Here is a 71,505-nt window from a genome sequence, read left to right as displayed (position 1 = left end):
GTCGTTTATGCCTGCAATTGATTGGTGACACAGAACTGCAGGTACAAAAGGAACAGTGACTTTTAGCTATCTGGCCACAGATTGGAGATTAGTTACTGTACGTATGCTTCTTGTGCCCCATGGAAGCAGGAGTAGGGGCAGGGTCCTTCATGCGCCAAGATCCCCAGAATGTGGAGCCTCGTGAGGCCTGGAGAAGGGCAAACTTAGCACCTGTCTTTAAAAATGGGAACAGAGAGGACCTGGGGCACTACAAACTAGTCAGCCTAGCTTGCATACCTGGATAGATAGAGGAACAAATTATTAAACAATGTGTAAGCACCTAGAGTTAATAGAGTGATAAGTGATAGCCAACATGGATTTGCCAGGAACAAATCATGTCAAACCAACCTAATGTCCTTCTGTTACAGGTGAATGGCCTAATGGATAGAGAGGGAAGCAGCTGATGTGTTATGTCTTGATTTTAGTAAGGCTATTGACACAATCATATGTAACATTCTCATAAACAAATCAGGGAAATGTGGTCTAGATGAAATTACTGTAAGGTGGGTGTACAACTGGTTGAAAAGCATTACTCAAAGAGTACTTTTTAATGGTTCACTGTCAAACTGGCAAGATATATCTAGTGGGGGCCTGCAGGGGTCTGACCTGGGTCTAATACTATTCTGACCTGGGTTCGGTACTCTTCAACATGTGCATTAGTAACTTGGATAATGGAGTGGAGAGCATGCTTATAAAATTTGTGGGTAACACCAAGCTGGGAAGGGTTGCAAGCACTTTGAAGGACAGGATTAGAATTCAAAACAAGCTTGACGAATTGGACTGAAATCAACAAGAAGAAAGTCAACAGAGACAAGTGCAAAGTACTACACTTATGAAGTCAAAATGAAATGCACAGCTATAAATTAGGGAATAACTACCTAAGCAGTAGTACTCTTACTTCTTTTGTATGGCTTAAAAACAGCAATGTTGGATGTCCAAGTCTAGGTTGGTGATCCAACTGATTGCTTCATGTGAAGCAGAGTGGATGGCAGAGGTACCACCAGGATATTATTTAGAATATTGATGGACACAGCACTCCATAGTCTGAAATCTGTTTCCGTCATCACAAATAGGGTTGTCTCCCGGTCCCCATTTATAGAGGAGGTAGGTTCATCTGCACGTCACATGGCAGATGTGGTTCAAAATAGACCACATTTTCCATGGAAGTGAAAAGTCACTGGGTTCTGTGGTAGAGTGCTTGATTAGGTGTTTGCTCAGCCAACAATGAGATCCATTTTCAAAAAAGGCTAATAACATTCTGGAGTGTATTAACATGAGTGTCATATGAAAGCCTTGGGGCTAATTGCCCTGCTCTACTCAGCACTGGTGAGTCCTCAGCTGGAGTACTATGTCCAAGTCTGTGTGCCACACTTTATGAAAGATACGGACAAATTGGCGAAAGTCCAGCGGAGAGCAACAAAAATGGTAAAAGGTTTAGGAATCCTGACCTGTGGAAAGGTTGGAAGAACGAGGCATGTTTAGTCTTCAGAAAAGAAGACTGAGGGGGACCTGATAATAGCCTCCACATACATTTAGGACTGCTGTAAAGAGGACGGAGATCATTTGTTCTTCATTTCCACTGAAGGTAGGACAAGAATAGGCTTAATCTGCAGCAACAGAGATTGAGGTGAGATATTAGGAAAAACTTTCCAGCTCTAAGGACAGTGAAGCACTGGAATAGGCCTCTAAGGGAGGTTGTGTAATCCCCGTCATTGGACGATTTAAGAACAGGTTGGACAAAACCCCTGCCAGAGATGGTCTAGGTTTACTTGGTCCTGCCTTAGCACAGAGGGCTGGACTTGATGACTTCTTAAGGTCCCTTCCAGTCCTACATTTCTATGATGCAGCTGGGAGTGTGGGGGAGGGATGGAAGGGAAACACTTCTTTACTTCCTCCCCCGCCCACCATTCCCTAGCCTGAGCCACTACACAGCCACCCAACAAGTGAAATTAAGCTCATCCAGCCCAACAGGCCTGTGCTGCCCTCTCTATTCTCGGACCTCTCCCCCACACCAAGGTCCTCTCTTCACTCATCTTTCTCCCCCTCCTCGACTCTACCCCCACCACCACCTACACACATTCTTTCCTCTGGTCCTCACCTTTTCTTCCCCCACCCCAGGTTACACTCTCCAATTCCCAACTCTTCCTCCCTTGCCCTCTCCACTCCCCACAAATTCCTGCTTCCCTCCAGTCTTTATCTTTCCCCTCCTTGCCCAGTGTCCCCTGTCCATGCATTCAGCTATGGCAGTCATTTCTCCTTGGGCTGCAGTGATTTTGCCTTTGTTCTCTGTTACATTTCACCCACTCCACTTTGCTCCATACTCTATTACTGCAACGGGTGCTTCCTGCCCAGTGCAGTTGGACTCTGAACACATTGTGCCAAAAATCAATCAAAAGGCCATGCAAATCTACAGGAAATTTTCCGGTTCCGTCAAATGCGTATTCTGCACCAGCTTAGACTCAGGGCCTCTTACCACCAGATAACTCACATTCCCCTAGCAGTTCTGAATCTGGCCCACTGAGCATAAGGGGATCTAAGCTGGTCTGACCTACCCCAGTTCCCCAGTGTATAGGTTATACCAACTAATACTCAGTAAAATAGGTGTAAATGAGTTTATGGAGGCCATGTTAGTGTAAGGAGTTCTCACTTCCAGTTTACACATAGCTCGGTAAAAGTGTTCAGAGTAACTGGTTTTCACCAAAGAATGCAGTTTCAGGTCATCCAAAACGATTTGCAAATTCTTAGTCTCAGAGGGGCAAATAGAGCAAAAGTCAAAATGTTTCAACATTTTCAAACTGAAATGTTTTAATGTTTCATTTGAAAACAGCGTTTCATTTTGGAAGTCGGCTAGATTTATTTTAAAACCAAACAGCGGTAAACACACACAAACAGAACAAATGGAAAACAAATTGTTTCAGAACAAAAGCTTTGGCTAGAACCTGAAATGAAATGTTTTCAGTTTTTCATTTTCACAAGAAAACCAATCAAATTTTGGGCTGACAGAACAATTTGGTTTTTGATTTTTGGCTCAGTCACTGAACCAAAAATAAGAAAAAAAAATCAATTATTTGCTCAGCTCTATTTGCACAGCACCACCTGGGGATTTGGCCCTGTGACTAAGAAAGCGTAAAGAGCACAAAGTTCTGTGCACAGGAGTCCAGCAGATGGAGCTGTTTTCTTATCAGTCAACAATTTCTAGAAGCAAATACACTCAGGGTTATGGAGCACGTGGAAAGGATTTTGTTTAGCTTTTCAGCAGAGTTCCAATCCAAGAGGAAACACTGTATGTGTCCTAATGGAGAGGCTCAGAGAAAAGTCTCCAACAAACCAGCTGGAAAGGAAACTATTGATGTGTCCAGAGCAAATATGCTGGAGAGAGATTTCCCCTTCGACTGATTCTCTGAGGTCATTTATTCATGCTACTGTGTATGATTTAGTCTTAGATAAAGGACTAATAAGCCGTTATTACACAGTGGTTTTCATAGTTTTATTTCCTGTATATACAAGATGTTTCCTCCTTTAGGAAGTACACATAGGATCCTCCAGCCCTACCATCTGAAAATTACAGGCTGAGAAAACAATAGATTTATAGTGTTAAAAATCAGCCTCTTTATTATTACTATTTACGTATATTAAACAGTCCCGAAAGGCCCTTGTTGAGGCAGGGGTGGGCCCCCCCTGTGCTGGGGCAGTACATACATATTTTGTGAGACAGTCCATGCCGCAAAGAACTTGGAATCTAAATTGACACGACAAAGGAAGTTGTATCCATATTTAGGCAGGGAACTGAAGCGGACCTGGGGTTTAAGTAGTTTGTCTAAGGTCATCCAGAAGGTTTATGGCAAACCTGAGAATTTAAACCAGCTCTCCTATATTCCAGTACAGTGCCTTAACCTCATGACCATCCTTGTCTATTCCCACCTTCGAGGGATTGATTGTTCACAGAATGTCTATACTAAGGCAGTTTTACTGCACTTCCCTCTGTTCTAACTATGCTCAGATCAGGTCAGACCACTAGATAATCACTTCTGACCTTAAAGTCTATGAGGTCTCCACAAGATGGTGCTTAAAATATTGGCAGCTACCAGCACGCTGTCTACAGGAGTTTTTGCGTCAAGGGATCTGAACAAGTGGTGTGAAAACAGCAGAAATATGCCATGTAGACAAGGCCTTTCATATAAGGGATTAGATCCAAGAGGGTGCAATCTCTCCCCAAGAAAACTGCTCTTATAATTCTAATATAGAGGTATCAGGCAGACAAACCTTTGCTCTGAGGTAAATAAGATATTGGTAGAAGTGTAAATATATGTAAGTTAACTTCTAGAGAAAATGCCAATTGTTTGTAATGACTGGCTTCATGGGGTTTATGGCACTTAGAGAACAAGGTTTCTGTTAGCCAGAGAACAGTATGGAGAACCAGAAAGTGAAATGGATTATTAACGTACAGGCCTGATCCAAACCCACTGAAATCCTTCCCTTGACTTTGGATCAGGTCTTTGGAAGTTTAAAATTGCCTCAATTTTAATATTCTCAGCAGTCACTAGCAACAGCTGACGGACCACTCTTCAAAATATTATTTTAGCCTGAATGACCTTTTAACAGCAAGAATGCAGATTTGGTTATTGATTACCTAAAAACAGGAAGGCGTGTTCTGCCCCAACAGGAGCTCTGTCAAGGAAAGATTGAGGTGACAGTTTGATTAGATATTTGCAACCGACATCAGGAAACAGAGGGAGAAAGTAGTCAATTACAAACAACAACTATGCAGCATAAAGGTTTTTTCCACATGACTGACTCTTTGGAAATTTTGTTCTGCTTATCTTTAACAGCTGCTCTTGGTGTAGTGGGGGAGGCAGCCACAAGCACCTCTGGGCCTGGCAACGGGAGCAAGGCTTCAGCAAGAGTTCTGATCCCCTCTGGGTCTTTTTAAAAAAACTTAGCGTGGAGCAATTTTTAGGGGGGGGTGGGGAGGAAAGGCAAATACAACATGAGACAAATTAAAATACTATGAAAGATCACACCATGCTAGACATAAGAATACCGAGTTCCCACTGAAGTCAATGGGAGTTTTGCAATTGATGTCAGTGGGCCCAGGATTTTAGTGATCTAAGGCCTGGTCTATAGTACGCGATTATATTGAATTTAGCCGCGTTAGGTCGAATTAAAACTAAATCCGTCCACACAACCAACCCGGTTTTGTCAACTTAAAGGGCTCTTAAAACAGGTTTCTGTACTCCACCTCAGCAAGGGGAGTAATCTGGTGTTCCAGCCGCCGGCCCTGCTCAGCCCGCTGCCAGCCTGGGTGAATGGAACAAAAATCGGCACATGTGCCACAGGTTGCTGACCCCTGTGTTAAATAAGCGTGATGAGAGGAGGCAGGAGGTGATGCTGAGGCTAATGGGGGAACAAACTGACATGCTCAGGCGTCTGGTGGAGCTGCAGGAAAGGCAGCAGGAGCACAGACCGCAGCTGCAGCCCCTGTGTAACCGCCTGCCCACCTCCCCAAGTTCCATAGCCCCCACACCCAGATGCCCAAGAAAGCGGGGGGCGGGGAGGCTCCAGGCACCCAACCACTCCACCCCAGAGGATTGCCCAAGCAACAGAAGGCGGGCATTCAATAAGTTTTGAACTGTACTGTGGCCTTGTCTTTCCCTCCTCCACCACCCGTCCTGGGCTACCTTGTGAGTTTTCCCCCTATTTGTGTGATGAATTAATAAAGAATGCATGATTTTGAAACAATAATGACTTTATTGCCTCTGAAAGCAGTGATCGAAGTGGGGAGGGTGGTTGGCTTGCAGGGAAGTAGAGTCAACCAAGGGGGCGGGTTTTTGTCAAGGAGAGACAAACAGAACTGTCACACTGTAGCCTGGCCAGTCATGAAACTGGTTTTCAAAGCTTCTCTGATGCGCACCGCGCCCAAGCTGTGCTCTTCTAATCGCCCTGGTGTCTGGCTGTGCGTAACGGGCCCCCAGGCAATTTGCCTCAACCTCCCACCCCGCCTTAAACGTCTCCCCCTGACTCTCACAGAGATTGCGGAGCACACAGCAAGCAGCAATAACAATGGGAATATTGGTTTCACTGACTTTTCCTTTCACTTTTTAACCATGGTCCTTGTTTGGTTCTTACAGAGAGTAAGAGATGGGGAGAAGGGAGGTAAAGAAAGTGGGGGAAGGGGACAGAGGGGAAAAAGGAGTGGGAAAATACCTGCAGCTTCTTGTATAGCACTAGGGGCTCAGAGTGAAACTTCCCCAGGAGTGGAGAGCTCTCACCCTGCCCCTGCTGAATCCTTGGTCTAGGACTTGCTAGAACAATGTCCAGCTCTTTGAGATCTAGTCAGGAGAGACGATTCTTTCTGCAGCCCCTGAGATTGGGATTCCTGCCCCCCTACTGCAGGCTTTGGCTCCTGCTCTGCTTTCCTCTCATCACTGCTACACCATCCCCAGCGGCTTCTCGCATTGAACAGCTGGTGGGTCCGTGATTTGAAAGAAGTCTGTGTGCATGTCCTCATCACTATCGTGAGCGCGCCATCGTCGCCTCCTCGCCTGCTTTTGCAGGTTCTGCACATACTGCAGGATAATGTGCAAGGTGTTTACAATGCTCACAACTGCAGAGGTGATCTGAGCAGGCTCCATGCTTGCCGTGCTACGGCATCTGCGCAGGCAATCCAGGAAAAAGGGCACTAAATGATTGTCTACCGTTGCTTTCACGGGGGGGACTGACAACATGTACCCAGAACCACCCACGACAATGTGTTTGCCCCATCAGGCATTGGGAGCTCAACCCAGAATTCCAATGGGCAGCGGAGACTGCGGGAACTGTGGGATAGCTACCCACAGTGCACTGCTCCGAAAGTCGACGCTAGTCACGGTACTGTTGACGCACTCAGCCAACTTAATGCACTTAGTGGGGACACACAATCGACTGTAAAAAATCGCTTCCTAAAAATTGACTTCTATAAAATCGACCTAATTTCGTGCTGTAGACACATTGAAAACAACTAAGTTGATGTGGTTTTAAATAAATTTATTAGCCCAGGCCCCTTTAATTAAAAAAAATAAGAAAAAAGGAGGAGTGCTTTCAGTGGGTTATGTTGCTGTGTGACCGTGCCCATCCTTGCAGAAGTTCAAAACAAAATCAGCTGTGCTGAAAGCTGTTTCTTTCTACCTACCTACATTTCAAAACACACACACAGAAGAGTTAACAGAAGGTCTTGTTGACACATGCTTTTATCTTGACATAGCTAATATTTTGCCAGCTAATTCTTGGAAATTCAGAGCAGCCAGGTCACAGAACACTTGCAAATACTGTTTGCGGTAATGGGCCAAGCTACTTTTTTGTATTGATGTCTCTAGTTTTCAGCATAACTAAAGAGGTTGTAAGTTCCTCTAGTGATAATTACATGCTGACACCCCTAAATGCCTCTTGATGTCTCAACTAGATATAGTGTTAACTTTTTGCTCTAAACCATTGTTTAGGGCTTGTCTCACTAAAAATGATACAGGAGCCCGGCTGCACCACTGTAGGGCTTCAGTGTAGGCACTGCCTACACCAGAGGGAGGGATTCTCTCATCCACTTCCCCGAGATGCAGAAGTGAGGTCAACAGAAGAATTCTTCCGTTGATCAAGCGCAGTCTGCCCAGGGACTTAGGCAGCTTTACTACGCCACTCAGGAGGGTGGATTTTTCACATCCTCTGATTGATGTAGTTAAACTGACCTAGTTTTCTAGTGTAAACCAGGCCTTAACATAGGTGCTAACTCTGGGTGCTCCGGGGCTGGAACACCCACAGGAAAAAAATAGCACCCACCCGCCACAGCTGATCAGCAGCGCTACCAATCGTCTAATCGGTAGCTGGGGGAAGATAAATAATACATGCCTTACAACAATCTGTTACTATATCTAGTCAGTTGATGTATATCGGACCTAGAAATGTCTGCAGATTCATAGATTCCAAGGCCAGAAGGAACAACGATAATCATCTCTTCAGCTCTCCTATAATAGAACACAGGCCAAAGAACTTCCCCAAACTAATTTCTAGAATAGATCTTTTTTAAAAAAAATCCAATCTTGATTTAAAAACTGTCAGCCCTGAAGATTCCACCACATCCCTTTGTAAATTGTCCCAATGATTAGTTACCTTCACTGTCAAAAAATTTACACCTTATGTCCCAAGTCTGCAATTCACTGCACATGGACAAGCTGTCTTGAGGCTTGGCAGAGGTACAAGAAAACGCAGGATCAGGCCCTTATTTAGCCTGAGAGGCAGCATGGTCTAGTGGATTATGCATAGGACCAGAAGCCAGCAACTCCCACAATGTCTTGCAGCATGACCTTGGTGAAGTCACTTCACCTCTGTCTCTTAGTTTCACCATCTGTAAAATGGGGATAATATGTGCCTAGCTCTCAGGTGCATTGGGGAGGTTAGTCAACAAAGCCTTGCACAATTCTGCTCACCAGGGGAGAGTCGGTTTTGGTGACTAAGGCATCATTAGATTGTTTTACAAACGGGTAGTGACAAAAGTCTGGGCAGCCTGTGCCCTAGGCGTGTTATGTCCTGACATGATTCCCAGGTTGTGTCAGTGCCTAAAAGCAGTTTGAAAATGGAAAAGGCTGCATAAGGGTTCCCCTCTGAATACAAATTTCTGCTCCGTCATGGGAGGTGCAATTTCTTCTTCAGTCTTTTACAGGGCTTCTGTGTGGCACCTTTAAATATGCTGGGCCTGAATCCTCATTGCCACGCACCATGCCCAGTCCTGTACACCCGGGAAGCGTGAACACAACATTGGTGTAAAATGCTGCCACTCCCATTTGCGCTGGTGTGACAGCAAATGGGGAGGGGCAAAGGCGCTTGGGCAGAACTTTCCACAGAAGATGTGAGTGATACCCAGGCTGGGACCCAAAAGGTGGTAGGGGATGGTGGCTCCGTCATCCCTTCATTCCCCTCACCCACATACACTCCATTACCAGCCTCCTCAAATAGTCCCTTTGGATGACAAGGAGGAAAGCAAGGAACAGAACACTGACACGCTCATGGCCATTCCCTCCTGAGTCCTTCCACACCCCCAGCTCCTGTGCACTCCCTCCAGCATCAGGCTGAGTGGGGGGGCCTGGCAGGGGTGTTTGTCAGGGAGGCAGAGGAGGGGAACAGAATTTCATGCCCTTCCCCATGAGGTCAAGTGGGGCAGGCCCCAGTGAAGCCAAGAAGCTGTGGGCAGCAGGAGACAGCTGACCATTCTTCCCTGAAGGCAGCTAGCCAAGAGTGTGTGAGCCCTTTGTTATCCTCTCCCATGAGGAAGGGGGACGGAAGCTGCTAGGCTCCTGCTCTGCACAGCGAGGAGCATCTTGGTGTTGTTCGCTCAGTGCTCCTCTTATATCTGCCTGAAGGAGCCCTGAGCAGGTGCTTAGCTCCTGCCAGCAAAGGCCGAGTCTACCCTGACACTCAGGACTTCCCAGCCATGGGCCAAGGAAAGGAGCCTTGAAGTGGAATGTGCATGGACAACCCATGCAGGATTGCCCAGGAGTCTCCAGGAAATAAGGATTAATCTTTAATTGAAGATTAGATCACATGATGACACTTCCAGGAATACATCCAACCAAAATTGGCAACCCTCGTGGAGAAGCCCAGCTGCACTCCAAACCCGTCAGTGGGTGGTGGGGCTAGGCTTACAGGTGCTGAAAGGAGAGCTGGGGGGATGTGCCCGTGTCACCCAGAGCACCACTCTCACCTGCAGAATGGGGGCGGCCTGGCAGCCATGGGGCAAGGGTGGAAGATGGACCAGCAGGAGGCCACATGGCTGTGCTTTGCAGTGGAACTTTGTTCCACAGGTACCTGCAAGGATGGTGCCCGCACAGCGAGGAGATTAAACAGGCTGTGCACCATGCAGCGTCACCATCTACAGCAGAAATGTGACGAGGGGTGGGTTCCGGCTGTACCACTGCTGAATTTTGGATTATTTTATGAAATTATATGACAGGTTTCAGAATAGCAGCCGTGTTAGTCTGTATTCACAAAAAGAAAAGGAGTACTTATCATAGAATATCAGGGTTGGAAGGGACCTCAGGAGGTCATCTAGTCCAACCCCCTGCTCAAAGCAGAACCAATCCCCAACTAAAACATCCCAGCCAGAGCTGTCAAGCGTGACCTTAAAAACCTCTAAGGAAGGAGATTCCACCACCTCCCTAGGTAACGCATTCCAGTGTTTCACCACCCTCCTAATGAAAAAGTTTTTCCTAATATTCAACCTAAACATCCCCCACTGCAACTTGAGACCATTACTCCTTGTTCTGTCATCTGCTACCACTGAGAACAGCCTAGATCCATCCTCTTTGGAACCCCCTTTCAGGTAGTTGAAAGCAGCTATCAAATCCCCCCTTATTCTTCTTTTCCGCAGACTAAACAATCCCAGTTCCCTCAGCCTCTCCTCATAAGTCATGTGTTCCAGTCCCCTAATCATTTTTGTTGCCCTCCCCTGGATGCTTTCCAATTTTTCCACAATCTTCTTTTAGTGTGGGGCCCAAAACTGGACACAGTACTCCAGATGAGGCAGCACCAATGTTGAATAGAGGGGAACGATCACGTCCCTCGATCTGCTGGCAATGCCCCTACTTATACAGCCCAAAATGCCATTGACCTTCTTGGCAACAAGAGCACACTGCTGACTCATATCCAGCTTCTCGTCCACTGTAACCCCTAGGTCCTTTTCTGCAGAACTGCTGCCTAGCCATTCGGTCCCTAGTCTGTAGCAGTACCTGGGATTCTTCCGTCCTAAGTGCAGGACTCTGCATTTGTCCTTGTTGAACCTCATCAGATTTCTTTTGGCCCAATTCTCTAATTTGTCTAGGGCCCTCTGTATCCTATCCCTACCCTCCAGCGTATCTACCTCTCCTCCCAGTTTACTGTCATCTGCAAACTTGCTGAGGGTGCAATCCACACCATCCTCCAGATCATTAATGAAGATATTGAACAAAACCGGCCCGAGGAGCGACCCTTAGGGCACTCTACTTGATACCAGCTGCCGACTAGACATGGAGCCATTGATCACTACCCTTGGCCTGACAATCTAGCCAACTTTCTATCCACCTTATAGTCCATTCATCCAGCCCATACTTGTTTAACTTGCTAGCAAGAATACTGTGGGAGACCATGTCAAAAGCTTTGCTAAAGTCAAGGAACAACACGTCCACTGCTTTCCCCTCATCCACAGAGCCAGTTATCTTGTCATAGAAGGCAATTAGTTCAATCAGGCATGACTTGCCCTTGGTGAATCCATGCTGACTGTTCCTGATCACTTTCCTCGCCTCTAAGTGCTTCAGAATTGATTCCTTGAGGAACTGCTCCATGATTTTTCCAGGGCCTAAGGTGAGGCTGACTGGCCTATAGTTCCCAGGATCCTCCTCCTTCCCTTTTTTAAAGATGGGCACTACATTAGCCTTTTCCCAGTCATCTGGGACCTCCCCCGATCGCCATAAGTTTTCAGAGATAATGGCCTTCCTGCAATCACATCTGCCAACTCCTTTAGCACTCTCGGATGCAGTGCATCCGGCCCCATGGACTTGTGCTCGTCCAGCTTTTCTAAATAGTCCCAAACCACTTCTTTCTCCACAGAGGGCTGGTCACCTCCTCCCCATGCTGTGCTGCCCAGTGCAGCAGTCTGGGAGCTAACCTTGTTCATGAAGACAGAGGCAAAAAAAGCACTCAGTACATTAGCTTTTTCCACATCCTCTGTCACTACGTTGCCTCCCTCATTCAGTAAGGGGCCCACACTTTCTTTGACTTTCTTCTTGTTGCTAACATATCTGAAGAAACCCTTCTTGTTACTCTTAACATCTCTTGCTAGCTGCAACTCCAGGTGTGATTTGGCCTTCCTGATTTCACTCCTACATCCCTGAGCAATATTTTTATACTCTTCCCTGGTCATCTATCCAATCTTCCACTTCTTGTAAGCTTCTTTTTTGTGTTTAAGATCAGCAAGGATTTCACTGTTAAGCCAAGCTGGTCGCCTGCCATATTTACTATTCTTTCTACACATCGGGATGGTTTGTCCCTGTCATAAATATAAAGGGAAGGGTAAACACCTTTAAAATCTCTCCTGGCCAGAGAAAAAATCCTTTCACCTGTAAAGGGTTAAGAAGCTAGGATAACCTCGCTGGCACCTGACCAAAATGACCAATGAGGAGACAAGATACTTTCAAAAGCTGGGAGGAGGGAGAAAAACAAAGGGTCTGTGTCTGTCTGTGTGATGCTTTTGCCGGGGACAGAACAGGAATGGAGTCTTAGAATTTAGTGAGTAATCTAGCTAAATATGCGTTAGATTATGATTTCTTTAAATGGCTGAGAAATTAAGTTGTGCTGAATAGAATGAATATTCCTGTCTGTGTGTCTTTTTGTAACTTAAGGTTTTGCCTAGAGGGATTCTCTATGTTTTGAATCTAATTACCCTGTAAGGTATTTACCATCCTGATTTTACAGGGGTGATTCTTTTTACTGTTTCTTCTATTAAAATGTTTCTTTTCAAGAACTGAATGCTTTTTTCATTGTTCTAAGATCCAAGGGTTTGGGTCTGTGGTCATCTATGCAAATTGGTGACGATTTTTACCAAACCTTCCCCAGGAAGTGGGGTGCAAGGGTTGGAAGGATTTTGGGGGGAAAGACGTTTCCAAACAACGTTTTCCCAATAAACCCAGATAAACGTTTGGTGGTGGCAGTGGAAGTCCAAGGGCAAAGGGTAAAATAGTTTGTACTTTGGGGAAGTTTTAACCTAAGCTGGTAAAAGTAAGCTTAGGAGGTTTTCATGCAGGTCCCCACATCTGTACGCTAGAGTTCAGAGTGGAGAAGGAACCTTGACAGTCCCTGTAACCTCAATAAGGATTCTTTAAAATACAGCCAGCTCTCCTGGACCCCTTTCCCCCTCATGTTATCCTCCCAGGCAATCCTGCCCATCAGTTCCCTGAGGGGGTCAAAGTCTGCTTTTCCGAAGTCTAGGGTCTGTATTCTGCTGCTCTCCTTTCTTCCCTGTGTCAGGATCCTGAACTCGACCATCTCCTGGTCACTGCCTGTGGCACCTTAGAGACTAACAAATGTATTTGAGCATAAGCTTTCGTGAGCTAAAGCTCACTTCATCGGATGCATTCAGTGGAAAATACAGTAGGGAGATTTATATACATCGAGAACATGAAACAATGGGTGTTACCATACACACTGTAACTAGAGTGATCACTTAAGGTGAGCTATTACCAGCAGGAGAGCGGGGGGCGGGTGGGGAGACCTTTTGTAGTGATAATCAAGGTGGGCCATTTCCAGCAGTTGACAAGAACGTCTGAGGAACAGTAGGGGGGTGGGGGAATAAACATGGAGAAATAGTTTTACTTTGTGTAATGACCCATCCACTCCCAGTCTCTATTCAAGCCTAAGTTAATTGTCTCCAGTTTGCAAATTAATTCCAATTCAGCAGTCTCTCGTTGGAGTCTGTTTTTGAAGTTTTTTTGTTGAAGAATTGCAACTTTTAGGTCTCAGAGTAACAGCCATGTTAGTCTGTATTCGCAAAAAGAAAAGGAGTACTTGTGGCACCTTAGAGACTAACCAATTTATTTGAGCATAAGCTTTCATGAGCTACAGCTCACTTCATCCAATGAAGTGAGCTGTAGCTCACGAAAGCTTATGCTCAAATAAATTGGTTAGTCTCTGAGGTGCCACAAGTACTCCTTAACTTTTAGGTCTGTAATCGAGTGAGCAAAGAGATTGAAGTGTTCTCCAACTGGTTTTTTAATGTTATAATTCTTGACGTCTGATTTGTGTCCATTTATTCTTTTACGTAGAGACTGTCCAATTTGACCAATGTACACGGCAGAGGGGCATTGCTGGCACATGATGGCATATATCACATTGGTAGATGTGCAGGTGAACGAGCCTCTGTAAGTGTGGCTGATGTGATTAGGCCCTATGATGGTGTCTGCTGAATAGATATGTGGACACAGTTGGCAACGGGCTTTGTTGCGAGGATAGGTTCCTGGGTTAGTGGTTCTGTTGTGTGGTTGCTGGTGAGTATTTGCTTCAGGTTGGGAGGCTGTCTGTAAGCAAGGACTGGCCTGTCTCCCAAGATCTGGGAGAGTGATGGGTCGTCCTTCAGAATAGGTTGTAGATCCTTGATGCGTTGGAGAGGTTTTAGTTGGGGGCTGAAGGTGATGGCTGGTGGCGTTCTGTTATTTTCTTTGTTGGGCCTGTCCTGTAGTAGGTGACTTCTGGGTACTCTTCTGGCTCTGTCAATCTGTTTCTCCACTTCAGCAGGTGGGTATTGTAGTTGTAAGAATGCTTGATAGAGATCTTGTAGGTGTTTGTCTCTGTCTGAAGGGTTGGAGCAAATGCGGTTGTATCGCAGAACTTGGCTGTAGGCAATTGATCGTGTGGTGTGGTCTGGATGAAAGCTGGAGGCATGTAGGTAGGAATAGCGGTCAGTAGGTTTCCGGTATAGGGTGGTGTTTATGTGACCATCGCTTATTAGCACCGTAGTGTCCAGGAAGTGGATCTCTTGTGTGGACTGGTCCAGGCTGAGGTTGTCGGTGGGATGGAAATTGTTGAAATCATGGTGGAATTCCTCAAGGGCTTCTTTTCCATGGATCCAGATGATGAAGATGTCATCCATGTAGCGCAAGTAGAGTAGGGGCTTTAGGGGACGAGAGCTGAGGAAGCGTTGTTCTAAATCAGCCATAAAAATGTTGGCATACTGTGGGGCCATATGGGTACCCATAGCAGTACCGCTGATTTGAAGGTATACATTGTCCCCAAATGTGAAATAGTTATGGGTGAGGACAAAGTCACAAAGTTCAGCCACCAGGTTAGCCGTGACATTATCAGGGATACTGTTCCTGATGGCTTGTAGTCCAAATTATATGATTACTATTTACTGTGTCCTGGAAAGCTTCTAGTAATGTGGATCCCACAGGAGTCAGCAGGGTTGCATCATATCTCCGCCAGGCCAGAAACAATGGGGAGTGATCAGCACTCAACCACCGCCTATTCAGAGTGAAACCCCTGAGAGCAGACACTTCAGCCTCTTGTCTGAAGGGGGTTAGGGGGCAAGAGTAATTACCGAATGGTAGAACAAAAGCAGCAGATGACCTCAGAAAGAGTCTATAAAGGGACTCAGAGAGGGGAGGCTAGGGGGAGGGGAGGGAGAGTCATCTTGCATCAGATTAAAATGAGGGAGGCTGCTGCAGGGGCAGGGTTGGCAAGGCAGTGGAGGACCCTGCCTGTCTGCCTGCCTGACAGAACACAAGGACTCCTAACGGAGTTGAGCTCGTAAGGAACATGACAGGGTCTTTTGTGTGATCTGTCCTCGCCAGTGCTTTATTGGCTAAGTAAAAGAGCATAAAGTTGGGAGAGGCTGAATAAGAGAGAGAGAGAGAAAGTCAGACAGACAACTGCTTCACAACTACTGCATGCCCCTGCAGGAGTTAAACTATAAACCAGAAGCTTCATACTTTTTGGGGTGGAGTTCTGGGATTGGAGTGTGTATCAGGGAGCCTGAAGAGTCAGTTCTGTGCTCAGAGGGGCTAGGCAGCTGGACCGCAGGTTCCAACAGTCAGAAAGCGGTGCCAAATAGAAAGCCTGTGCCTTGAGACCCCAAGATTAGGGCAGTGGCTGGACTCTGTTCAGACTCCAGGAATGTAGAAAACCCCAGGAATCCAGAGCACAGAGCCTTGGATTCCCTTCACAGCAATGCTTGCAAGTGGCCAGGAAGGTCTGAGAGTCAGGAGACCCGGCTTCTATTCCTTTATCTGCCACTGATTCACTGTGTGACCTTGGACAAGTCACTTCATCCCCCTGTGCCTCACTTTCCCCATCTGTCAGGCAGTGATAATATTTCTATTTCCCTGCGTCTCCTGGAAGCTAGAGACAGATGATGGGGAAGGTAATATTTTTTATTAGACCAACTTCTGTTCGTAAAAGATGAGCTCCACAGACCTCTTTTTCAGGTCTGCAAGTTGCAAGACTCAATCCACTAGTGCTAACAAAGAGCTTTAGGATCCTTCAATGACAGCTACTAAGGAAGTGCCAAGAATTGTACAAGAGTGTTAACTTGTGTTACACTTAAAAAAACAGCTCTCATGGCAGTCCAAAATAATCACCAAGCCTATGTCCCCACCTCTTTGTATCAAAAGAAGGATGAAGGTGGGGAATCATGATTGCCAGGTGGCTTTTTGCAGCTGACCATCCATGCCGGCAGGAGGGCCCAGTGTTGTGGGAGTTGATGATGAAATGTGAGTAGTACACAAGTTACACTTGCACTGAGCAGCCATCTTCACTGCCTTCTTCTCCCACTGTCAACGTGCCTGACTTTAACAGAAGCTGCCCTGTGTTGGAAGCCACAAAGGAAAGTAAATTTAATCCCTCAGCCATACCACAGCCCATCAAAGGAGCTAGAATTGCCCCTTCCCCCTCCAGCTATCCCCCCGAACCACCTGCTTTGATGAACATGCCCCATGCCCAAATCAGTAATCAACTGATGGAAGGAATCTCCTACCAAGAGCAAGGCTCCAATCCTGCAAGCTAATCTTCATGGACAGACCCCACTGAGTTCAGGGGGGTTCTGCATGGATGTTGGGTCCCAACCACACAAACCAGCTTGCTGGCTTGGGAATTTGCTTTATCAATTTGCCCCACAGAGCAGACAGGGGCTAATAGAAGCTGCAGCCTCTCAGATAGTCACTGCCCGACTGACTTGCACACCTGATGTTTTGTTAGATTTAGAGAGACGTAAGCAGGTGAGAGCTTTCAGAAGCAAGATCACTAAAATTAAAGGCTCTGAGATAGCACAGCAATTGCTTTGGCTTACTCAGCTCAGAGACTTTCCAAGTTATTATAAATATACTCAGGGCCTTATTAAAACGTTAACAAGTTTCTCTCTGAGGGAGCTCAGTGACTCACCTGTGAGTAGCTGGTGTTTCATCATCAGTCGAGATTTAAACAAAGTCAGCACAAAGGGAGAGATGAGCACAACGCTTTGTTTTACAAATTAATTGGGGGTGGGGGAATCCCCAGTGTGTTCAGCGCTCTCCTTCCAGATGGTACTTTCTAATCTAAACTCATTGCGGGAAGAATCTTTTTAGATAATCTGATCTCCAGGGCTGAATGAATCCACCTGCCCTTCTCATCTGTAGTATTGCCAGAAACCATGCTCTTCCAATGAATGCTAGGTGAAATCCTGGCCCCATTAAGGTCAATGGCAAAGCTCCCATTGATTGCACTGAGGTCAGGATTTCGCCTAATATTTTGTTAGATTGAGAGGGGAAAAGCAGTCGTAAGAGACCAAAAGGAACCCAGCGACCAATTTTAATGGAGTTGTGCTCACTTATGTTAAGGCTACATTTGGCCCAGCATTTCTTTTAACCAGATTTATTATTGGTTTCTGCTGGACCATTATAATACTCTGCACTGGCTGTTGCCTTGTGCGCCCTCTGTTTGCTGTTTCCAGCTATTGCTTCTCATCTTATGCTTTGACTATTTATAAACTCTTTGGGGTAGACAGTCTTTTCATTATGTACATACAGAACTTAGCAAAATGGGATCCCAGTTCCCATTTTGGCTTCTAGGCACTACAGCAAAACAGCTAAATAACTGCCCCTTCACATGCTCTGTTTTCGCCTATGCTGTAGATTGCCAGATTCCAGCCATCCTGATACTTAAAGGAAGCTGCTTAATCTAGCCACTTGTCTCTACTCCTACTTTATTCCTATGGGGAGATGAAGCAGACACAGAAACTGTTTACATTTGAACAGGAGTTCTTAATTAGCTGGAATTTGGTCTTCAGAATAGTTCTAAGAATGTGCAGGTCCACCAGGGATCTAAATATGGCGATTTCCTGACATTAGTGTAAATGGCTTTATCAAATTCAGGGGAAAGTCCAAGTTCTTTCATAAACTGACCTCTGTCCACATGCAATTAACAGAGCTCCAAAAGCAAGTTGGCAAAGAGCTCACTTTTATCTTTCTACATCTTCAGATCTTGGGTCAGCAGAAGCACTGTTTAAGTGGAAGGCCAATAATGTAACTCTAAGAGGCTTTTAGAAGATGCCATAACAACGGGGGGATTTCAACTACCCTTGTATTGACTGGGATATATCCCCTCAGTAAGGAATGGAGAGATAAAATGTTTTGACACCATTAATGACTGCTTCTTGGAGCAGCTAGTCCCGGAACCTACAAGAGGAGATTTCTTGATTTAGTCCTAAGTAGAGCACAGAATCTGGTCCAAGAGATAATAGCAACCATAATGTAATTAAATGTAATATCCTTGTAGAAGGGAAAATGCCAAAACCACCTACCACAGTAGCATTTAACTTCAAAAGGGGAACTACACAAAACTGAGGAAGCTAGTTAAATGGATATTAAAACAAACAGTCACAAGGGTGAAATGCCTGCAAACTGCATTGAGACTAATTAAAAATACCATACTAGAGGCTCAAACTAAATGTATACCCACAAATTAAAAAAAAACAAAACCAAAAACAAAACCAAAAAAACGCCACCATGGCTAAACAGCAGAGTAAAAGAGTAGGTTAAAGGCAAAAAGGCATTCTTTAGAAATTGGAAGTCAAATCTTAGTGAGGAAAATAGGAAAGGAGCATAAACACTGGCAAGTCAAGTGAAAAAGTATAATAAGGCAAGCCAAGAAAGACTTTGAAGAGCAGCTAACAAAAGATAAAAAGAGCAAAAAAACATGTAAGTACATCAGAAGCAGGAAGCCTGCCAAAAAGTCAGTGGGGCCACTGGATGATCAAAGTGCTAAAGGAGCACCCAAGGGAAATAAGGCTGTTGCAGAGAAGCTACATGAATTCTTTGTATTCGTCTTAATTATAGATGTGGGGGAGATCCCCACACCCAACCCATTCTTCTGAGGAACTGTCCCAGAATGAGGTGTCAACAGAGGTGGTTTTGGAAAAAGTTGATAAATTAATCAGTATTAAGTCACCAGGACCAGATGGTATTCTCCCAAGAGTTCTGAAGGAACTAAAATATGAAACTGCAGAACTGTGGTAGGTAATCTATCGCTTAAATCAGCCTCTGTACCAGATGACCGGAGAATAGCCAATATAATGCCAATTTAAAAAAAAAAAAAAAAGGCTCCAGAGGTGATCCTGGCAATTACAGGCTAATAAACCTCACTTCAATAGAAGGCAAATTGCTTGAAACTATAGTAACAGAATTATCAGACACAAATAAACATGATATGTTGGGAATTAGTCGATATGGCACGTGTAAAGGGAATTCATGCCTCAATCTATTAGAATTATTTGAGGGTGTCAACAAGCGTGTGGACAAGGGTGATACAGTGGATATAGTGTACGTGGACTTACAGAAAGCCTCTGGCAAGATCCCTCACCAAAGGCTCTTAAGCAAAATAAGTAGTCCTGGGATAAGAAGGAAGGTCCTCATATGGATCAGTAATTACTTACAAGATACAAAACAGGGCAGGAATAAATGGTCAGTTTTCAGAATGGAGAGAGGTAAACAGTGGGATCCCCCAAGGATCTGTACTGGGACTTGTGCTGTTCAACATATTCATAAGTGATCTGGAAAGTGGAGTGAACAGTGAGGTGGGAAAATCCGCTGACAAAGCAAAAGTACTCAAATACTTAAGTCGAAAGCTGAGTGCAAAGAGTTACAAAGGGATCTCACAAAACTGAGACTAATAACCTTTAATGACTGGGAGACAAAATGGCAGATGAAATTCAATGTTGATAAATGCAAAGTAATGCACATTGGAAAACATAACCCCAACTATACATACAAAATGATGGGGTCTAAATTTAGCTGTTACCACTCAAGAAAGATCTTGGAGTCATTGTGGATAGTTCTCTGAAAACATCTGCTTAGTGTGCAGCGGCAGTCGAAAAGCTAACAGGATGTTAGGAACCTTTAGGAAAGGGATAACTAATAAAATAGAAAATAGAATAATGCCACAATGTAAATGGATGATATACCCACACCATAAATGCTGAGTGCAGTTCTGGTCACCCCTTCTAAATATTATACATATATATATATAAATTGGAAATGGTGCAGAGAAGGGCAACACAAATGATGAGTGGTATGGAACAGCTTCCATCTGAGGAGAGATTAAAAAGACTGACTGTTCAATTTAGAAAAAAAGAGACAGCTAACAGGGTATAGAATAGAGGTCTATAAAACCATGAATGGTGTGGAGAAAGTAAGTGAATAAGGAATAACATATGAAATTAATAGGCAACAGGTTTAAAGGAACATAAACGTAGTCAACTTGTGGAACTGTGTGCCATGGAAAGTTGTGAAGGCCAAAAGTATAACTGAGTTCAAAAAAGATTTAGAAAAGTTCACGGAAGATAGGTCCATCAAGACTATTAGCCAAGATGGTCAGGGATAAAACCCCATGCTCTGGGAGTGCCTAAACCTCAAACTGCCAGAAGCTGGGATTGGACGACAGTAGGGTGACCAGATATCCCGATTTTATACAGACAGTCCCGATTTTAGGAGCTTTTTCTTATATAGGCACCTATACCCCCCACCCCCGTCCCAATTTTTTACACTTGCTATCTGGTCACCCTAAACGACAGGGGATGGATCACTCAATAGTTGTCCTGTTCTGTTCATTCCCACTGAAGCATCTGGCACTGGCCACTGTCAGAAGACAAGATACTGGCTAAATGGACCATTGGTCTGACCCAGTATGGCTGTTCTTATGCAGGCAAAACATGAAGGATTTTTTGCAGAGTTTACTGGAAATTCAGTATGCCTAGGATCTTAGGCAAGGTATATCCAATTATCTGATCTCACATTTAACTATGCTGACTGCTAAGAGGAAACAATTGTGCAACTATTTTGCAAGACTTTTGAAACTGGTAGAACAAGACATGCAGCATGGGGAAGTGAAACTAGAGATTAGAGATAAGTAACAGTCAGCATGGATTTGTCAAGAACAAGCAGTGTCAATCCAACCTAATAGCTTTCTTTGACAGGGTAACACGCCTTCTGGATGGGGGGGAAGCGGTAGATATGGTATATCTTGATTTTAGTAACGCTTTTGATACGGTCTCGCATGACCTCTCAAAAACAAACTAGGAAAATACACCCTAGGTGGAGCTACTATAAAGTGGGTGCACAACTGGCTGGAAAACCATTCCCAGAGAGTAGTTATCAGTGGTTCACAATCAAGCTGGAAGGGCATATTGAGTGGGGTCCTGCAAAGATCGGTCCTGGTTCTGTTCAATAGTTTCATAAATGATTTGGATAATGGCATAGAGAGTACACTTATAAAGCTGGGAGGGGCTGCAAGTGCTTTGGAAGATGAGATTAAAATTCAAAATGTCCTGGACAAACTGGAGAATTGGTTTGAAGTAAATAGGATGAAATTCAATAAGGACAAATGCAAAGTACTCCACTTAGGAAGGAACAATTAATTGCACACATACAAAATGGGAAATGACTGCTTGGGAAGGAGTAGTGGAGAAAGGGATCTGGGGGTCATAGTGGATCATAAACTAAATATGAGTCAACACGATAACACCATTGCAAAATAACAAACATCAAGTGTTGTAAGCAAGACACAAGAAGTAATTTTTCCACTCTACTCTGCACTGATAAGGCCTCAACTGGAGTATTGCGTCCAGTTCTGGGCACCACATTTCAGGAAAGATGTGGACAAACTGGAGACAGTTCAAAGGAGAGCAACAAAAATGATTAAAGGTCTAGAAAACATGACCTATGAGGAAAGATTGAAAAAAATGGGGTTTTTTGGTCTGGAGAAGAGAAGACTGAGAGGGGACATGATAGCAGTTTTCAAATATATAAAAGGCTGTTACAAGGAGGAGGATAAAAATTGTTCTCATTTACCTCTGAGGATAGGACAAGAAGCAATGTGCTTAAATTTCAGCAAAAGAGGCTTAGGTTGGACATTAGGAAAAACTTCCTGACAGGGTAGTTAAGCACTGGAACACATTGCCATGGGAGGTTGTGGAATCTCTGTCACTGGAGGCTTTTAAGAACAGGTTAGACAAACATCTGTCAGGGATGGTCAAGTTATTACGTAGTCCTGCCTTGAGTGCAGGAAACTGGACTAGATGACCTCTCGAGTTCCCTTCCAGTCCTACACTTCTATGATTCTATGATTAAAGAATAAGGGTGATTTTTTTTTTAAATTAGACTTCTAAGACACTCTGCTTCTCTTTAAATAACAGCATGGAGAAGACCTCATTTCCTGAAGTGAACAAATAATTCTCTAGCATGAGTGAGCACACTAGCAAAAACAAACCAGGTACAAATTTCCACGAAACGAAGCCAACTGCATAGAAAAGACAACAGAGGAAATGGTGAATGGAGAACAGGTACAGTAATGAAGGCCCCTACCTAAAACAAGTCAACAGAGGCCTCAGCTATTAACTCACAAAGCTTCCTCTGTTGAATGAAAGCCTCTGTCATCTCTGCCACTGATCTCCATTCCTTTCACACCACAGTGCAGGGGGTTTTTTTTCAGCAAAGGAAATGTGAGGAACACATTTATTTTCTGGATTTCAGAGAGCAACAGAAAGAACTAAGTGCCGGCCCCAGCCAATCCCAAGAGGCTGCATCCTGTTTCCACTGACTTCTGCAGGAGCAGATGCAATGTATTTTTGTGAGAAGCCCAAGTCAGTTTGGCATCCCTTCATCATTTAGAATCCTAATATTTCTATCTATACACATTTCTACAGTAGCTGCCACCAGGAAATCTAGGTGCTATTCCAGTGTCCATACTATACAAGCCCCCTCCAGCCACAATGGAGCTTGTAAGCCATGAAAGAAAGGCAACAGTTACTGAAGATTCTTTTAGAGCTTTTCCTGTAACTCATCATTGGTGTGCTATGCACTGATTTGATAACTCACAGCAGCTCCAAGTAGGTCATGGAGGTGCCACGTATACATAGCAATTCACACAGGTACCGACTTTCCAAAGTGCCAGTGGGTGCTTGACCTCTGGCACTGCCCCAGGCCCTGCCCCAACTCCACCCCTTCCTGCAAGGCCTCACCCTGCCCCGCCTCTTCCCACCCCTGCTCCACCCCCAAGCACGCCATGTCCTTGCTCCTTCCCCCGAGACTCCTAAACATGTGAAACAGCTGATTACGGTGGGCGGGAGGTACTGGGAGAGAGAGGCGCTGAACCATGGGGCCTGCCAGTGGGCGCTCAGCACCCACCATTTTTTCCCTGTCGGTGCTCCAGCCCTGGAGCACCCACGGCAGTTCCAATACGAAATATTTGAAAGACACCAAGTTCCCAAAGTTATTTAATTCCCTCTTAATGTGGAGTTGTAAGTAAGAATAGCAATTAGTCCACAATACATCATCAGTGGTCACTGAAGTTTCACTTAAACTAGTTTACATTATAAAGTAATATCAGAAATCCATACTTCTATTAGTTCTCAACATATAGAACTCAGCTTGTACATGGATGTTTTTCTCAGATTTTAGTCCAGGGGTGGGGATGGGCTGGGCAGAGGGAAAGAGAGAGATTAAAAATATGCTAAGTATGTTTTAATGTAGGTCACACCCCAAGCCGGGAGAAGAGTCTTTCCTTCTCAGGGCCTCTTCCTACATGCTCAGCCTAGACTTCCTCACAAGCCCTTTCCTGACTGTTCTGCCACTCATTCTCTCCCAGGAGGCTTTCCCCAAGTTGCCCTTATCTCCTAAGCAGGCCTGGTTCTGATTCTCACCCCCTCGGGAGGTGAGCTAACCTTGGCACAGGTGAGGCTGAGTCCTCAGCCTCCTCCACATGCTTAAAGGGCCCGGCCAGCTCACTCTGTGACACCAATTAAGCTACCAACCTTGTGGATTATGGGCTTGATTTTTCAGAGGTGCTGAGCACATGTTGCTTCCATTGACTCCAACTGGATTAATGAGTGCTCAGCACCTCAGAGGTGCTGATAAAAAAATCCTTAGGAAAAAAATACCCTCTTGGAAAAAGTGTTCAGACAGAAGCCAGATGTATAGACATTAAATCTAAGCTTTCTCCTTTTCCTGAAAACCAATAGATCTAATCAGGCTCTATGGTTTAATTGCTTAACTATGTTCACAACACTTGTATCTTCTCTGTCACTCAAACCTGTAAACTGGGAGTCATCTCTAACTCCTCTCTCCCTCTCCCCCTACACAACACATCCAGGCTGGGCCTAGCTCTTGCCACTTTTCCCTCCCCAGTGTTTCTAAGGTTTGGCTTTTCTTCACCCACGCAGCTAAAACTTTTGTCCAGGCCTTCATCATCTCCCACCTTGAATTTTAAAGAGAAGAACAGGTTAACATAATGATCTGAAAGTTCAATTAAGGTATAGATCAACACCATTAGTCTTCAATGCTATAGGTATCTAACTCACACACTTATTTGTATTGGGGTCATGCCCTCAGAGCCCCATATCACATTGTGCTAGTTACTGAACAAAAACATAACCAAGACAGTCTCTGTCCCCAAAGACCTTACATTTTCAAGCACAGATCCTACAAACACTAACGCGTGTTTAACTTTACTACCATGAACCATGTCAAGAATCAAGAACTTTGAAATTAATGGGATTACTAAAATGGTAAAGTTAAGCATGTGCATAAGCATTTGCAGGATCAAGGGCTAGGGTATAACATGTAGTTACAACAGACATGGAGAGCATAAGTAACAATGAGATATTATAAGCCAATATCTCTATATACACAATTTATATCAGAGCAATGTGCCTTTAAAAGTAACTCCTCCCACTCTTTATATTTGCTGTGAATGCTAGAAATACCAGCTGTAACAGCTGAACCAGACAATCTACTCCTAGCTGGGCAATTACCCTGGGCACACCTAGGGAGGGAGCAATTACATGACAGAACACATGCACAGAGTGAAGACTAGTATTTGCTGTAGTGTGGCCAGACAAGTTTTAGTCTGATACCTTTCAGTAATTGGATAGTAGCTCCTAAGTCAGGGCCAGCCACACAAACAACATTCACCCACAAAAAGCACAACTTTCATACAGCCCGACAGAGCGTAGTCCACTTCAGCTTGAAGGTAGCAGTGCAAAAAAACATTGGAGGGGGTACGAGAATGAGCCTTCATTTCTGTGTCTGCAGCTTGGGCTTATCATTCGCCTCCTTTTCATTCTCCCTTTCTGGTTGAGGCTGGCACAGAGCCATGCCAGCCCTGCTGGTCGTCTACCCTTAAGTATTTTACCTGTAGCATCTCACATCAGTTGATCTGAGCTAACAGCTTTCATTCACAGCAGTTGCCAGAGAGAGCACACTTCTCTCGCAACATTGCCAATATTGCAAAATACAATTTTTGCAAAGGACAATATTGCAAAGGACAATTTTTGAAGCAAGTAGGGTTTAGAGTTGCTGGAGACCCACCTACAACTGGGCAAAGTAGAAATGTGCAAATATTCTGGTTCATTTTAGGTTGTTCACTCACCATCTGAAGATAAAGAACTAGAAAGCTGCACATGATCTATGGCAACTGAAAGGAAGCATCCCCCCACCTTTTATGAATACATTCCCCTTGACTGTCTTGCCCCTTCTCATCACATTCCTAGTGAGCATTTACACTCTTCTCCCCACACATTCATTTGCCACTTTTTTGGTCCAAGGACATTCTAGGATTGAGGGAAACACAAGATGGCCATAACACTGCTATACTCTGAAGACAGCTTCACTTCTGGCTGCTTAGCAGCTCTTTCAGGACCTACCAGGACCGGATGGTATTCACCCAAGAGTTATGAAGGAACTCAAATGTGAAATTGCAAGACTACTAACTGTAGTCTATAACGTATCATTTAAATCAGCTTCTGTACCAAATGACTGGAGGATACCTAATGTGATGCCAATTTTTGAAAAAGGGCTCCAGAGGTGACCCCAGCAATTATAGACCGGTAAGTCTGACTTCAGTACCAGGTAAACTGTTTCCAATTATAGTAAAGAACAAAATTGTCAGACACACAGATTAAACATAATTTGTTGGGGAAGAGTCAACATGGTTTTTGTAAAGGGAAATCATGCCTCACCAATCTACTAGAATTCTTTGAGGGGGTCAACAAGCATGTGGACAAAGGGGATCCACTGGCTATAAAGTACTTAGATTTTCAGAAAGCCTTTGACAAGGTCCCTCACCAAAGGCTCTTAAGCAAAGTAAGCAGTCATGGATAAGAGGGAAGGTCCTCTCATGGATTGGTAACTGGTTAAAAGATAGGAAACAAAGGGTAGAAATAAATAGTCAGTTTTCAGAATGGAGAGAGGTAAATTGTGGTTCTCAGTGGTCTGTACTGGGACCAGTCCTATTCAACATATTCATAAAAGATCTGGAAAAAGGGGTAAACAGTGAGGTGGCAAACTTTGCTGATGATACAAAACTACACAAGATAGTTAAGTCCCAAGCAGACTGCAAAGAGCTAGAAAAGGATCTCTCAAAACTGGATGTCTGGGCAACAAAATGGCAGATGAAATTCAGTGCTGATAAATGTAAAGTAATGCACATTAGAAAACATAATCCCAAGTATACATATACAATGATTGGGTCTAAATTAGCTGTTACCACTCAAGAAAGAGATCTTGGAGTCCTTATGCATAGATCTCTGAAAACATCCATCAATGTGCAGTGGCAGTGAAAAAAGCAAACAGAACGTTGGGAATCATTAAGAAAGGGATAGAGAATAACACAGAAAATGTAGTGTCTATATAAATCCATGGTACACCCACATCTTGAATACTGTGTGCAATGTGGTCGCCACATCTCAAAAAAGATATATTGGACTTGGAAAAGGTTCAGAAAAGGGCAAAAAAAATGATTAGGGGTATGGAACGGCTGCCATATGACGAGAGATTAATAAGACTGGGACTTTTCAGCTTGGAAAAAGAGATGACTAAAGGGGGATATGATAGAGGTCTACAAAATCATGACTGGTGTGGAGAAAGTAAATAAGAAAGTGTTATTTACTCCTTCTCATAACAGAAGAACTAGGGGTCACCAAATGAAATTAAGAGGCAGCAGCTTTAAAACAAACAAAAGGAAGTATTTCTTCTCACAACACCCAGCCAATCTGTGGAACTCCTTGCCAGAGGATGTTGTGAAGGCCAAGACTATATATAACAGGGTTCAAAAAAAGAACTAGATAAATTCATGGAGGATAGGTTCATCAATGGCTATTAGCCAGGATGGGCAGGGATGGTATCGCTAGCCTCTGTTTGCCAGAAGCTGGGAATGGGTGACAAAGAATGGATCACTTGATGAATAGCTGTTCTGTTCATTCCCTCTGGGACACCTGGCATTGGCCACTGTCAGAAGACAGGATACGGGGCTAGATGGACCTTTCGTCTGACCCAGTATGGCCATTCTTATGTTCTTTCTCTCTCAAGTGAATCCAGTAACTCTCTGGAGTTCCCCCATGATTTGCTATCACTCAGGATGATATGTCTACACTACATCTGGGAACAAGCCTCCCAGCCTAGGTCCATGACTTGTGTTAGTGGGGCTCATGCTAGCACACTAAAAATAGCTGTGTAGACATTGCAGCTTGCGCCGGAGCTTAGCTGTGAAGGCCCACCAATCCAAACTCCAGCCTGAGAAACATTTACACAGGTAGTTTTAGCGCATTCGTGCAAGCCCCACCAATACAAGTCTGTGGCCTTGTGCTGGGAGACACTCCCAGATGCAGTGTAGACATACCCTACTACAGATTTTTCAGGGCTTTTAAAGAAGTTATTCAACAAGCATGAACACATTCAGCTATAACACTGGACATGCAGATTCTTTCCTCCCTCCTTCATATAAGATACAATAGCATTCAGTGATCACACTCATGGTATACGCTATGAGAAATGATCACACCGTATCAATATTGTAATCACTGAGTCAGTTGTTTATAGTATTTCTCTGCCTGATGTTTCTTGTGGCTATCTCCTACATCTATACATTTTGCAACTCAGATAAACTGCGCATATCATCTGCCATTCTAAAATGTGTGGTTCTTTCTGGCCTTATAATATACAAATGTGCAGGATGCCAATGTGGAGATTCTTTCTTTATGTTATTTTCTAGACATTTTAGACTTCATACTCACTTGTATCACCTCTCTCTAATTTAATTGTTAGCTCACTGGCAAGGCTACGCCAAAGAAAATTCAGTCCATGTTACCTCTTGTTAAGAATTCTCATAATCATACCAATGAGTCCCATTAAAATTATAAATAATATTGCTTTATTAAATTAATTGTATTAAACTCCTAGAAAGGAATTATATGATTTCAGTTACAGAATTAAATGAAGGAAAGCCATTGCTGTCTTTGTAGTTATCTAAATACAGATAGGAAGAGGCTGTAAGGATTCCAGCTGGTCCAAGTAAAGGCAGGGAAAAGGAAAAGTTCCCTTAAGAGACATAAGGCTCAGAAATATAAAAAGTCCTATAATACAATTAAACTAAAAATTCAGTGATGTGTTGTAAACTGTAACTGCAAGAGTGGACCATATTATTCACCAGTTTCCTTAAAGTTATGAACTGTGAACAGAACAACAATGTAGTTAACACGACAGATCTCAGCTGTTTTTCCTTCCATCCCCTCCCTCTCAAAAAAAAAAAAAAAAAAATAAAGTTATGAAATCAGCATTATCTGTAAGGACAGGAGGGAAACTTGCCTCCATAAATACTAGAAATTCCCCCATTCCCATATCTATTATATAAAGTAACTAGCTGTTATAAGTCAGTTTCAAGTACAACAGGTGGTTGAGGCAAAAATCAGAATCCGTTCATAAGAACCGATACTGTAATACAGTAATTTGGAAGAGACAAACAAGTACCCAGAGCAGCGATTAGACATCAGGGCTGCTGTACCATAGATCTGATGTGCCAGTAGAAAATTAAGATGTCTCTATTTCCAAAAATTGAGGACATTCATTTCAATCTTGGGTAATCTAATCTTAGTGCAAAACAGATGCTATGACAGCTTTAGCAAAGAGAGGTGATGCATCTTTATGAAGGCCAAAATCTTGTTCAGTCATCACTGTCACTTCCAGATTCACTCAGCAGCAAGTCATTTCCTAAAATAGAAGATAAAGTCATTGTATTAGTTCCATTAAACTAAGACTATTTTTCCACCAAGAAGTTCTTTCTTCCCCCATCCAGTATCTTCTATTAGGAATTTAACACCAAAACATTGTATAGATTTAAAAACTCATCTGTTGTCTTAACTACTGGAGTGAGAGTCTTAGGGCTACATCACTTATGTGACCTTTGAAAGCCCCACATTACTCACACTTAACCCACCAGATTGAATGAGTTTGTGTACGGGAATTAGTGCAAGCAGGCCACAGTGGACTAGCTAGCTTCCCATCCACCTTCTGATACTTGATCAGCAAGGAAGCTGCTGGGGAATGCAGTTTCATTAAAAAAATAAAACAATAGGATAGGAGTTATTGCTGTCTGCATGTATCTAAATGCCTCTTGGATCTGTTTGAGAGCAAAGTAGTATCCAAATCAAGGTGAGAACAAGCAGTTTGACACACCTTTTCAAAAAAATAATCAGGCTGTGGAGCAAGACAGCAAACAAAAGATCAAAGGAAATATTTATGTATGCTGTCACCAAAAAATTAATCGGGAGTTATTTTAAAATGGGACACAAGAAAAGCGACTATCCAGTGCTTGCAACAGCTGTCTATATAACTAACAGAAAATAAGTTCTCCCTGCTATTTCTTTTTTCAACTTGACAAGCAGTTTTTCTCCCACTCCACCATCTCCCACATACAGGATGAAATTAAAGGGATACTGTCAACAGCAAATCTATATTTTTTTAAAATGAGTTAGATGCAATTTCAGATACTGCATCAGCCCTTCTATTCCCCTGCCAGCTTGGTAGTTATGCAACTGCATTTTCCTTTATTTAAAAAAAAAAAGGAAACAAGAAAAGAATTTCCCTCCCCTTGTTGTTGGGTGAAATGCCTAAACAAATAGGAAAGTGACTGAGGGGGGAGGGATAGCTCAGTGGTTTGAGCACTGGCCTGCTAAACCCAGGGTTGTGAGTTCAATCCTTGAGAGGGCCATTTAGGGATCTGAGGCAAAGATTAGGGATTGGTCCTGCTTTGAGCAGGGGGTTGGACTAGATGACCTCCTGTGGTCTCTTCCAACCCTGATATTCTATGATTTAATGAAAGCAACTATACACCAAGTACTGTCAAATGCTCCTAACTTTGTCAGTTACGGCAATCTTTAGTATTACTTATGAGGTCATTATAGGGAGATGAGAACAAGGGGTTAGTATAAAGGGGGAGAGGACACGCCTGGATGGGTACCTCCCAATTGGTAGGTCAGAGCTTTTCAGATAAGAGTGACTGAAGTTGATGGGAGTCCCCTTAACAAAGCTTTGTGTTTACACTTCCTTTGTTTTGCACCATGTCCTCGGCAACTTTTATCTCTGGGAATGGTTCAGTGGCCCTTTGCAGCAGAGCACAGAACACTCTACCTGCCTCTGACACGAACAGTGAAAAGCAATTGCTTGTAGTGCAGGAGGAGGATTAAAAGCACAGATGGGATTGGAAGAGTATAAGTACTAGACACAGAATGTACGCCTAACCACTTGGTTATATCATTTGAAATCCTCTGTATTTTATTTTTACATTAAAAAGCAGAGATGGCTAAGAGTCTACTCAAATAGAAGTATTATTTCAAAATAAGTATCATTAGGATGGCTACAGTTGTACTTCAAATCACATAGTTCTCCAAAATATTCTCCTTTACCCCTCTACCACTTTAGTTCCCCAATTGCTGTTCTTGCCTCTTCCCCACAGTCCACTCCAAAAATAGGTCATAGCCATCCACATGGTCACAGCCTTCAAAAGCAGTTATTCCTCAAATAAGCCATCTAATGCTCGCCAAAGACAACAGTCTCATGAAATCCAAGAGGTTGGAACAAATCTGGAGTTTCCTGCCAAGGTGTCCGCAATAAGACAAACTCCCCTCTCCCTCACCCCCACCCCCCCAAAAAAAGTGTTTGGAAAAATAACCCTGAAATGAAATCCACCTCCATTTTGTACCCATGCCTCGCAAAGGCCTTCTCATAGTTGCCTCAAACTTTCCAGAAAGATTCTAGCCTGCACGATCCCAGCATAAGAAGTTTCTGGTGCACATGTCAAAAACATGGAGAGCTAACTTCACCCAGGACTCTAAAAAAACACCTACATTACTTAGGCTCAACTGATTTAACAAATAGCAGAAGTAAAGTAGGGAAATAATTTCAGGGAAACAGTCCATTTTCACAGTGCTGATGAGCTGGTTGACACTATCAAAATATTAAGTAGGTTTCATTACAGAGTGTGCCATGTACTGGGATATTAATCAGTGGTCCCATACAGTATTTAGCTTTTTTTAAATAAGTTCTTGGAGAAGTGTTAGATTGTCAGCTTTCTGGAGAAATGGCCATCTTTTTGTTCGGTGTTTGTATAGCGCCTAGCACAGTGGGGCTGGTCCATGACTGGGGCTCCTAAGTGCTTCTGCAACTGGAATAAAAAATATCTGGATGAAAACTGCACTATAGGAGTGAGCAAACAAGAGATCTCAGAGATAGCAAGTCATTGGGCATCTTCCTTCACGGAATTTTTAATTTGTTCTCAGTTAGTAATTTCTGTTTAAAAGGAAATTAAACAGAGCAGCTTTTCACTATTTTTAAATGCAATATTCTCTTGCAGATACCTTAGACCACCCATGTTGTGTCACAAGTTATGGGCCTATATAATCAATTTCAAAAGTAGATGAGGAATTATTTTGGGGACAAGGCTCATAGCAAGGAAAGGGCAAAGCCTTTGAGGCCAGGCTACCTAAAAAGGTAGGTTCTATACACAGGGCAATAATAAGAGGTAACTATGCTCCAGACATAGACCAGTGCATTTTCAGCATTCTGCAAAGCTTCAGCTGTATGACTTAATGAGAGTGATTTGACTAACCCCCTATGCCCCACCAAATTCTAATTGCCACTACATTTAAGGTCACATTAGGACTGCACATAGTAAAATACCCAACTAACCCTCAAGGGCCCCAATTCTGCAGACATGCTCATGCTTAAATATATGCATTTGAATAGCCCCATTGAAGTCACACCTTAAATGTGGCACAACCACTAAACATTTTGATCTTAAGATTTGCTGTTTTAAACATTTGTTTATGTAAGATACTGTTTCAGATGGAAGAAATTTCTATGCTGGACCCCTGACTCTGAATTCCAACACCCAGCAGATCTCCCAAGACTCAGAGGCCACAGGCTCCCTGTCTTGCTTCTCTAGCTTTCACTGCTACTTATCCTCTCCTGCTGTGCTCCTAAACTGCACAGGTGATGCCTCAGGAGCTCAGCAGGAGAGTAGCTGGAGAGCCATGCTCCCCACAGCAGCCAGTGTGCAGTGCCTTTTCATCTCAGCTCACCACCCTATTATGGTGCAGTTCACATTTTAAAGGCATTTGTGGAGAACTGGAGATGGCACAGATCTACAGAGCTGCTTAAAATGTTAAAGTAACAGAGGTAAACTGGATAAGAGCTCAATTTTAAGCAGGTTTATAGCTAAACCAGCATGAAGTTTTAGACAGCTCACAAGGGTCAGAGGATCCACCTCCCTCCCTGCAGAGTTCTTAAGTCCCACAGGGTTCCTGGGCTCCTTGCTGTGGTTTTGGTATTTCTGCAAGTTTAAGACATCAGGGTGTTTCACTATGACAGTTTTAACTGGTGGCAGCAGCCACCTGTACTTGGGCATAGATCTTTCAACGGGAGCTTTGTAGCTGTGAACTAGCCATTAATCACTTAAGATGGTTCATTTTATTCTCAAAAGTGTTTTTTTTCCCTAAATGTGTGTAAAATGGCAAGTTTGGAAGTATTTTCATGTCTGGAGTGAAGGGACTGATGTATACAGAACTTTCTAAAGATACACTGATTGTAATATGAAGCCTATTTGCTTTAGGCCATGGAAGTTAACGCAAAAAATTTAGTCCTCTTGCACAATAATCAGATGTTTTCAGTCTAATCTTATTCCTGTGAAGGAAGTGGTATATGAAAATAAGGCTTATAACAGAAACCTGATTGTAAGCTTAGCTACGTCATCACAATATACAACTAGCTTGTTACCAATTTTAATTCCTTATAATAGTGAAACACAAGAGGACATACAGATTATGTAGGAGATATTTTCACTATAACCAGTGTAAACTGTCAAAAAACTTCAGTATATAGCATCACTATGTAAATTAGGGCCTATGACCAAGTTTTTCCAAACTTGTGAGCCTGAAGTTAGGCACTTAATTAAAAGTGTGGCTTTGTTTTCAAACAGCAGCGGTGGGTGCTCATCAATTCTGAAAAATCAGGCCTGGTTTATTTTGGTGCTAAGCTTGAAGACCTTTACCTACGTGGTTGCTTGTTGCTGTTCAAACCAGTGATACTCTTCTTTCTGGACAACAATATGTATTAAAAAATCCCAGTTGTACTTTAAATATCTTAAGTTTGTCATAATTTTCTTCAAGCAGAACACTGTGAATCAGTTTTGGTTGTTGGTATTCTCCCATCCCTTCAACATGGAAACGGTATGAAACATCCTCCATTCCCTACATACATAGGAGGGGACTGGCACCTTGTAGATTAGAAAGGCCTCCATGAATCACAAGACTTCTGCGTGGATTAGGACAGTGGCTCTCAACCTTTCTAGAGTACTGTACCCCTTTCAGGAGTCTGATTTGTCTTACGTACCCCCAAGTTTCACCTCACTTAAACTACTTGCTTACAAAATCAGACACAAAAATACAAAAGTATCACAGCACACTATTACTGAAAAATTGCTTACTTTCTCATTTTACCATATAATTTTAAAATAAATCAATCTGAATATAAATATTGTACTTATATTTCAGTGTATAGCATACAGAGTAGTATAAACAGGTCATTGTTTGCATGACATTTTAGTTTGTACTGACTTCGCTAGTGCTTTTTATGTAGCCTGTTGTAAAACTAGACAAATATCTAGATGAGTTGATGTACCTTCTGGAAGACCTCTGCGTATCCCCAGAGGTACATGTATCCCTGGTTGAAAACCACTGGATTAGGATAACCTTCTTTTGTAACTGATTAGTACCAGGACAATATTATTCCAGTATCATCTACTCAGGAAATCATACACATATGTTTTGGGAGTGCCTAAGCAGTTCAAGCATTTTCAACATAAATTACTGTCCTATAGTCCCAATGTATGCAATTGTGAGGAAGCCAGTACGGCCTATGACCTACTTTAAACTGCATCAGCTTTAATTTAATATCTCTGATGGTCAAGTAACTTTTAGCCCAACTTCTAATTCAGAACTCAACTGAACAATCAAACCCCAGCATCTCTTCCCACAATTTTAATTACAATAGAGACATAGTTACAGAGTCTCTGGTTTCCTTTTAGATTCCTAAAGCATGAGATTGTTCTTTTCATAGAGCACTGTCTTCTGTACTTACTTAGTGTATTCATCATATGGCCACCACTCTCTTGAGATTTGTTATGACTGGCATCCATGTCACGGATGGCCTGTTGTGGTATGGCAGACATAGCAGGCTGTGGCTGCAAGTATGGCATTGACATAGGCAGAGAAGGCTTAGCCCCCTCATCTTCTGAATCACTAGAACTATTTTCACTGCTGGATGAGGAGGAGGATGAACTTCTTGATTCGGACGAACTATCAGAGCTACTCATCTGGTCCATGACGCTAGCCTCGGCCTTTAGCTCTGAAAATAAGATGTAGATTAATTAAGAAACAAAGCAAGAGGAGTCTCAGAGTTTAAAGGAAATGGCAACAAGGGAAGTGCTGCACAAGCAAGTGACTGTAGTGAATGTCACAACATTATTACAAGTCGTAAGTGACTAAACTGAAAGACATAAGATCCAGGAGTGAAGTGTCTGTCTTACTTTTAAGCCACATGCTTTTCAGAGCAGAGATGAATTAGGGTTCAGATAAGGCTGCTGGCCAAGGTGCTGCCCCCTACACTTCAGTGGGCAGCATGACCTAACTCGCCCTTAATATCTGCCTCTGATTAGAAAGCCTTATTTTTCAGGCTTTGTTTAACACCTCTACAGATGTCTGACAGGAGTCAATAACTCAATTTAGACTCAAGGGACAGATAGTGAAAAAAGGAATCGGTCAGTGGAACACCTGAAGGTGCAGCAGCAATGGCTGGCAGCAATTTTGGTATTATAAACAACATGTACATGTTTGTCTAGACATTCATTGTTCTCAATCACAAATTAAGCATTGTGGGATACCTGCAGCAATTACCCATATTTTTAAATTATGGAACAGTTTCATTAAATCCTTATTGATTCTTTTTATAGGTCTGGGAAAAATTTAGAATAGCTAGCAGGAAACCATCCAGACCCCAGCACACAATTTACTGTGGCTAAACAAATAAATCTGATTGGCAGCACAAAGGGACAGGGCTTTGGGATATGTTAGTCTTGGTGACGCACTCAGAACAGGTTCTAAACAAAACAAACAGACCACGGAGAAAAATTCTCAGGTTTCTCATGCACTTGAGCACCACTTTGTTTCTTTTGCAGCCTTAGGTATTTTTAATTGCCTTTCTGTGGAGTAAGACACTCTGGTCAAAGTTTGTCTTAATCACAAAGAAAAGACATCTGCATAATGATAAATCTGGGGGAAAAAACTGTTTAAAAGAATCCAGAACATCCTTGAGAGCCAATATCAATTCAGATCAATAAAGCTACCACCTGTTAGTGTTCATATAGCAAGTGATTAACACCTGCTTTTCTCTCCCCATCCACTAAAAGGAAAAAGTGTGTCTCCTACTGAATTAAATACAAAGGTTCCTACTGAAACAAAGTCTCCCAAGAACATAGCATATGGCATGGTTCTCAAGGATGGGATTTATGTAAGTGTTCAGTTGTCTCTTACCATTTAGGGAACCACTTCTGCAGGTCTGATCTGATTTAGAAGGCAGGGTGCTATTTGAGTCTCTGTGACTAGGTTTACATGATAATGAACTTACACAAATTTAGAGTTTTATTAAAAACTAAAAGGGTTGTAAAGCATTTTAACCAAAGATTTGCTGTATGCAAAGGACAAAGAACGAGGAGGGACAGGTGGAGTGAGGAAGAAGTGGAGGACTGGCTGATTTGGCTTCAGTGCCACAATCCTACAATTGAATAGCTTAAGACAGCAGCAGTGGGAGGACTCAGTGAGAACTAAAGCAATGCTAATCATGACCTTCATAAGACTAAGGATTGATTTGATTCTCAATCCTATGTGGTTTCAAATACTGTTGGATTACTACTCTTGTCAAGACAGCCATTAAACTTTAGAGAACATTGCCTATGTAACAGCTTCTAGTGCGCACCTCATTCAAAAAAACCCTTGGCTCTATTTATAATGTAAGTCTGCAAAATTTCTGAAATACTAAGTGACATAGTTGCAGTTTACCTCTCTCAATGTCGTCCATAGGAGAAGACGGAGACATCTTTTCTTTTGGTGGAGAATTTTTAACATTGTTTGGAGTCTTACTGGCATTTCGCATTTGCTGCTGTTGCTGCTCAATACGAGATTGAACCTTACTGCTTCCTTCAGCTCTGTATGACAGGGTGAAACATTTTAATTGATTCCGAAGAACAATATTTAAACAAAATAAAAACACACAGTAGTCTAAGCTGTGTGTGAAGCTATTCATTATGTTTTTCTTAACTGTATCACTACAGTTTTAAGTTTCAAAGTACACTATAACAGTGGTTCTCAAACTTTTTAACAAGGTATCCACCAACTGCATTTTGTCTTTTTTTGTGACCCACTATTACATATATGCACCCTCCATCCCAGCACACGACAACCATACCTCTGATTTAGTGCAGCCCAGTACAGAGGGAAGGCCTTGGGAGACGGGAGACTGGAGAGCGAGCCCACCCCACACTCACCCTGCAGTGGTGGCTCCTGTCCTGTGGGACCAGAACCAGCTGCCTACTCCTGGCGTTGTGACCTGGCACATGGGATCACAGCGCTGTTCAAGTTTGGCCCGATGGCCCTTCCCATACCACCAGGCTTCCCCTCCACACCAATCTGGGAGAAGTGTATATCTGCCTAGGCCAGGGCCCAGTGATCGGTTAATCCAGCCCCTGGATATGGCAACCTACCTAGAACCTTCTTGGGACCCACCATTTGGGAAACACTGCACTACTACACTGGCATATAACAAGATATAGGTGCAGTGAGTACTGTGCATCAAAAGAATAATGTCCATTGATGCCATTCATATTGGCCCTTTGACCCGATCCTCTACCATGCTGTTTCACATTTTCTTCAGTTATGCACTAACACTTCATTAGAATTCTAGTGGAAGTGAGTTATATGTAGACATAGCATCAGAATGTGTGTTAATGGGAATTACATACTCAGTAAGAGGAGAACGCGTCCTCAGCATTTTGCTAAACCCTTTCACAAGAATTTATGCTATTTTAATTTACACAGTTCAAAGTCAGAAAACAGCAGCAAAACAATTTCATTTGTGTAGCAAAAAGCTATTTTCCAAACTTATTATGAGAAAACAGTTATTGTCTCTTGCAGGGATATGCAATGTTTCTGTTCAAAACCTACCCTACTAGCCTAGACTTGAAAGCTATAAAGTCGTCATTTTTTGAGAAAAATAATGACATGCTTTTTCATTCCATCGAACAAGGGTAGGTTTTTGTAAGGACCATGTTGGAAAAAGTGAAATTTTGCTAAAAGCTAAGAATAGTTGGTATGTATTACAATTTACACTAGCTATTTCTAAGGGCTTGTCTACGTGGTATGTTGGTGCACACCAGCTAGGGTGTAAACTCTAGTGCACACCTGTGCACTAACTGGCCACATTGTCCCTGCGGGTGTACACTAAAAGTTCTCTACTGTGGGTTGACATAGTCCTGTTTCAAACCCTACTAACTGCATGTGCACTCAGGTACCAGCCCTAAACCATTTTCATAATGAGTTAGGGACATAGCAGTTTCTTTTGTAAACCACCTACCTGGTTTTCTTCACAGTGATGTTACTGCTAAGTTTCTCTAGTCGACATTCTCCAGTGTCATGATTGATAATTAAGATACATTCCTTTAGATAAGGCTTCTTGGAGCCCTTGAAAACTGTTACTGGTGGAGTTGAACCCTATTTAAAAATTGAAAAAATATCTAATTAGCATTATTTCAATAGACTTATTTGTATAAATACAGAATGAGCCTTTACAGTAATGAAAAGTACACTGTAATTGATCATTTCTAGCCTTTTAAAATCTGTTACCAAATAATTCAAGAGAAACTCAGATTAGTAGTAACTAAGTGTGAAATCCTGGCTCTACTGAAGACACTGGCAGTTTTGCCATTGACTTCAGTGTGGCCTTGATTTCACCCAACCAGTTTGAAATAAACCAGTAATCACAATCCAGTTTCTAACAGACAGGCACATGCATCACAAAAATACCACCAAAACTGGAATGCTTGTTGGCAATATTAGAAGAGTAATCCGGGATTACAGGAGATTGAATTCTCCACCCCAGTGGTGGTGCATACACCCCCACCCCTTTGGGATTGTGCCATAACGTCAAGGCAGTGTCAGTGCTGTACTTGTTTTATAGACAGAGAATTTTAGGGTTGTCAATTACAGCATATTTCCAGCACAGTGAATTCACTTAATGTTACAGCATAATTACCTGACCTTTGTAATTCTGCATTTTCTGGTGTGATTATTTCTTTCCCAATGCTTTAAAAGCTACATGCATACAATCTTGAAACAACAGCAAACTGAAAATGCTGAAATGTGAAACGCTTCTATATTCAACATATATGGTGATTCAGTGAGAGAAGCCTCTCCTTTTCCCCATCCCCTAATGATATTCAGCCCTCACCTCAATGTTTGGCAGCGTTATTGTCACCTGTTCACCTTTGCCAACTTCAAGGTCTCCTTCAGAGGATGTATCAATAGATGCAGGCTTGAAGTCATCTACGATTTAAAAAACACCCTGATTTTCATGAGTCCCTTAAATATTGACACACATTTCATAAAAGCTAAAGGTGGTGAGTTTGGGAGGCACTTAAAATCAATGACTTAGTATCTTTGCTAGTGCAGCATCCACCACTCCTTAGCAGATTTTTCCACAAGCCATAGAGCTCACAGTCAAGGTGGTTTGCCTGATATTCAACCTAAATTTCATCAAGTTTTGGTGTTGGAGCTCTTCAAAAAAAAGTTGAAAGATTTTTATTTTGATTAATAAGGAAAGTTTCTCCTGTTCACCTCACATTCAAAATAAATGGTCAAACTAGTTTGCTGATACTTAAAGAAAAACCCTCCAAAAAAGCCACAGAATTACTTTTGGGTTGAGACCAACCCTGGAAAATTTCAGCCAAAAAAATGGAAGTTGCAGACAGCTGTGACTAAAAACAGGAAAGTAGACTGGAAACACATATGCAGCCCTAACTATAGCATGCTCTTACTGTATTAAGAGCATCAAAGGCAAAACCATATGCACTAGCAAGGTTGTGGTTGTTGTTTTTATTTTTAAGTACATATATTTCTCTCTAAAATGGAATTGTTAAAAGCCACCTTCATATACTTATTTTAATCTCCTTTATCATCAGTCATTCTTAGAAACCTAACAATGTCTCTGTGTGGGTATGGATTTCCCCTCTTTGCATGTTTCAAAGAGCTGGAAAATTAGAGATGAACATTACTTTGTTTCATCAGAGTTGTCAGCCCTCCCAACAAGATCTGCTAATGATTGTTACTCAGCTAGCATAATTTATTTGCAAGGTCCTAAACAAGCTCCAACGGTCTCAAGCTCCTGCTAGCAGCACCTTACAGAGCTGAGCACCACAGTTCTGGTCCTTCTTGTGGTAAGAATGAGACTATGCCAGTCTTCAGTGGATGCTGCTGGGTAATCAGCATTTTGGCCAATCTTTTCAGAAATGGCTGACTAAATAAATGTCCAGTTTACCTACTCGTACGAAGTATAAAAGATAAGATTACAATAACAAAGGCTAGAGGAAAAATATGGCTTTTCTGTTTATCTTGTGCATTTGACAGCACTGTCAGGTTTGCCGATTTCCTTGCATCTTTCTTCGCAGAGTGACAGGGAAGAGAAACATTTTGAAACAGAAAAAAGGGCTTGTAAAACCACAAAAGTCAACAGGAAAACTTAAGGGCAGGTGTAGTACTAGAGCCTATTTTTACTTATTTTTTAAAAATACTGAACACATTGCAAGTTACAGCACCTCTTTAAATCCACTCACAGCTTTTAGGTTCCTCTCACACCCTCTTCCCCAAAGATGTGGTCAATTCTATTAAATAGGATTCTATTTGCTCACAGAATATACATTATCCATCTCATCTCACTGTATGAGAGAATACAGGATAATCTCCAGAGAACATGTGAGACACCAAACCTTGGGGATCATTCTATAAATAAATGAGACAGCAGAACAAAAACTGCAGCCCTAAATTATCAGAACCATAATCCTAACAGCATTTGTTTCCTAGATACCTTCAGAACCTGTGAGAACACACCTCCCAGGATAGTAGTTATTATGTACTCAGGAAGGGCACACTAGCTTTGAGAGCAATACTGCCTTTAATCTTTGATTGTTGAGAGCCCTGCCATGGCCAGGGGCAGAGCTTCACCCAAAACTCAGATTTTTGTAGTATTGTGCCAAGACACTATTGTTTCCCAAAATATACCATAATGTATGGTACATGAATTTAGTACACATAAAAGGAAGAACTAGATGAAGAACGCAGGCACTGTGTGAACTTCACCCCAAACTTTACTAGCAACACACCTGTTCATTAGTCTTGGTCGGAGTCTCTCATGAGCAATAACTGCAACCTGCTGTGAACTGTATGGTTTTATATTCAAGACATTAGATTAGGATTTAAGAGACCTAGGTTCAATTCCCAGCTCTGCCACAGACTCCCTGTATAACCTCACAAATGTCGCTTCATCTTTCTGTGCCTCAGTTCTACATCTTATGGTTCTATGTTCAATCCCTTTCTCTGATTCTTTCTGTTCTCATTTGGACTGTCAGTTCTACAGGGTAGGAACGGTTCCTTACCAAATGTACCTTTCTGCACAGCATCTACCTCAGTGGGGCCCTGATGTTAGTCAGAGGCTCTAGGTGTTACCATAATACAAACAAAGAATGCAGTAGCTTTGCCACATTTGATTCCTATCCAAAGCCCTCCCCCTGTGCCCTCCGCGCTCTCCATGCTGCATCATGCCAACATTTTCAAAAGCAAGTTCAAAAAGATCCAACATGCTCTCCTGCCCCATCACCATCTTCTCTTTCTCCCAGTCACCAACAGCAGCCTGCTCCCCTACTCTCACCCCACCAGAAGCCCCAATGACTTCATCTCCTCAACTCCTGATCTACCCTATCTTCACTCTCAACCTCTCACTCTTCACAGGCTCATCCTCAAAACAGCAAAATGCCAGGGTAAGGGAGATAAAAAAAACCCCAAGCCGCCACCCTCTGCGTCTGCCTCTCCATTTACTGCCCCATCTCTCAACCCAAAGATGAAGTCATCTGCAATCACTATCTCAAGTTCATCTCCTTCAACTCCATCTGCCAGCAGAGAGAGTACTTGTACAACATAGATAGACAAGTGTAGAGACTACATAGATGTCAGGAGGGGTGCTGATTTCCTCTAAGGTATGATCAGCCAGGCAATGCCATATCTGCAGTGGTGGGGAGTTATAAGGGTGCCAAGGGGGGATGCTGATTTTTCCTGGAGTATGGCCAGCTAGCCAGCACCATACCCATGGGAGATGAGGATAGGGAATCACAGGGGTGTCGTGCCCCGCCGGGGGGGGAGGGGGGGGGAGCTGCCGTGCCCCGGCCAGGCGGTGCCGTGCCCCGCCGGGGGGTTGTCACAGGGGTGCCGGGGGGGTACGCCCGGCCAGGCGGCGCCGTGCCCCGCCGGGGGGTTGTCACAGGGGTGCCGGGGGGGTACGCCCGGCCAGGCGGCGCCGTGCCCCGCCGGGGGGTTGTCACAGGGGTGCCGGGGGGGTACGCCCGGCCAGGCGGCGCCGTGCCCCGCCGGGGGGTTGTCACAGGGGTGCCGGGGGGGTACGCCCGGCCAGGCGGCGCCGTGCCCCGCCGGGGGGTTGTCACAGGGGTGCCGGGGGGGTACGCCCGGCCAGGCGGCGCCGTGCCCCGCCGGGGGGTTGTCACAGGGGTGCCGGGGGGGTACGCCCGGCCAGGCGGCGCCGTGCCCCGCCGGGGGGTTGTCACAGGGGTGCCGGGGGGGTACGCCCGGCCAGGCGGCGCCGTGCCCCGCCGGGGGGTTGTCACAGGGGTGCCGGGGGGGTACGCCCGGCCAGGCGGCGCCGTGCCCCGCCGGGGGGTTGTCACAGGGGTGCCGGGGGGGTACGCCCGGCCAGGCGGCGCCGTGCCCCGCCGGGGGGTTGTCACAGGGGTGCCGGGGGGGTACGCCCGGCCAGGCGGCGCCGTGCCCCGCCGGGGGGTTGTCACAGGGGTGCCGGGGGGGTACGCCCGGCCAGGCGGCGCCGTGCCCCGCCGGGGGGTTGTCACAGGGGTGCCGGGGGGGTACGCCCGGCCAGGCGGCGCCGTGCCCCGCCGGGGGGTTGTCACAGGGGTGCCGGGGGGGTACGCCCGGCCAGGCGGCGCCGTGCCCCGCCGGGGGGTTGTCACAGGGGTGCCGGGGGGGTACGCCCGGCCAGGCGGCGCCGTGCCCCGCCGGGGGGTTGTCACAGGGGTGCCGGGGGGGTACGCCCGGCCAGGCGGCGCCGTGCCCCGCCGGGGGGTTGTCACAGGGGTGCCGGGGGGGTACGCCCGGCCAGGCGGCGCCGTGCCCCGCCGGGGGGTTGTCACAGGGGTGCCGGGGGGGTACGCCCGGCCAGGCGGCGCCGTGCCCCGCCGGGGGGTTGTCACAGGGGTGCCGGGGGGGTACGCCCGGCCAGGCGGCGCCGTGCCCCGGGGGGGGTTGTCACAGGGGTGCCGGGGGGGTACGCCCGGCCAGGCGGCGCCGTGCCCCGCCGGGGGGTTGTCACAGGGGTGCCGGGGGGGTACGCCCGGCCAGGCGGCGCCGTGCCCCGCCGGGGGGTTGTCACAGGGGTGCCGGGGGGGTACGCCCGGCCAGGCGGCGCCGTGTCCCGCCGGGGGGTTGTCACAGGGGTGCCGGGGGGGGTACGCCCGGCCAGGCGGCGCCGTGCCCCGCCGGGGGGTTGTCACAGGGGTGCCGGGGGGGTACGCCCGGCCAGGCGGCGGCGCCGTGTCCCGCCGGGGGGGGTCACAGGGGTGCCGGGAGGACTCTGAGCTCCCCGGGTGTGACCAGCCAGGCGGTGTCAGGCCCCGGGGGGGTTGCAGGGGGGGGTGCTGATCTCCCCGTGGTACGACCAGTCAGGCCAGGAGAGGGTCGGGTGGGGGAGGGGGGGATGCTGAGCTCCCCTGGGAATGACCAGCCAGGCCCACGGGCGCGGGGGGAGCTGATTCACTCCGCGAGGGTCAAGCACCCAGCGCCCACACCCGCTGCCCCCCGACCAGCGCGGCGGGAGACCCCGTCACGGGGCAGCGCCGGCCGCTACCCGGCCCCCACTCACAGCGGACGGTGTGGAAGGCGCAGCGCGGCTGCTTCTCGAAGCTCTCGCCCAACTTCAGCACACGCTCCTTGGGGTCAAAGAGCTGAGGGGCCGCCCCGTTCATACCGGCTTCCCGCGCCGCCTGCGCCTCACACCATCGGGACGCCGCGCAGCCCCCGCCGCCGCGCAACGTCCCCTCACCGCCGGGGGCGGGGCACAGCCTCGCAGCGGCCACGCCCACCCAGCGCCCTTACTGGAGACTGCTTTTCCTGGCCCCGCCCCCTCCGAGGAGCGGGATCGCGCCTGAAACAGGTAACGCCCACCGAGTCCCCCTACTGGCTGCTGCTTCTTAGCTCCGCCCTTCCCACGCCTTCGTCACTCGCGGGACAGAAGCTAGTGCGGCACAGTCGTGACCTGGCGCGAGGCATCTGTATGCAGCTTTCACACAGGGACGGTTAGGGTGGGAGTAGGCCTGGCGGCTCCCTTCTCCGCGCGCTTGGGCTCTGGACATGGATATGCAAATTAGAGTCGCAGGGGTACGCTGCAGTTGGCTAAAGACCTCTGTGACCTCATAGCTGGGGGGGAGGGGCGGCTCGCGACCGGTCGTTACCACCCTCTGGGCTCGGTTTTGGCAGAGTGGGGGTGGGGAAGGCAGCGCGCCCAGGTAGGTGCTCGGGACCTGCCGCCTCGGGGGCGTAGGTTCGAATCCCGGAGGCGGGGCGAAGCCCCTGGAGGGTAGGGGCTAGAACCGCGCGACGGAGGGCCTGTCTAATCCTGCTGCTCGGGAGGGGGGGGAAACGGGTTTGGATCCTCAGGTGCCTCCCTCTTTGGGCTCAGGGTCTTCAGGGCCAGGCTGTGTCTGATCCCAGGATGGGGGTTGGTGGTGATTTCACCTCTCGCCCCTCCATTGGGAGCCTGGCCCCAGGAGTTGTGAGAGCCAAGCCATCCATTGGAGTTGCCCTTGCCTAAGGCAGCTGACGCACACCACCGGTTGTCTGTTGAAAGGTGAAGGTGGAAATTTGCTGCCTACATAGAAGAGTTTCTAAAGACTTAGGGCCAGATCCTTAAAGGTAGTTAGGAGCCTAACTTTGAGGAACTGAGCCTTGGGCACCTAAATACTTTTGAGGATCTCAGCCTTAGATGCGTTCCTGACTTGGCACGTTACCTTATTTTTAGTTTTCCCCAAAATAAACCTGCAATGCCAAAGGTTTCTTTTTTAAATTTTATTTCTGTAGAATCATTGCTTTGCCAAGTACAGCTTTTTTTAAATGTAATGAGTTGGCTCAGTGTGTATGTGTCACCACTGTTCTCTATGGAATAGAGCCAAAATTGCCCAAATGTGTGTCCTAGACACCTCCCCCAGCTGCTGGCAGTAAGGCAGATTCTCCTGATTCATGCTTTTGGAGAAGGATGATCTGAGTTCTATTCCCACAGTTGTCAGGAACTTTTTTTTTTTTAAACAGACATGATAAAGAAGGGTGGATTTTATTTGTTTTTTCCCTCAGGGAGAGATGTTTGTGTGGAGCAAGGTGATGAAAGGCGAAAGAAGCCATTTTGCTTGGCTTTTTAAGATGTGTTCCTACCCCTAATGCATTTAAAAAGCCAGTTTTTCATGGAAGTAAGCCATACCTCTCAATGACCGCAGTCTCAAAACAAGAGGACATTTATTAAAAAAAAGTGCAAGCGGCTTAACCTAACATTACTCTAATCCACATTTTCCTCGCATCAGAACAGTCATTACTTCTAGTACAGCAGTGCTTCAATGCCCCACACATCTCCAGGCCCCAAATGTACTAGACACTGTACAAACACATATTAAGAGACAGTCCATGCACCAAAGAGCTTGCAGCCTAAGCTAATCCAGTCCTGCAAAGAGAACTGCGGTCTAAATAAATAAAACAGATAAAGGATGAGAGAAAGGAAGTATTAATCATGTTTTATAGCTGGGAATGGAGACACAGAGAGATTAAATTATTTGCTGAAAGTTGCACAGGACCTCTTTCCCAGAGTTAGGAATTCTCAGATCTCCTGAGTCCCCATTCAGTTCTTTAGCCATAAGATTTTCCTACCTCACTTGATTTTTGTTATGGACAAATGCCAGTATTCATCCATTTTAAGAGAACAAATTCTTAAGTAGCATCTGGCCCCATTTGTGCCACTCAGTCTCTATGATGAAGGAAGGGCAAGCTGAGCTGAAAGTTACTGTGAACCTAACCCTATCTAAACAGTTTTAACATTCTCATTTTATTGCATTTTCTTGGGAGTCCGTTGTGTTCATAACATAACTGCTATCCATAATGATGAACTATGCATGTGTAGACACAGCCTGTTAGAAGCTCAAAGTACATTTGCTTCTCCAAGTGATTTTTGTCCTCTCTTGAATATGTCAAAGTTTGTTTAGCAGAACAGTCTTAGGAGGATGAGATAAAAGCTCAATCTTGTCTCTTCGTTGGTTCTGTTCACCACCATTCCCCTGGCCAAAAATCCTATAAGAACCCTGTGAATCAAATGTGCCCCGTGTGCATACATAACAAATGCAGATTTACTAGTGCCTCTTCTGTGCACAGTGTCATTACTGATCCTCCCTTTGTTAAACAACTCTAGGTATGATATATATTAGCAACAAAGCACTGCATGTTAAAAAGTTTTGAGCTTAGCTGCTTTTGTTTACTGACTCCTTTTATTAAAATATAGCTGACACATACAAAATGAAGCCAGCAGCTGTGGATTCCAGAATTTTGGCACTGGCCGCTCAGGTCACTGAAAGCTCTGATCAGGATGTTCCTGTGTTGCTGTTGAAGTTAAAAGGTAAATAAAGATTCTTAACGTATAAGTAGGGAATGCAGAAGTGTGGACAGTCATTTTCATAACCTATATAACTGAGTCAAATTGTTCCCTCCTTTGAGTATATTCACCAGGGCCTCCATAAGGTCAGTAACATAGAACTGCCGGTAAATCTTCCTAAAGTGACAATTGACTTGGGAACCACAGATGAGGCTGGGGTCTGAACGGAAGGGAACCCTCAGTCCAGTAGAGGATTAGCCCCTATGGACTTTTTCTCTGCCTATCCCCCGCTGCCAGTACAGTTCCTGTAAAAGCCACGCTACTGTGGGCAGGGACACTGTACCTGGTTAAAATCCCTTCTGTGAGGGGTTGTGGGCAGTTAGTGGGGTTGAGAATGATTGCCTGGAAGTGACATAAAAAAAGCCGAAAATTCATTCATTCATTTATTCGCTCTCTTACGCAACCCGACCAGTGCCTCCAGCAAGATTTACCCTGGCAGTGTTCCTTCGGCACATGGTCGGTGGCTAGGGTGTGCGAGCTAGGGCCAGCTCTGAAATTTGACTATTATTAGAATCAAGTTAATAAGGGTTTTCATAATGGATTTTCATCTTGGTTTTATATGGACTAGCAAATTCATACATATGGGCTACCTGCCAGATCGTATGTATGCTCTTGCTGCACTCTTCTAAATCTGTAACTAGCAAGCAGGAATATGATCTTTAATTCGATACAGTATCTGTAACCATACAAGTTAACAAATTATAGTCATTTAAAGTATGTTTTACATTATTGTTACGGGGCTTTTTTTTAACACTGATCTCAGATATTTATACTCGGCCTTTTATGTTTTGAAAAATAACTTTTTTAGTTGCTTTCTTATGGATCAGAAACATATGCACAATTTTTTCTCTTTCTCCCCCCCAGAAATTTTAAATAGTACATCTTTGGGAAGTAAAGAATCACAAAAAATTAAACAGGACCTCTACTATTATAATCTTGTTCAATACTGTATGTTGGTCCTTAAACAAGATTACTCTCAACTGCCTGGGGGCTGGGCTACTGCTGCTCAGCTATCAGAGATACTAAGGTAAAATGAAAAGCAGCTGTAATGTTTTATTCTTGTTCTCCTTCACATCTTTCCTCTCACTTTTTTCTTTTCAAGCTGTTCTACACTGACTCACATCCAAAACAAGGCTTGTTGCGCAGAAAATGTCAGGGTGAGAGTGCAGCGAGTGGTGTCAAGGGTAGAGAGGTCGGGCAAAGCCTAACTGATTTGCATTGTGTTTCAACATGCTGGGCGGATTATTCGGTGGGGATAAATAATATGTCGGATTTACCCTTGTTTGTTTGTAAATTGTCCTCAAGTAGATCATGATTTTTACCAATGTACTGCTTATTCAGAATTGTTCACATGCTTCTTGCAAACAAACTTCAGTCTCTTGGTCATTGACAAATTGTTTTTTGTTTCTTTTAGATGTGTTGAAATGCTTTAAAAAAAGTGGACATTATCCATACGCTCTAGGTACCCTGGCCATCATGTAAAAATATACCACAAATGATATCTAAATGCAATATTCTACCTGGTATGAAATCACCACCATTGAGCCAGGCAACTTAAAACTCAAATCACCTTCAAACAATCTCTACCCTCCTCACCCCCAAACTTTTAAATTCTGGGTCAAATGATAAGCTTTGCACATTACCCTAAAGTTTTGGACTAAGTAGGGAGCAAATTCCTAAGCAGTGGGGTCCTTAGAGCACCTTTGTCTCTCTAATACCATCTCTTAGGTGTGAGTTTTTGATATTAGAAATTTGCTAGGCTTCAGGATCAGGCACCAAAGTTACATGATAATGTTTCTGTTTCCGATTGAGTGACCCAAGCTTTATAAACTGATTCTGCTTCCAGACAAAATAAATTAATTTTGTAACAAAACAAGTCTTCTTGTAACTAAATGAATCTCAGTGGTTCACCTGGCATTGACTTTCTGTGCACTGTTCAGATTAACTACATTCATTCGTACAAATATTCATGGAAAGCTAACAAAATGGGTTACACACAAGAAGGTGGAGGTGCATTTCAAAGCAAAATTCACAAAATAGTCATGAATTTTCTTCTGTTTGCCCAGCTCTAGTGCAGAAAAATTGCCCACTTGTGTGACTATATGACAGTAATTATTTCTAAAAAGATTCCTCCAAAAATGCCCAAGACAGTAATACTGAGGGTTAAAGTGTAGTCCTGTAGTACTGATTTCCTAGCTCACCCACACTGTTAAAAAAAGAGGAAGGTTGCAGAAAGTATCCCCCCAGTTATTTGTGAATTTGTGTTTTTATCTGCATGGTATTTTTTGGTTTACAAAACCTTCCTCCAGTTCCAGATTGATTTTAATCTGTGTGTCTGTCCTGGTTTTCTAATGGTATCATAGTATCTTAGCATTGCATTGATGGTATGTAGAACAGATCAGAACAGGTCCCAGAAAGCTAAAGGGTAATGTGACCTAGATATGGTTTTGGCCAAGACAAACAAATTCTCTCTCTCCAACAGACTAATGATTCTTTTCCTTTGAGGTAGATGTCTTGGAGCTAGTTGCAACAGTTATCTGTCGTTCAGTCTCTGCTGGCATTTATTCACTTGCTTTTGTCCAACAGACCCTGCAAGGTTCAGATCTGTGTGCTCTTTCTTTTCAGTCAGTGTTGTGTGGGACTGGAGGTGAAAGAAGATCCTGAAGAATTTTACAATAAATTACTTCCTTCAGCTGTTGATAACCTCCTGTTTTTGGGAAGACATCTGCAAGCACGGTTTATCCGAGCAATCAAGGTATTTGAATTGCTTGGTTAAGTGAGCCCCAGGAACATTTTGTAACTGATTGACAGTGTTTCCAAGCTCGTCTACTGAATTAGAAGGGTTCTGCTACAGATACACCATAATATAAAAGGATGTTTTTCAGAACTGACTTTTTTCTCATGGTTGTTAGTAACTGACTTTTGGAGTTTTGAAACTGGAATAACTTTCCTCACAGAATATTTCTTCCATCCTATGTGTGCATGGACTAATTTGTTACTGCAGGGTTGCTGTGAAGAGCTTGACTACTGATAGTGGGTTTTCCTGAGAAAAAAGCAATAATAAATTAGAAGCAAAAACAGCTCAACAAAACTGGGCAATCAAATTTGGGGTCTACCAATCATGAGTTTACCTTTTAGCTTCAGAAATGACGAAATCTGACTTGGCAACTACTCTGTTCATAGTGCTGTATTCAGATTTTCAGAAGAGGAAATTACTATTTGGAAAGATGGTCTGGAGCCTCTTCTGCCGTGTACTTTCTAAATGAACCTGGCCAAAATGTCCAAAAGTGCCCCCTGATACTGACATGGCACCCAAAATTGAGAAACTCCAAACCAGTGAGTAGTTTCGAAAGTGTTGCTTCGTCCCCATTTTAGAGGGTAACCACTATTTAGCGACTTCAAAAGGGTATTTCATGGCGAAATTCCCTAGTGTTTTAGAAGCACTCTGAGACCCTAGGATCCATACAAATAGTAGAAGTTGAGTAACCAACCACATGGATGCTGATGGGTTCCCTGAATAGAACTTTCCCCCTAGATATTACACTTCTTTTTGTCTGACTTGCTCCTTGCACTTAGTCAAAGTTTTCATACACTGTACAGTATTATGTTGGAAACTACATGCTTCCTGAGTAATAATTATATATCAGCAGTATGACATATTCTGTCTGCTCAGTTCTTTTAAGTGAATTTAGAGCATGTGAAAGCTTCCCGATTGACATCCCTGGAGTCTTCTGTCTACCCACAGTGTGTAATTTTGCCCACACTTTCTTATTATATGCCTCAACCCACATGCTACTGAATCACCCACTTCTGTGCAGGATTTATCCTTGAGTGCAAGCACAAGCTATATCAAAGGTCAGTACTTTAACTTCCGATCATGTTGTCCAGAGGTAACTGAGCATCCAGCCTTGACCACACACTCTGAGAGGGTTTAGCAAGCCCCACTCCACCAAGCATAGACAACTTATGACTAAGTGACCCTTCCAGTCCCTCTCATAGACCTAAGACCCTCATTGCTTGCATGTTCCTTACAGTCATTATCAGTGGTTCTCAAACTTTTGTACTGGTGACCCCTTTCACACAGCAAGCCTCTGAGTGCGACCCCCTTATAAATTAAAAACACTTTTAAATATATTTAACACCATTATAAATGCTGGAGGCAAAGCGGGGTTTGCGGTGGTGGCTGACAGCTCGCAACCCTCCATGTAATAACCTCACAATGCCCCGAGGGTCCTGACCCCCAGTTTGAGAACCCCTGCATTAGATTGAATGGCAGGGTCTATTATGAATTCTTGCAGCATCTGGTGTCAGGGGGATGGAGGAGGAAGCCAGGAGTTGATGTGGACCCTCTGAGGAGGGGTATGGACGTGGGGATCCAGCATTTTACTTCACTTGGGACCTGGCCGATAAGCATCCAGCATCCTTTGCCACAATGCTTATTATGAGTTATTTTGTCTTGAATGAGACTGACAGTCTACTGAGAACTCAAACAGTTTCTACTGTTTATGTACCAGTCCCTCATTGCAAAGATCAAGGTCGAGGCTCTTAAAGATATTCAGATACTTAATATTGTGTAAATTGTACATGCCGTACACGGTCTGATTCTGAGTTTACACCACTGTAAATGAGATCAGAATCAGGCTCACTCTCTCTAGAAGCCTCATTAAAGTGAATGAATTGCTGAAATATCCAGCATTCACAAATCAACGTATTAGCTAATAACATTATGGATTAGCTTGTTAGTATAACTTGCATCTCTCATGGTCAGTAAGGATCATATACAGTGCAATGTCCTGATTGACAGTTGTGGATATAGCACAAAATACAGGCCTGAAATTGGGATTATATCTGATCACTTCTATAATTTATTTATTTATTTTATTTTGTTCAGGATGAAGAAAAAAGTGAATTCTTACGGTGTTTCCGGACAGTAACTGATGCCATCTGCTGGCTGTTCGGTGGGCATATTCAGCTAACAGAGTGTGGTAAGAGAAAGGGTTGGAAATTCGTTGCAACATCAAATAACTAAAAAAATTTTGAATTTTAATATAACTACAATGACTAGTGAAGGGTTCAGGAGTGATTCCAAAACCAGTCTGTGTCCTGTTTTTATCCGGTTATCACGTACTTTTAAATGAGCTCTTGAAATAATCCATTATACCAGTGGTTCTCAACCATGTGTCCAAGGCCTCGGTTTCCGGGGGTCTGCCAAAATATACCAGAGAGCAGGGCCAGCATTAGAGTCGCTGGGGTCCAGCGAAGAACGTTGAAGCCCGAGCCCTGCAGGTCTGAAGCTAAAGCCCAAACCCTGCCTCACAGGGTTGAAGACAAAGTCCGAGCAACGTAGCTTCTCATGGCCCCATGTGGCATCGGGCCCTGGGCAGTTGCCCTTCTTGCTACCCCCAGATGCTGGCCCTGGCTTTTAATCTACTGGATATGCAGAAAAGCAGTCGTTGTGGCACAGGCAGGCCATGGAGTTTTTATAGCATGTTGCAGGGGGCTCAGAAAAAAAAAGGTTGACAACCTCTGCATTATACAATAGAAGCATCAGCAAATGAAACAGGCAATCTAGACCTTTAGAAAAGCAAAAATAAAAGGAAGAGGCCACATTCCATTTTTAGGTTGTTGATTTGGACAGACAGTTTTTTCCCTGCAGCCTTCATTTTTAATTATAGATCTTAACAACAATCAGAGCTTTTCCTAATATAAATGCATAGTTGAAACTTTCACACCTCTGTCCTAAAATGAGCTGTATATGGGCTCAAGAGATTGCCTAGACAGAGCTCGCTGCAGGGTCAGGTTCACAAAACATAAACAAAAAGCTTTACAGTGTATTATTTAATTTTACTGCAGTGCTGGCAAATCTACAAACATCTGACAAATTGACCTATACTCAGTCAAAAATGAGTTCTCGATTATACCTGTATAAATTCCATTGACTTCAGAATGTAACAGAGAGAAGAATTTTGCCCAGTATTTGACATTAAAAAATATTTTAAAAATTTCAGCACATGGGTTTAAACAATACAAATGACTGGATAATTATTAAATAAAAAGAGTGGGTCTGAATCTCCAGTCTGTTGCATCTATTTAACTCCATTGTAACTTAATTGAAGTCAGTGAAGTTATCCTGACGTAAAACTGGTATAAGAGAGTGAAGGTTCAGGAGTCGTCTACACTGGAAACTTTTGCGCCATGCCTCTGCCCCACTGTAAAAAGACTTGTGCCTGTGTGGCTTACCCGCCTTTGAAACTTTTTACACCACCTCAGCCCTAGTACATAGGAGGTTTCCACCCGTGCAGAAAAACCCCAGTATAGACAAGTCCTTAGGCTCGTTTCCTTCTCCCATTCTGTCTCACTGTAAAAGTTAGAAAGGCAAAGAATATTTACTAAAAAAACAGTGACCCTCCCTTCACTTGCTAGGAAATGTGTTTTATAGGTCTGTTTGGTAAACTACAAATGAACTGGCATTAAATCTCTGGCTTTGATTATTTCTTGATTTTGTTTCCTTTTCCTTTGTTGCAGTGCTGCAGAGCAAACATTTCCTGCAGTTGCTAATCACAGACGATGTAGAAACTGAAACTGCAATGATGTCTGTGTTACAGAATATTTTGAGGGTTGACAGGTTAGCTGCTTTTAAAGATTTCTGTTGATTTTCCTTTATTTAATTTATTTATTTATTTTCGATTTAAAGATCAGTTTGGTACTGGGTTTGTAAAAGGAAAGTTTCTGCATGCTTAAGATATTTTATACCAGGCTCTGCTGGGGAAGTCTTAAAATGGGCAGTTTTCTCTATCCTGAAATTGCTTTGTTTATTGTGAATATCACTTTTTTTTTGTTTTAGTTCCTGGAACTGCACTAGAGTCCAATGGCCTGGAATATCTCCCAAATTGTAGTACTGGCTCTGCCACTGAGGCAGTAAAATACCCATGACAGGCCTGGGTCTGCTCCCTTAGGCTTGTGGGGCTATAAAATTGCAGTGTAGATGTTTGGGCCTGGGCTGGTGTCCAGGCTCTGCGACCTTTCCCCCTCACTGGGCCTTAGAGCCCAGGCTCCAGCTCAGTCCCAGTCAACCCTGCAATTTTATAGCCCCCCAGCTTGAGCCCTGCAAGCCTGGCCAGCCGCAGGTGTTTTATTGCAGTGTAGACATGCCCTGAATTACTTAGGATCTTGGAAAAAGAAAAGGAGGACTTGTGGCACCTTAGAGACTAACCAATTTATTTGAGCATGAGCTTTCGTGAGCTACAGCTCACTGCATAGTAACGTCTGCTTCACAGTTTACCCTTCTGTAAAAGGCTGATAATACTTAAACCTACTGTGGAGGGGTATTGTGAGGATTAGCTAAATTTGCAGAGTTTCAAACATGTAAACTGCTATATAAGTGCACATATCTGCCCTCAGACATGTTAATACAGTTTCCATTGACAATAGGAGTGGGAGCAGTTTAGTTGAGGATAGAATTGTCCCTAAGGGCTCAATCCTGCGAGGTCCTAAGCACTCTGGTCCCACTGTAGTAAAACGGTTTAGTGTATGTGTAATCCCATTCAAGTCAATGAGAATAGTTACATGCTTATAGTAGTGAATGGCGTGTGAATAAGTGCAGTGCTGGATGGGACCTAGAATGCCCAACACCTTATAGGATCAAGCCCTAGGAATTGTTTTAGTCTTAAATACAAAAATGTCTGTTTCATTCTAGGATCAAAGCCATAATTAAAGGAGAGTTAAACCTTACCTGATCTAGAGTTACATTTTAATGTAAACACAAAGCTGGAAAAGGCCCAGTAGGTCATCCATTCCCTCCCGCTCCCATACTGGGTTGGACCACTGATCTAGCGAATCATGTATCCTGCATTGCCTTGTGCCCAGTGCTTCAGAAGAAGAAAGCCATTGTTGAAATATGCATCCTCAGTAACATTCCTGCTTGCTTTTGTCTCTTTTTGTTAGTTCTGTGTTACTCCATGTGGATGAAAAGATCCTTCACTCTGTTTTAGATGAACTTGTTTATAAGCTTTCATCTACCACCAATCCTGTCACAGGAAATGCTGCTACAAAATCGTTGCTGTCAGTGGCAGAATCTCACCCCCAACTTGTGGAGTTACTCAGTACCCGCTACAAAGGTTTGTCTCTGTACTCCTTGTCTCAGGGAAGAAAAATTCCAGAATAATATGAGTGGTTAGTGACAGGTCCTGAAAGAGCAAGTTTCACTGTGGTGAACATGAAAGCACTTGTAATAAAACCTAACATTTATGTAGTGCTTTAGATCTTCAAACTACTTTACATAAATTAGCTGATCAGACACAAAAAACTTAATTTATCTGCCTGTCACATAGATGTGACTGTAGTTAGTCAATGACTTGTACCTACAAAGCTATAACTATTGTATAACATTTTGCAATGATGTTTATACCATCAGCTCTTCATCAAAAACATTTTACATTGAAACTCAAAAGTAACTGCCTGTCCTCATATTTAGCTCTGATTTAATGTCCCTTTCCAAAGCCCATCACACGTACAATCAGATTTGATTGTCTGATGTTCAGCTTTATGTTTGCTAGTTTGAAATCTGTTTGGTAAGCAAGCGAATGAAAAATTAGCTCGAACAATGTAACTTGCTTATTTTTTTCCTCTCTCACCTAGGACTGAGAACTCTGCTAAGTAAGCAATGGTCTGGCAAAGGATTTGACAGGAATCTCAATCAACTTTTGGACCTTCTTTACTCAGAATTCTGCAGGAAAGGAGAAATGCAGGTGCGGAATATTTAATGAGACTTCTCTCTTTAGTGGGTTTATATTTGCTTATATTGGGTTTACTCTTGTCCCACCTTTCAAAGGCCCCAAACAGTATCTGCTCATACATGTGTCTTTTTTTTTTAAATTACCCCCCTTTTTATTTTCTACTCAACCACTTCCAACAATGAGGACATATGCCCATCAAGAAATAAAGAAAGAATGATCTTATGGTTAAGGTCTGGACTGGGACTCAGGAGATCTGGGTTCATTTAGCAACTGCTACAGACTTCCTGGGTGACCTTGAGAAAGTCACTTAATTCAGTTCAGCCCTCTCTAAACTAGGGAAAATAATACTTCCCTACCTCACAGAGATGTGTAAGGTTAGATCAGTATACACTTGCATACTTCAGAGATGGGGGGCCATGTAAGTGCTTAGGGAAAAGAAGTGACCAGTAAGAGATACACTCGGCTCGACTAAAGAGCAAGTACATGTTTTATCCACCTGGACAACAAGAGTCACACATTCAGATCTCTCAGAGGTGTTATTCCAAGAGCTAGAACTGTACAGGGATTGTTTTAATTGTAAAGCACAGTTCTAGTCTGAAAAGTAACTGAGTAAAAATATAATTGAAGAAGAAGGTGATAAATTGTTCTACTTAACCACTGAGGACAGGACAAAAAGCAATGCACTTAAATTGCAGCAAGGGAGATTTAGGTTAGACTTTAGGAAAAACTTCCTAATTCTAAGGGTAATTAAGCACTGGAACAAATTACCTACGGAGGTTGTAGAATCTCCGTCATTGGAGGTTAAGAACAGGTTAGACAACACCTGTCATGTATGGTGTAGAATTTAGATAATAGTTAGTCCCACCTCATTTCAAGGGACTGGACTAGATGACTTTTCAAGGTCCTATCCAGTCCTATGAGTCTATGATTCAAACATTAGCTGGATTATTTTTCTGAGCTGCCCTCCACTTAAAAAAAAAAGACTTTTAGCTGATGGATTTTCTCTGTGAAGTCCTTTATGTACTACATATAGAAAATTGAACCAGATGAACAAAGCAGCTGCCCTGGTAACAAATATAGGGTTCATGCTAGTAATTTATTTATGGGAGTGTAAATCTACCCAAGTATTTGGAAACAGTGAACTACGGAGCATGTGAAAACTGAAATCAGTTTTGACCAAACACTGAGTTTATTCCAAATGAGCAAGTAGCAATAAAACGTTTTATATATGCTGAGAATGTATTCTGTCAACTGGTTTGTTAATTTCAGAGACTGCATCAAGCAGCTTGTTTAATCCAGGCTGTGTGGAGGGGATTTCAGACCAGGAAAAGATTAAAGACACTTCCTAAAGCAGTGACTGCCTTACAAAGAAGTTTCAGGTAAAAAAAACCATCCCTTTTTAAGCAGGATTCAGGAAAACAGGGTTTCTACTCTCAGAAACTGCTTTGCTGGACACTATATATGAACAAAAAGAATATATTTTTCTACATAACAAAATTGCACACAATATTGTTCTTAACTGTATTTAAATATGTATAAATCAGTTATGAATTATAACAGAAACTGCAACACATAGTAGCAACATATGGAATGTCCACAATGTCAGAGTTTTCTCAGTCTTTTTGAGCACTAGATTACCGCATTGGGTTGGATTATTTAGTCTTCACCAGCTACTTCTAGTTGCGGTAAGTATATCTCCTTGGGCTTCATGAACATCCAGATATTTTTAAAAAAACACAAAGCACTGTAAGTTCCTATACACATTCTGTATAATATACCTGACATTTTCTCAGATGGAAAAAAGAAACAATAATGGTAACAAACTGACTTGCTAAGGGCTGTATCTCAGGTCCCTCCAGCAAACCATGGAATGAGATCTAGGACACTTGTTTCTGCTCACAAAGAATGAAACTCAAATCAATGTCATATTCTTATCCGGCTAGATCGGGATTTAAGGTGTGATGTTTGGTCATGGTAAGTAATACATTCTTACTGACACATCTGAAAAGTCTAGTGTAGACAAGGCTGCATCCACTTTAACATGCTAAAGTGATTGAATTAAAACTGAGGTTCCCCACTAGGCTTTAATTCAACCAGTTTAGCATGTTTTAAAGTCTATGCTAGACTTTTGAAATATGTTAATTACCATGTTCTAACAACACTCCTTAAATCCTAGACAAGGTGTGAAACCAGGTTTGCCATTTCATCTGAGCTGGGAGGTATTTACCTCTGCCCTCAACTGTGTGGCTGTCTCAAGGTTAGTGGGGAAATAACACAAGAACTAGGGGTCACCAAATGAAATTAATATGCAGCAGGTTTAAAACAAACAAAAGGAAGTATTTCTTCCCACAACGCACAGTCAACCTATGGAACTCTTTGCCAGAGGATGTTGTGAAGGCCAAGATTATAACAGGGTTCAAAAAAGAACTAGATAAATTCATGGATGATAGGTCCATCAATGGCTATTAGCCAGGATGGGCAGGGATGGTGTCCCTAACCTTTGTTTGCCAGAAGCTGGGAATGAGTCTTGATGATTACCTGTTCTGTTCATTCCCTCTGGGGCACCTGGCATTGGCTACTGTGGGAAGACAGGATACGGGGCTAGATGGACCTTTGGTCTGACCCCGTATGGCCATGCTTATGAAATCACAGATAACAAGGCATCTGTGGAGGGCCACCCACTTTACACTGCTTCTCAGTGACACCCTCCCTCCCCCACATCCTGCCTGTGAGCACAGCTCCCTCACACTATTGCTTCCTCCACACCTGAGCCAAAACCACCTTTTGAGGGAGGAGAGGAACCCACAAGAGTTTATGCTGATGGAGGCTACATAAATTCTCATGGGTATTTGCCTGTGGATTAGTTGAGGGATTATGCCACAGAGAGCTGCTCTTTGTTAGTTCTGCTCCTGCCCAGCCAGACCTCCAAACTCCATGGAACCCCAATCTTCAGGTGGAGGGGCCTCTACGGCCTCGTTGGGGATGGCTTCTGGTTTTGTCGGCTCCCTCACTGACTCCCACCAAGTACTTACTGACCACTTTGGGCCAGTATTCCTGAACAAATCAGGCACCCAACCCCCAGAAGCTCACAGTCAGAGTTTAGCAATAACTTGAAGGGAGGCCAAGGGGAACGATGAGATCTCTGGCTGCTGACACTTGTTGTGCAAACATTTTAGTAGTTGCAAATATTAATGTAGGTCATTTGTTGAAGCAGTTTCTAAGTTTTGTGTATGTTAGTTTCAGATCAGAAGGGATAGTAATTATTTCTATTCTGGTAGTGCACAGAGGCCCTGATCAGGGACCAAGTGTGCTAGGCACAATATAATAAAAATACAATCCTGCCACAAAGTGTTTACAGTCTAATTCAAAACGATAGCTAGAGTGGTATGCCGAAGAGTAAGAATACTGCTTAGAATCCTGTAAGCATTGCTGGTTGAAAGCATCCTAGAATGTCAATATAGCATACTTGAGGTGCTTCAGCAGTCAGCAGCTGTGGCTGTGAATTCAGGGCGTAACTATATTTATGGAGTTTTGTGAAAGCTATGATCTCAGTAAATATGGTTAAATTTAGTTGGGGCTGAAACTCATAGCTTGTGTGTGGCTCACACGCAGTAGCAGTTGGGTATCTTAAAATCTGCCAGCTGTATGCTTCTGAAAACAGTATGGTTTCAGAAATATTTCTCAGTTTTAACGTATCTTTAAAAAAATGCTAATCTGCCCTAAAAGTTGGTTAGGCTGTCACGTAACCAACTAATCTTACATTTGTTACAACGAAGCAATCCGTGTTAATCAGGCATACATCAATATCTATCGATACTTTTATTATTGATCAGAAGTGGGTTCTTTTCAATCATGCCCAGTAAAAAGAAGATAGGTCTCAGTCTGTGGGTGTATTTTCCTGTAAGAGGTGCTCTTGTGTAACCTAGATGTGGGTTTTCATTCTATATCCCTCTGAATGATGAAGAGCCAGCATTCTGCAAAACACATAGTCAGTATAATAGAAACCTATTAAATGCATAACATCCAACAGTGACAGTGTAATAGGCATACACTGGAGGAATCCATCAGAGGGCAGACTCTACACTCACGTGGCTTCCCAACTAGTGGAAGTGATAAGGATTTCTAGAAAAATAGCATGAATAAGATTGTCAGGGGAAGGTCATGAGTCCCTTTTTATCCTGAGATTTCACAGTGTAAAATATATAAAATATGTGCTTTCCTGGATCAGAAACACAAAGAGACAGTTTAAAGCAGAGATACATGGGACTGGAAACCTCTGTGGACAATCTGATTGCAGCCTTTCTTGAAACCATTCTGCTACATACAGTAAAGTTACAAATATCATATAGAATGTAATTAGGAGTATAATAGCAATGTGGCCCTTTAACTCATAATGGGGAAAGGAGGCAGCCTTGAGCAATTACCGTTAGGGTTCTGAGCTTTAAATCTAGGGCCTAGTTCTCTTTGAGAATGCCCTCCTCTCCACAGGACTGTGCTGGAGGGGAAAATGATGATTGCTAGTCCCTACGGTTTCAGAGTAGCAGCCGTGTTAGTCTGTATTCGCAAAAAGAAAAGGAGTATTTGTGGCACCTTAGAGACTAACAAATGTATTTGAGCATAAGCTTTCGTGAGCTACAGCTCATTTCATCGGATGTGTACAGTGGAAAATACAGTGGGGAGATTTATATACATAGAGAACATGAAACAATGGGTGTTACTATACACACTGTAACCAGAGTGATCACTTAAGGTGAGCTATTACCAGCAGGAGGGGGGGTTGGGGGAGAGGAGGAAAGAACACCTTTTGTAGTGATAATCAAGGTGGGCCATTTCCAGCAGTTGACAAGAACATCTGAGGAACAGTGGGGGGGGGGGGGAATAAACATGGGGAAATAGTTTTACTTCGTGTAATGACCCATCCACTCCCAGTCTCTATTCAAGCCTAAGTTAATTGTATCCAATTTGCAAATTAATTCCAATTCAGCCGTCTCTTGTTGGTGTCTGTTTTTGAAGTTTTTTTGTTGAAGAATTGCAACTTTAAACTCCTAGGGTCTCATTAGTTAGCTGTCAGTGCAGTGTCCTCATCTGTGGTGTTCCTTACAACTTGTGATCAAGAAGAATCAGAGCCTTGCTGCTCTTAAGGGACAATGTAAGACGCCTCTATGTCCTAGGCTTCCATCAGTAATGTTGATGCAGAAGAACGACCTGTCAGCATTTCTCCTGGAAGTCAATCACCAAAAGTTATTCAATTTAAGAAAATCAGCCTTAAAGAGAAGAGGGGGAGGGGAAGGGGAGAATTCTTTTGCAGACAGTAAAGGCACTATTCTTGTTTTGTACCGTGTATGGCACCTGCTAGATGGTGATGGGCAACTTTGAAATGCATCGCTAGTTTTATAGGTGACCAAAGTCACTGAACCAGGTCCTCAGATGTAAACTAGGAGCTACTCCAGGTTATGTCAGCTGAGAAGCTGGCTTACAATGAGCAGCAGTGCCCTTGATAGAAACTTATCCCAAGCCATATTATATCCTCTGGTTTGACACCAAACTGCATAGATGGCTTAGATCTTCTGTATACCAAGGGACTTGGCGATTAGACTGTCAGCCATTTTCTGATCTTAACTTGGTCAGCATGGACCCTACAGAAGCTTTACAAATCAGTTCCAAGGGATCAGATGGCAGTTCATTCTAAGGATTTGCTGCCTCACCCCTGGATCATTCAGCCTAGTGACGAATACAGATTGGAGGTTAGTTCCAAATGTGCATTTGAGAATTGAAAGCTTAGGCCAATTCTTAATATGTGTGTCTATTGCAGAGCTAAACGAGAACAGGAATTGCAACATTTAAAGAGGCTGAAAGAAGACGAGACCCTCAGACAACAATTGCAGCTTCAGAGACAAAGGGCCATGAGGCTCTTTCATGAACGGCAACTGACTTTACTGGAAATAGTCCAGCCTGGTATGATTTATATTGAACTGTATCAAAAGTATTAAGGGCTCAGGTTTCCATAAAACCATCTTTCGTACAAACAAAAGTATTTCCCAATCTCGCATGTCCATCTGCAATCTGTGCCCTGACTATCCCTTTTTATGATGGAAGTGTCTGGTGGAGAACAGCCTAAACTCTTAAAATTCTCAGTAATCAAAAGACGTGGTGGCTTGAAATCTCTTCTCTTTGCAGAGATGTGATGTAAAAGGGAGATCCTATCCCTTTGGGTTCATTTAAGAACCCACAGCAGTGGTATGTCTATGCGGAGAACTGTACCTCCAGTAACCCAGTGGCCGTGATTAGTGTGCTGAGGTTTTGGCTCAGGGGAAAGAGGGCCATCTACTGTTCCACCAATGCCACTCGCTGCATTGCCTGACTTTTCAGGGGTGGTTTTTCTTCCAAGGACTGAGACGCCAAACCTTGTTGTGCTTGTGAGATTACCCCCACAGTTGTGTAACTATGAATTTCTGTCATCTCCTTAGGTCAGGTAGATAGGCACATTCAGGAAATGGAGGGGAAGGCAGCGTTAACTATCCAGAGACACTGGAGGGGATATAGGGCAAGGAGAAAAGTTCATCAACAAAGACAGTCTCTTAAGCAGTATAAGGCAGCTGTCATCATTCAGAGAGCAGTAAGTATATAAACTCTGTACTGGTGTTAGACAAGAGTGACTGGATTATTGCAATTCCTTTTGAGGCTCATCTTGTTTACTTCTAGAAATGACAACTTTGCCAGAATTTAGCAACCAAATATTAAAATAGTCAAAAACTGCTCTGGCAAATCAAACCAGAGCCCCAAACTTCATCAGCTGTTAAGAACCCTGTGTAAACTACAAAATACAGTGCAGTTCATATGAAAATTTGGTAAGAGCTGTTACTTTGGAATGAAGGCTGGATTCTCTCTGCAGTTTGTCTAAGCAGTAACACTGACAATAAATTATTGGCTTATGTCAGATCATACCCACTCATGCCCTCTGCACTGTGAAATCGAAAGCGGCACCTTTCTGGCTGCAGTGCTGGGAAATTTTTCTTTTGAGTTTTTTAAAAGATGCACGAAAACAAGCCCCTAACCTGTAAATGGCATACTCTGATACCGTCTTTCATGCAGGCTCATAAATTCCTGGGAAAGTGTCAAAGGAAACGGAAGGCTCTCTCTCCCTGGAAAGAACCCACGGAACTCACCAGTGCACAGAAACTCGCATTACAGCAAAAGGTGGATGACTACATCAGACTGCACCCGGTGTGTCTCTTTTGTAGCTCTGCATTCCCCACCCACCGTAGTGCATTAGAGGGATAAAATATATGCAGTAATATAAACTTCAGTGCTCAAGATAACCCATGCATATTAATATAGTAGCATATTAATCCTGCTTACTTGTCTTTGAGAGGAATAATCTAGGATCATTTTTTTACCTTTAATATAATAAAACAGGTTAAGTAAAGCCTAATTGGAAAACTGTATCTGCTTGATGATGGATCACTTTGCAGAGAAAACTTAGGAGGAAGCAGAATTATTAAATTTACAAATAGACAAGGAATGCAAATGTTGTTCTGTAGACATTAATCTGCCCACAAAGGATTTAAAATTATAACCATTCCTTTGACAGTGACAGATGTTGTTTTCCTCCAGGCTTCCCAAATGTCAGAAGAAATGAGTAAGGAGCTACATCGGCAGGCCCAGGAAAAGCTGGCACAGTACCTGCTCAGGAGCAGCCTGGATCGCAGAGCAGAACAGCGCAGAGAGGCGTTACTAGCTCAGCTCAGCACGGACATGGAGCTGTTGATGAGTATGTGCCTGTCTCTAGGTTCATTCCTTTGGTCACTACATGGGTTAAACTTGCCAAGCTGTCCTGCTGTGGCTCAAGAGCGTGGGTACCAACCTAAGGGCAGACTGTTAGGAAATAAGGCACAATTCCCAAATTGATTGTGAGTTCTGGGATTTCATGTAGATTTCACAAACCAATTATCAATGTAAACTCCTCACGTACTCCAACAGCCTTTATCATGGAGTCACAGACAGTCCCCTTGAGTACTCCAATCTATCTTGCCGCCCAGGTAAGCTTATCTTTGTGATAGATGGTCCCTTATACACAAGGCCACAGCTATATTCAGGTTACTCCCAGCCCCAAAGGGCCAGTCAGTCACTTACCCCAGGTCAATTGCACCTTAGATCTCACACCAAGGACAACGCTTGTAGCCAATCCTATAATAAACTAGCTAAAGATTTATTATATAGGAAAAGGAAACAAGAGTTATTTACAAGATTAAAGCAGGTAAACACACACACATATATCAGGTTTCAGAGTAGCAGCCGTGTTAGTCTGTATTCGCAAAAAGAAAAGGAGGACTTGTGGCACCTTAGAGACTAGTCTCTAAGGTGCCACAAGTACTCCTTTTCTTTTTACACACACATATAATGTGTGTTTACCTGTTTTAATCTTGTAAATAACTCGTTTCCTTTTCCTATATAATAAATCTTTAGATATTATATTACAGATATATACACACACACACACACACACAAATGAGTTCCAATCTTAAGTTTCAAAAAGTAAGGCTGTGTCTACACTGCCACTTTCAGCGAAACACTTTTGTCGTTCAGGGGTGTGAAAAAACACACCTCTGAGTGACAAAAGTTTTAGCGCTGAAAAGCGCCCATATAGACAGCAGTTTGTCACTGGGAGCCGCGCTGCCGGCAATAAAGCTACCACTGCTCGTTCGGGGTGGGTTTTTTTTAATCGCCTGGAGAGCTCTCTCTACACTACCCACGTCACAGTGCTGCCACACCTGCGCTGTAATGTGAGTAGTATAGACATACCCTTATCAAAGCTTGTATAATAAGCAAGCTCTGTATGTCCCTTAGGGCTAACCCAGGCTAGCAGCTGGGGATTCTTTGCTTAAGCCTAGAAATCTTGTACTCAGGAGTCCAAGGAGAATAGAGATACAGTTCCTCCTTGTTGGGGGGTTTTATGCCTTCCCCGCTGCTTCATCGAGTAGCAAACTCCGCTGATTGGAGGAATTCACTTGTGCATATTTTCTTCATGCAGCAGTGGGGAGAGCAGTCAAATTCCTTTGTCCTCTGATGTTCCACTATATAGTGTATCTGGTATTGATGGGCCTTCTTTGTTAGGCAGGACCTAACACCTTTTGTTGGAGACTAGTAGTGAATGTGTCTCTCCTGTCTGGTGATTTACACAATTACAGAAGCTTACAATGCAAATGCTAAGATATTACCTTATGATACGGGATACAGAAGTTATAAGTGAGGTTAATGCAGGGGTAGTCAATTATTTTTTGTCAAGGTCCAAATTTCTTGGTCAAGGTTTATATTTTCACACCTCAATAACTATAATAATAAAGGTTTCAGAGTAGCAGCTGTGTTAGTCTGTATTCGTAAAAAGAAAAGGAGTACTTGTGGCACCTTAGAGACTAACCAATTTATTTGAGCATGAGCTTTCGTGATGCATCCGATGAAGTGAGCTGTTACTCACGAAAGCTTATGTTCAAATAAATTGGTTAGTCTCTAAGGTGCCACAAGTACTCCTTTTCTTTTTATAATAAAAAAGATTTCACGGTCCATTCAAAAGCATCTGGCAGTCCAGATTTAGCCCATCGTCTGCCTATTGATTACGCCTGGATTAATGCATGCAGCATTTTACAAGCATTCAAAAAGTCTAAACATGAAGTACATTCTTATAATTGTAATACCTGTTTTAACAATACTAACGCACAGGTGAACCAGACTGATCCCAGCTATGTGTTTGTCAGTATTCAAGTGAGGCCTTGGCCTAAGCTGGCACCTGGTTTGCCAGCCTCACAAAACTAATTTAGAGAAAATTAGGATTATACCATGAATAATGGTAAAAACACATTTCAAAACTGAAATCTCTTTTATATACAAGTAGTAGATGCTACTATATTTTTAGATGTCCCTAGAGGTTAAGTACATTGACATGCGTTACTAGACGTATGTTGACATGCCCTATCCTTCTGTTCATAATGCTGATGTCTAACAGATTTGTAATGAGGCTCTATTTTGTTATTTTATGACAGCCCTTTCACAGAGCCATCTCTGTTGCTTTTAAGTCACCAAGGATGAGGATCTTTGCACATCATCTTCCCTACAGAATTGGGGATGACTGTTTTTCCTCATTCTGTTTGTCAAAAATGGACTGATGGTGGAAGCATCCCCATCCCTACTGGTGAGAAGCTTTAGAGACTGAAAACTTTGAGCTAAGGCCATTCTGGGATGGGAGAGTGTCATGCGTTGGGCAAGGAGGGTAGGCTCACCTGAATGAGAACAAGTAGGATTTTTCTTCTGTCCTGGTGGGACCCAGGAAGACAATCTGGGATGAAAGGGTTAGAATAGCACAATCCAGACACCACTTAGCACCCAGGCAGAGCAAAATTTAATAAGTTATTGAACAATATTGCTAGATCTGCTACCCACTGTGTAACTATAGAATAGTACTACACAAGCAAGGAAACCGGCAACTATTGGATGCACAGAGATTTAGTTTGTGGTGGGACCAATAGGAAGAGAGGATGCAGGTACTGGGGTGCACTGAAAGCACTGCAGTAGAGATCACCCTGTGCACCAAGAAGCACAGATCCAAGAATAATGACCTATGCTAGCCTTTTCCTTTCCACAGAGAGAATTACAACTAGTTTTCCTCTTTGTTACAGGTGCTCCAAGTCTCATGGAGGCCACAGAAAAAGATCTTGATGTCTTTATGAGTCGGTCAGTCCCTGTGGCATGCAAAGCCAGACAATCCCATAATACCATGCTGAAATGTACTCGCTGGCCATGGTGGAAGAAGCTTGGAGATGAATTCATGGATGATGATATGATTCCTGATGATGTTCTCAATACTGAATTTGGAACTCTCTTTATTGGTGGAAGTAAATCCTCTTAGTTAGCAGACGGAAGAAATTGTAATTCAGAGACCCAGAGTCATATGCCATACTATGCAGTCATGTTGAGTATGTACTATATGGAAAGAAAACATTCCAGTCCTGTGTTAAAACAATGCATTAAGTGGGATCAAAAGGCATTTTAATTTTAGTGGGTTCATTGTTCTTAATAAAAAAAACTGTATACAAATCTCCTTTTGCAGAAGAACCTGATATCTATGCTGTGTTCAAGGTAAAATTACATCCAGTTTGATGCTAGAATCAGGATTCAAGTACAGTAATTGTAAATATGTATTTGTGCCTGATTTATTTTTAAAAAGTAAAATACATGTATGAACTGTGGCTTTTCAGTGATTATTCACTAAGGTATGAAAAATCACATCACTGCAAAACTCTGGGCTTTAGAATCTCAACTTTTCATTAAGCGAATGAAAGTATTTGGAAGTCAAGAGTGGGTTCACAGAACAAATGCTTGGGGGAACTTCTGTTTATTTTTCAATTGCAGGAGTGCCCAAAATGAGCTAGGTGCTTTCCAAAGACAGCCTCTGTCCCCACAGCACGTAGTTTAAAATGACAAAGACAGAGCCGGGGGTTGAGTTGTCGGGAAAGAGACCATACTAGCAAAGTGAACAGATTGGTGATAGACAGGAGCCCAGTTACAAGTTAGGGGTGCTTATGTTTCCTCCCTTCCCTGTCCCACCTCCCCAGCCATACAAGTCACTGGGATTTATGCATCTGGTTAAGGCACCAATTCAGGAAACCATTCCTATTCTGGACAGACCTTAAAATACATTAATTTTGTGTACATGCTTTAATACTGAGACTTGGTTCCAAGGGTTTTTATTACAGTGTAGACGTACCCTTAGTCACTTTGGGTTTGTCTACACGTGGACATTCAGGAAAATTAATCTGAATTAGCTAAAGGTGTGAATTTGAAATGGATTTATTAAACCACATTAAGCCCCTGTGCGAAAACACTCATTCAGAATTAAAGTGGCCTCAATTTGGTTTATCTTAATTCACTTTTGAATTAAGATAAACCAAATTAAGGCCACTTTAATTCAAAATGAGGGTGTTTGCAGAAGACCTAATGCAGTTTAACAAATCCACTTCAAAAATTCACACCTTTAGTTAATTTAGATTAACTTTCCTGAATGTCCGTGTGTCAACAAGACTCATTTATAATCGAGTGCATTGAAAAATCAGCATTGAAATCCCATTTAGAAACAATGCACATAATTAAGGCTACATAATAGTCATGGGTGTTTTTAGTAAAAGTCATGGACAGGTCACGGCCAGTAAACAAAAATTCATGGCCCATGACCTGTCCATGACTTGTACTATATACTCCTGACTAAATCTTGGAGTGCTGCGAATGCTGGGGGGTAGGGACAGCCTGGGGGGGGGGGGGTGCCAATGGGTGCTGGGGGGGGGCGAGTGCTCAGGGGGCAGTCTGGGGGGGCATTGCGGGTGCTCGGGTGGGAGCAGCCCAGGACCCCCGCTGGTGTTGGGTGGGGGGAGGGGTAGAATTGGCGGGGCTGGCAGGCTCCCTACCCAGCTTTTTTGGAAGCGGCGACACGTTCCTCCCCAAGCTCCTCGCTCCGCATGCTGCCAGCTCCCATTGGCTGGGAACCGTGGCCAATGGGAGCTGTGGGGGCAGTGCCTGCAGGCAGAGGCAGTGCGCAGAGCTAGGAGCTGAGGGAGGGACATGTTGCTGCTTCCAGGGAGCCTACCCCCCTAGTTAAGTGCTGCCCAGAGCCTTCACCCCCTCCTGCACCCCAGCCCTGAGCTCCCCCCCCAACTCCTCCTGCTGCTATTGGGGGGTGAGGGCAGTGGCCTGAGATTGCACCAGCAGCAGCTGGGACAACTCGCCCAGGGGCTGCCTGAGCAGCTCAAGCGGCCCTGGAGTCACAGAGGTCACGGAAAGTCAGGGAATCTGTGACCTATGTGACACTCACAGCTTTACACACAATGCCTTCTCTGCTGGGAAAGCTATGGGAGTGCCTGGGGAGAGAGTTCATTGCCTCTAGATACTAGTGCGTTGGGAGCTCTAGAAATACCTTCATTTCCTGGTCCTGAACCCCTTTTAAGGCACTAAACAAACTCTGCAGCCTTAGAGTCAAATATCTGCGTCAAGGGACACTCTACCACCATTACGTGATACTTCAATTTCTTCACAGAGCTTGATGCAGTCAGTTTTCTTGAGACAGGATCCTGTCCTGCATGCACACCAGGCCTTAGGTCAAAAGATACTTTGAAGCCTAAATCTAACACACAGCGTGGTGTGGGCTTTGTAAGTGCTAGGCAGACAGAGTGTCATGCTGGCAAAGGGGGCTTCTCAGGGCAACTAAAACTCTCCGCTTCTTGGCCCAGAACCTGGGCACAACAGTGCTAAAGCCTGCATAGCTGCTACAGGGAGGTCACCCCAGTTTAGAGGGAACCTCCGGAGGCATAAAGCAGGTGTAGAAGTTTCTCCCTCTCCCTGCTGCTAGTGGAGGGAGCATGGCTGAGGAAGAGAGAGCATGGTCAAGGCTTCTCTGAGCCCCTTGTAGCTGTTGGAAGCTGGCACAAGTTAGAGCAGCCTTCAAGGGATGATCCTGGGATCGCGGCAGGATTGGAAGTGCGTGAGGAGGGATTGCAGAAGAATATTGTCAGAGACCAAGACAGTACAAACAAAAAATCTATGGAGTTGCTACCCCTTGCCTACCCTTCGAGGACACTACCATGTGAGAGTGACTGTTCTGTCCATACGTGGAGGCTGGTGACAACAGAATGTGGGTAGGCAAAACTGACACAGAGAGAAGATTGGGAGGAGAGATCCTACTGGATCAGCAAAACTGACATAGAGATAAGATTGGGAGGAGAGATCCTACTGGATCAGCCTCCAGTCAGCCTAGGCAAAGCCTTACATGGGCCACCTTAACAAGCCTCTTGGGCAGCTGCAGATTAAAAACCCTTTTAAGTGTCCGCTCACAGTTCAGCTCCCAGGCAAGTAAATGGGAGAGAGCGCATAACTTAGGTGTGCTGTGTTAACGCCTGGATGCTATGCTGCCGACCACTTTCGGCTTGTGGGATGGAAGCCCCTTAAAGGGTGGCTGCTGCTTAGCAGAGCTCAGTCTGCCTTTTGACACTTTAAACCCCTTTGCAATGCTGAAGAACAAGCTAAATATTAAAAAAAGTTGCATTTATGGAAAGCAGTTTTTAAAAGAACAAACCCCAGATGTACGGCTCCTAATTCAGGCAAAAAATCCCATTCACTCTAATGGGAGCAGGATTGTGCCCTTCTTTTGAGCAAGGGAAATTATTTTTAAAAAGCTTTGGATCAAATATTACTTTAAAAGGAAAAAATCCCATTAGTCTTACCCCATTCAGTACGAGACAGAGCACAGCATTACACAGTAGGTACCAGTCAAAAAAACAACTATGTGGAAAGCAACAGCAATTCAGCATGGTTCCCCCCGACCCCCACAATTTAGAAGGTTCTTATTAAGTTTTAATGTTGGTAGAGATGAGCAGAAACAAAATGGGGCAGAGACCTCAGGCAGAGACCCAAGACACAATCCACTTATGGATGCAAAAACAGCCATCAGCACACTTAGCCAATACTCAACTTGAAGATGCATTGATTTTTAACAATAATTCTAGTTTGGAGGCCAGTAAGCTGGCTGGTTTAGTCCCATCCTTGTTAGATGCAATCTATTAAAACATTTACCAATGCATTTATTCATTCCTCTTGAGTAACATGTAGTTCTGAACAGCATCGTTATTACTTTAACGTAGTGCCTACAGTGTGCTAGGTGATCTCTAAACAGTCAGAAGGGAAATAGAGAACTCAGCAGTAGCTCCCAGAATGGGAAATCCACTCACAGCTACTGCCCCCCCAGCCATGCTTTCCCAGATCTACAGAGCTCTGACAGAGAGGGGGTGTCCCTGTGGCCTGGAGTTGAAATGCAGAGGACGAGCTCTTTTCTCCCCCACCCCAAATAGAAATTTAGAGGCTTCCTGAGTACGTTGTTGTACCTTCTGCACTGTGCAGCCGGTGACTCAAAGCGCAGTGAGTTGCTGCAGTGGAGAGGTCTCTGCTGTGTGTTTAACTCCTCCTAATTAGCCTCATTATAACAGCCCTTTATCACAGATATGGGCAGGAAGGTGCTCCATCTAATGTATTTTATGTACAGAGATGAGCTCCCTGGCCTGTGTTAAACACCAAGTGAATTATAGAGCTGTCTCACCAAAAAGCCATTTATTGTAATGCTAATGGTCTCTGCCACTCACTGCCATTGAAGTGGATCATGTGGCCCCCCTTTGTAATATGCAATTTGCTGGATAATGGATTTTTTAAAAGAGTGTTTAGTGCCTGGTGGAAGGTGCTGCATTGTCAGAGGAATTCAGCCTGCAGGGCTACTTAGCAACATGCCTTGTAAAGCAATCCAAACCACCTCACCCCACCCCACTCCACCCCACCAGTGCAATAAGTAACGTTAAAACCTAATGCTTATTATCTCAAACCACTTTACAAAGGAATGTCAGTGTCATTATTCCTGATTTACAGCTGGGAAAACTGAGGCATAGAGAGCTGAAACAACTTGCCCAAGGTCTCCCACCAGGCCAATGACAGAACCAGGAACAGAACCCAGGTCTTCTAAATCCCTGCCCAGTGGTCTATCCCCTGGACACATTGCCTTCCAGCATAATGTAATCTCCAAGGCCTATTCAGCCTCTTCATGGAGGCAGCCAACCAGGAGCCCAGCTGGCAGTAACCATTACAATATTTTGGGGGGTATGGACACTTGTCTACTAGTTACTAGACTAACACCAACAATTCATTTTCCATACAGCACTGACCAGCTGCTAAGTGCTAACAGCTGGCCACTACCAGCCCAAACTAGCTTTGAACCTGTGACCTAGAAGTGAAAAGCCACCTAGCCCAGCACCAGTATGGTGAGCAACCCAGCCCTATTCCCAGCTGGAATAGACTGCCAGCTGGAATGGCTTTGGAAGCCCCTGGCTCAAAATCATTCCTTTCAGGGTCTCCTGCTGTCTGCACCATGTTCTGATAAAAGCAAGACTAAGAATGAAACTCAGCAGAAAGCAACCAGGAAAATCCAGTCCAACCAACAGCTAGAGACTTTTGGGGGTTGAAACAGCCAAGATATGGGCTGGAAACTAGAACTGGTTTCACTCCAAGCCTCCGGGTGCCTCAGGGCTGGATTTAGGCAAGTACTTCAAATCGCTGTGGGTGCTCAGCTGTCCTCAAAACCCAACCCAAAGTGTCTCAAGTGAGCCCCCAAACGGAGTGCCCATTTTGAAAACCATAGGAGTAAGTCACTTAGAAACAGCCAAGTTGCCCAACTATTTGGACCTATAGTAGATTCTGTGCGTTGCTGAGCTGTCTGCTGGACTGTT

General features: G+C 43.8%; 2 protein-coding genes across 8 annotated transcripts; one reads left to right on the top strand and one right to left on the bottom strand.

The window, feature by feature from the left end:
- Positions 1-27,799: 27,799 nt before the first annotated feature.
- Positions 27,800-44,050, bottom strand: EAF2 (ELL associated factor 2). The gene is made up of 7 exons (XM_073306809.1): positions 43,959-44,050; positions 43,644-43,843; positions 38,937-39,031; positions 38,064-38,200; positions 36,494-36,639; positions 34,518-34,784; positions 27,800-29,093 (listed from the first exon to the last, which is right to left on the bottom strand). The coding sequence occupies exons 1-7, from the start codon at positions 44,048-44,050 to the stop codon at positions 29,047-29,049; spliced, it is 984 nt and encodes a 327-aa protein (XP_073162910.1). The 3' UTR covers positions 27,800-29,046.
- Positions 43,997-66,453, top strand: IQCB1 (IQ motif containing B1). 7 transcript variants are annotated; one of them, XR_012154192.1, is made up of 15 exons: positions 44,014-44,158; positions 46,317-46,430; positions 47,331-47,493; positions 49,092-49,221; positions 51,358-51,451; positions 52,992-53,091; positions 54,411-54,583; positions 55,104-55,213; positions 56,471-56,580; positions 61,014-61,156; positions 61,669-61,817; positions 62,294-62,425; positions 62,816-62,972; positions 65,239-65,387; positions 65,872-65,956. XR_012154192.1 is itself a non-coding variant. In XM_073305077.1 (14 exons), exons 2-14 carry the CDS (start codon positions 46,331-46,333, stop codon positions 66,099-66,101), a joined length of 1,791 nt encoding a protein of 596 aa, XP_073161178.1. In that variant the 5' UTR covers positions 43,997-44,082; positions 46,317-46,330; the 3' UTR covers positions 66,102-66,453. The 7 variants fall into 7 exon arrangements, 6 of the variants coding, with proteins under 6 accessions (XP_073161178.1, XP_073161177.1, XP_073161181.1 ...); XM_073305077.1 differs by lacking the exon at positions 65,239-65,387 and having other exon boundaries at positions 43,997-44,082; positions 65,872-66,453; XM_073305076.1 differs by lacking the exon at positions 65,239-65,387 and having other exon boundaries at positions 65,872-66,453.
- The last annotated feature ends 5,052 nt before the right edge of the window (positions 66,454-71,505 follow it).

The sequence above is a fragment of the Lepidochelys kempii genome, chromosome 11 (genome assembly GCF_965140265.1).
Source record: "Lepidochelys kempii isolate rLepKem1 chromosome 11, rLepKem1.hap2, whole genome shotgun sequence".
Taxonomy (NCBI): Eukaryota; Metazoa; Chordata; order Testudines; family Cheloniidae; genus Lepidochelys; species Lepidochelys kempii.
This window is presented reverse-complemented; position numbering and strand designations above follow the sequence as displayed.

What these genes read in the sequence shown, in the direction of transcription:
- EAF2 (XM_073306809.1), bottom strand. Translation starts at nt 44,050, where the DNA reads ATGCCTCGCGCCAGGTCACGACTGTGCCGCACTAGCTTCTGTCCCGCG. An exon ending in GAGCTAAGAAGCAGCAGCCA is followed by an intron (nt 43,844 to 43,958) that starts GTAGGGGGACTC and finishes GGCCGCTGCGAG; the next exon opens with GCTGTGCCCCGCCCCCGGCG. An exon ending in CCATATGATGAATACACTAA is followed by an intron (nt 29,094 to 34,517) that starts GTAAGTACAGAA and finishes CTTCTATTTTAG; the next exon opens with GAAATGACTTGCTGCTGAGT.
- IQCB1 (XM_073305077.1), top strand. Translation starts at nt 46,331, where the DNA reads ATGAAGCCAGCAGCTGTGGATTCCAGAATTTTGGCACTGGCCGCTCAG. An exon ending in ACTCAGTACCCGCTACAAAG is followed by an intron (nt 54,584 to 55,103) that starts GTTTGTCTCTGT and finishes TCTCTCACCTAG; the next exon opens with GACTGAGAACTCTGCTAAGT. An exon ending in ACTACATCAGACTGCACCCG is followed by an intron (nt 62,426 to 62,815) that starts GTGTGTCTCTTT and finishes GTTTTCCTCCAG; the next exon opens with GCTTCCCAAATGTCAGAAGA.